Source organism: Tamandua tetradactyla, chromosome 12 (assembly GCF_023851605.1).
Source record: "Tamandua tetradactyla isolate mTamTet1 chromosome 12, mTamTet1.pri, whole genome shotgun sequence".
NCBI classification, from domain to species: Eukaryota; Metazoa; Chordata; class Mammalia; order Pilosa; family Myrmecophagidae; genus Tamandua; species Tamandua tetradactyla.
In genome coordinates this window covers 87595068-87667156 of record NC_135338.1, presented here as the reverse complement: position 1 = coordinate 87667156, position 72089 = coordinate 87595068, and the positions used below count along the sequence as shown (strand labels likewise).

The following is a 72089-nucleotide window of genomic DNA, read 5'->3' as shown; positions in this document are numbered from 1 at the left end:
CATTAGCCATTAGGGAGCTACAAATTAAAACCACAATGAGATATTACTACATTTCTATCTGGCTAGCTAAAATGGAAATTTTTGACAATATCAAATGCCTTCAAGAATGCATAGAAAATGGTTCTACTTACATTGGTGGTGATAATATAAATTGGTATAGTCATTCAAAAAATGTTTGCCAGTTTCTTACAAATGAAACATGCAACTACTATATGAGCAATTATACCTCTGGGCATTTATCCCAGAGAAATGAAACCTTATGCTCTCATACGCAAAAAACATCTGTATGAATATTTATACTAGTTTTATTCACAATAGCTAAAAACAGAACAACTCAAATGTCCTTCAGTGGTTGAATATTTAATTAAATGGTGTTACATGGTGTACAACTCAGAAATAAAAAAGAACTTCTATACAAATGCAACAACCTGGATGAATCTCTAGAGAATCTTCTGAATGAAAAAATTCTTTCCCCAAAGCATGCATGTTGTTTGATTCCACTTATATAACATTCTTAAAGTAGCAAAATTATAGAAATGGAGAACAGTATAGTGTCTGCTGAGGTTAGGTAGAGGGTTAATATAGGAGGGTATAAAAGTGAGACATGACGGATCTGAGTGGTGATGGAGATGTTCTTATCTTAACTGTTATCAATAGTAATATCCTGGCAGTGATATTCTACTATAATTTTGAAAGATGTTACCATTAGGAGATACTGTGTAAAGGTATGAGATCTTTATTATTTTTGCAACTGCATGCAAATATGCAGTTATCTCCAAATAAAAAGCATGATTGAATAAAAATAACTGACTGGAGTACAAACAGTAGCAATGTGTTACATATGTAATAAAAATATGATGAAAATGACACAGAGAAAAGGAAAGAGTAATTGGAAGTATGCTATTTTATGGTTCTTACACCATACAGAAGGTATATATTTAAAGGTAGACTGTTAAAAGTTAAAAATGTATATTGTAAACCCAGGAAAATGACTAAAAGTCAAAAGGCAAGAGTGGAAATAAAAATTATGAAATCAGTCCAAGAGAAAGCAGGAAAAGAGGGGAAAAGGTCAGTAAGCAGAAAATAACAAAAATATTGATAATTTAAAGCCAACTATTTCATTACTTACTTTATCTGTAAATGGATTAAGCATCCAATTAAAAGTAAGAATTCGTCATGCTGTATAAAACAGCAAGACCCAACTGTATCATCTACAGGAAATTCACTTAAAGATATGGGATAAAAAGAAAAGTATGGGAAAATACAGAAGGCAAACACTTATTAAAAGATAACAAGAGTGGTTGCATTAATATCAGACAAAGTAGAATTCATATGAAAGAATATGGAATAAAGGAAGAATTTACATAACAATAATGAGATTCAAGGCATATTAATACTAACAACAGAATTTCAAAATATACTAAGCAAAACTGACAGAACTGAAAAGTGAAATATACTATATTGCAGGCCATAAAAAAAACTTCAGCAAAATTAAAATAATTGAAATCATGCAAAGTATGTTTTCTGGTCTGGTGTAATTAAAATAGAAATCAATAATATAAAGATGTTTGGAAAATCTCCAAATTATTGGAGAATAAGCAATATGCTTGTAAATAAACTATCTGTGAAGAGAAAGTAACAATGGAGGATAGAAAATATTTTGAATGGAATTTAAAGTAAAACATATAAAAAATTATGGGATGAAATTAAAGTAATATTTACAGGTACATTTATAAAATTGCCTGCTTGCAAGTTTGAATGCAAGTTTTCAAATCAAATCACCTTAGAAAATTGGAAATATTAGCATGTTGAATCCCACAACATACAAAAAAGAATAATGCACCATGACCAAGTTAGATTTACCTGAGGTATTCATAGTTTCCCGAGCATTAAGAAATCAATCAATGCCAATATACCATATCTATGGTCAACTTTATAGATATAAAAACCAGCATTTGATGAAATTCAGTATCTATTCATGATTAAAAAGATGTTAAATTTAAGAAGGAAAATTCCTCAGACTTATAAAGGGCAACCCTAGAGTAGGATCTACACAAGAAGGATTGAGGGATATGCTCACACAATGACCTATTTTAAAATAGCATAACTTTATTCATAATCATAAAATCTGGGAAGAACACAGTTGTCCGTTAATCAGTTATATCAAAATGTATTACTATTCAGCAATAGAAGAAATGACCAATACATGCAACTACATGGATAAATTCCCAAAACACTTTGCTAAATGAAAGTCAGACCAAGAACATCAAGTGGAGCCACGGAATTTCTTCACTTACATCTCTTTAAGGAGAATCTGTTGTGTAGATCATAACTGAATGACAGCCCATGCAGTGGTCTCTTTGGATCTACCCTCAAGCTCACACAGAGACCACCTCTTCCTGGGCTGCTCTTAGCAAATGAGTGAGCACGGGTTCACAAAGTTGGTACTAGCCCCAGCCCATGCTTGCCTAGAGTGGGACTACCCCAACAGACAGCCTGGGTCTCCCTGTCTTCCTGGTGAGACTGAAGAGATTGTTTTTCCTACTCAATTTTTCCTTCTTTCTCTTTTTCATCGTGCTGGACTTGCCTTGTGATCTGAAGACTCACTCACCAATTCCTGCTCTTGCCATTTTTATCTTTAATAAGAATTGCCCCCAATAAATTTCATGTACATCTAATGCCATCTTGGTGCCTGCTCATCAGAAGACTTGAATTGACACAAGGAATTTATATAAGGGGGTGATCACAAAAGGGTATAAGGAAATCTTTGAGGTTATGGAAATATCCTTTACCTTAATGGAGGTAGTCTTGCCATTATATATGTTTGACAGAGCCATATAAATAACTGTACATCAAAAAAATGGTGAATTTTTCTGTATGTAAGTTATTCTTGTAAGTTGGTTGCAAAAATTTACATATGTTTCTATATACATGTTATATATATATTTGACTTGGGTTCCATAATTTGGGGACATTGTGGATGAGTGCCTAGAGAATCTGGGAACTCATTGAGTTGTTAAAAATGTGTACATGTACTTAGGTTCATTTTGGGAGGAAGATGATCTGCAGCTTTCATTAAATAACCTTTGGATTAAATAGTAAAAATGCTTAGGTAGATAGCTTTAGATATGGTAAGGGATATAAGGAATAAAAGTTCCATTTCCCAGCCTGCCATCTGTCACCTCATCATTGATCTTATGGTCACTCCCACCTTGATGACCTGTATGATTATTTCTATCCTAGTCCAGACTTTTGTTAAGACTATCACTGATCACCATTGTATAGCTTGTTTATTTTGATCACAAATTTCCTTTAGTTGAAATTTCACCATATATAACTTTCCTTACCCCATCCTCAACAAAGCGGTGGTGGCATTAGCCTTTAGGTGTAGCTTCATGTCTTTCTATAATAGAAGATAACTGGATGAGCAATGAATAGTCAACACTCAACTGTTATCAAATCACCCAATGTTTGCAGACATATCAATTTCATCTAAGATGATTGGTATAGATAGAAGGCCTTATACCTTACAGGCTGGTAGAGAATGCATGCAGATTAATCATGACCGATATCTGCATTCAAACCTTTGCATACCTCATTTATGTTTTCTAAGCTCCAGCTTCCTTATCTGAAACACAGGATAATAATAATAACGACCCTCCCTGGATTGATTGAAGATTTTAAAAGATAATCATGTTGCATGAGATAAAGCAGAGCCCAAAGGACAAATCTTGTATGGCCTCACTCATTTTGTTATGACATGAAATGATTAGAATAAGCCAACTCATTGGGTCAGACTCTAGAATATTAGTTTGCTAAGGGGCAGGCTGGGTGTAGAGAATAGGGAGTTAACGCTAAAAATGTACAGAGTTCCTATTTAGAATGAAGAAAATGTTTGGTAATAGATGGTGATGATAGTAATAATAGTATTGTGATGTAAGTAGCAGCACTGAAGTATATATTTGAATATGGTTCAAAGTGGAGGAAATTTAGGTTACATATATGTTACCAGAATAAAATGTTTTTAAAAAATCCATGGAAATATGCTACGCGAAACAGCGAACCCTAGAGTAAACTGTGGATATAGTTAAGGATACAATTATGAAAATGTGCCTTCCTCAATTGTAGAACATGACAGCAAATGCAAGGTATTAATAATAGGGTGGTATATGAAAATCCTATATCTTATGTATGCATGACTGTCCTGTAAAAACACAACTTCTCTTTTAAGAAAAGGCAAAACAACCACTGCAATATTTCAAAATCTCAGTGGATATTATTTATTTTGTGGTAAAGCATAAGTTGACTAGTTTTATCAAGCAGCCTTGACACTTGAGAAAAACACTTAAAATTTACTTTGGGGTAAATTAATAAGGCTAATGCAGAATTGCCATCGTGCATTTCAGAATGGAGTAACATTTTGTAAAGAAGGGATCTGTGACTATTTCCTTCTACACGGAACTGTTTGAACTTTTAACCTCTTGCTGAAGTTAATCACCCATGATCTCTTGAGTAAAAATGTTTTTAACATGAAATAATACTCCATTGAGATGTAACAAACTACGTTTTAATTGTAATTGATTTGCATCAAAAGATAAAATGAGTTTATTAGGGCATGCTATTAGAATTACCGACAAGGGAATATATTTGTTACAACTAATAATGAATGAGCATGAGATGAAAGATCATTTACATTATTTATTTATGGAAGATTATTCTAAGGTATGAAACAAAATAAAATTTAAAATCCAAGATTATTCACTTAAAAAAACTTAGGTCTATAAGGATTAGAATTTTATTCGTTATCAAAATTGCGGTTTTGTTTGTTCCACAAATATTAATTTTCTATCCATTAAAAATAAGTACACCTGTTTGGTCAAAGAAAACCACGTGTTCATTTTATGCTTTGGTTTAAGCCGTTGATGTTTCTGGACATGTAAATAATTATTCACAGTTGGGCTTGGCTCAGAGAATGGGTTTAGTAAACCCTATATGGGAACAAATCTCAGACAGGGCAGTACAGGGCTTGAGTAGCCCCCTTCAGCCTTGGCTATTTAATTATTAAGGTAGCAGGAATGGTGACATTGCATCCTTTGTTATTTTTATTTTCTGGTATTTTCACACTTCTTATGTCCCTTAATTGCTTTCTCTATATTCATTTTTTACCCTAAGGTCAGGTTTGGTATCGGACATATCAGCAAGAGCATAAGAGAGCAATAGCAAAGAGTTGAAAATAAAGAAATTTGAACTCCAAATTTTAAATTCTGGTTTTATATTCATTTGTAGTGTTTAAATGTGAGGGTGGAATAAACATATTTTAATACGAAACAAAAGATTTTATAAAGCTTGTCCCACATTGACTCTTTTTGTAAGAACTCTTGGAGGGTATAGTTCAGCAAGAAGAGAAGTGGATTTCAGGAGACGTTCTGGCATATGGGAAGTAAAGGATGCAGTAAACTGTACTGTTGTCCAAATAATAAAACAAATTATCCACAACAAGATGAAACTAAAAGTCCAGAAACATTTCAACCTGGAAGGTGGGAGTTGAGTAGGGTGATTGGAGAAAGGTAAAAGTATTCCAAGCTGTTTTTCCCCTTCAATGGGGAAGATATAGATATTGATAAGATATAAGAATTGAAAGAGAAAATAAAGATCAGAGTGGGTTTCAATATCTTAGGGATAAGTAAAGAGAAGAACAAAAACACATCCTAAAACTAGGTCCAGACGTTTTCAGAAAAGCATTAACCTTATCTTATACAAATTATTGCAGATAATAGAAAAAGTGAATTATAGGTCCAACTCTGTCTTTTTTTTTTTAAGCTAGCATAACTAAAACTGGATAAAAACAGTACAAGAAAGGAAACTCCAGGTTCAATAAAGTACTCTCTGAATGCACCAAGAACAAGCAGAATTTATCCCAGAAATTTGAAGATGGTTGAACATAAGATAATCTGGTGACGTAATTTGCAGTTGACCTTAAGAAGAGAAAAACTCTAACAATGCAGAAAAAGCATGTGGTAATCTGCTCTATTTACCAAAGGTCTATAAAAAACTTTCTGCTTAAGGAACTTAGAAATGTTCTCTTAAAAGTCTGAAACATGACAAAGATTCCCAGTCTAGCCGCAATTTTTCAGTTTAGAACTAGAAATCTTAGTTATGAAAACAAGAACAGATATTAAAATAAGCGATATGAGGCATAAAAGGTAAGAAACAAAATTTCCATTTTTGCAATAATATTTACATATAAAATTCAAAATAATCAGCTGGTAAGCTATTGGAATGAATAAGAGTTTAGCTAGATACCTTCAATGGAGAACTGTATATGCAACTCAATATTTGTCCATTAAAATTGAAAAAAAATAGGTTAGAAAAAGTAATAGTAAATAAGGTACTATTTAGAATGCAAAAAAATCACATACGATTTAGGAACTATACAAATAATGTACAAGATTAATATGGAGATAAACTTTAAAGTGCACTAGAAAACAGAGGAAAAGCACCATATAAATAGAAATATTACCATGTTCTCCAAGAGATGGTGTCCAAAGCTGTCCTAAAAATTCAATGTATTCTATACAGGAATTTTTAGGAAAAATTGAATGTTTATATAAAATTTATGTAAAGTCAAAAGAAACTATGGAAATATAAAGAAAAGAAGAGAGCAAAGATGGGCATGGGTAGGTATAAAAGGGGTGGGTAGAGTCAGCTATACTGGGTATTAAAACCTAAAGGAGTAGTAATTAAAGTGTGAAAAGGATGCAAGAATAAGCAAATTGCAGAGTGACAACAGTTTAAGATCTAGAAATAAATCCATATTTATGGGAATTTGGCATATTATAGCATTGCCAGGGTTTACAAATCTATGAGGGATTGGAGCATTTTAAAAATGATGCTGGGAAAAATTGGTTCATTATAGATAACTACTTTATACCACATACAAAAATGAATTCCAGTTCTGTTAAAGCCTTAAAGTGAATGTTGAGACTATACTACTGGTAGGAAGGAATGTAGAGAACTATTTTATTACCTCATCTTTTAAACAAGATAAAAAATATAAACCATAAAGGGAAAAATAATGGATTTGATGATATCACAATTAAAGATTTATATCCGATGAAGGCTATCACAGACAAAGATCACAGACAAATAACTCAAAGATCACAAATAACTCAGAGAAGATGCTTTTTTTGTCTGCAACTATCAAAAGATGAATATCTATTATATTTAAGTCCTGTAACTCAAAGGAAAAAGTAAAACTCATCAAGAAGCCCTATAGGAACAGTGGGTAAAGACCATGAATGGACAATTTACTGAAAGGGAAACCAAAATAAGTAACGAGTGTGTGAGGGACATACCCAATCTCACCAGGACCTAGAGAGGGTGGATTCCAAGCAACTTGGAAGTACCACCTGGCAAAGTTGGATATTCTCAGGTGTTGGTGGAGTATTGCTGAGCAATACACATGTGTCATTCATAAGAGGAGAAATTGATGTAGCCCTTTGAGAGGATGACTGAGGTGTTGAGTATAACTGCACGAGAAGATATTGCATGATTCACTTGCCTCTTTCTTTTTTATATACTCCAGAGATACTCATTCATATTTATGCTCATAGAGACATGCGTGGGGATGCTATCCCAATCTTTACGTTTATAAGACAAAAAGTTGGCATTAAACCAGGTGTCCATTGATAGGAGAAAAGTGGCATGAGGGCTATGTTGATGATAGAATACCATACTGCAGGCAGAGGGAAAGTAACATCTAACAACATGGGCAAATTAAAAAAAAAATGCATGAAAAGGCAGGAAATAGAATGTAAGAAAAATAAAAAAATAATTTATATAAATTTACAAACAAAAGAATATTTTGTTTCCAAGGACTCAAGTCTGAGAATGGAGGGGTGAAAAGAGATATGTGAAATGCATGAGAGCGAATGCTCATGGGGCATATTTGACGGGTATGAAGGGAGCTTGGGGGCCCTAGTGGGTCACTAATCGAATCCTTCAGACAGCATGGCCATGCACTTCATTATTAATTTGCTTCCTCTCTGGATTTAAACCTCTTCAGGATGATACAACAGAGGCTTTGGTCCATTCTCAGAGAAAAATAAGGACAAAAGGAAAAAAAGCAGTTTTACTTTTCACAAGAAAACATAGTTATTGAACATACTAATCAAATGACATGACTGTGTACTTGCCAACTTTTGTCTTTTTTTTAGGGGTCATACATCCTGTAGCTTTATATTGTATCCTTGAATCTCCTGCTTAGCCTACATAAGTACTTCTTAAAAGTTCCAGTGAATGCAAGGTTATCTTCTAATTTCTGACAGATGAAACTTGGCACAAGTTGTTGACATAGGGAATTAAAAAGTCACTGGTTCAGGTTGAGAAACTTGAGTGGGGATATCTGCAAAATTATTTATTTAAGGGTTCACTGACTTTCATAAGGGTTCACTGAATTGTAAGGAAACATTTTTGGTTTAAAAAATATAAGAACTGCTAATGTTGCTAATTAAATTAAGGTAATAACATCACAGCTATTATCTGACAAAAAGGAGTATATTATTTATACAGATTTCATAAACTTCAGATCTATTGTCTGAATGAAGGAGTCATGCATAGCAATTTAATGATTCAAAAAATAAAATTTAAACCTTTAGAGGTTTAGTTTAATTGCATATTCTCATACTTAAGGAACAGCATGAGGTTTTTCCATAAGTCATTGTTTATTTCATTAAGGATAATTGCGGTCCTTGTGTTTAATGGGTTTTACTAGAATTTTCTATGGACACTAATGTTGTTTTTACTTTATTTGGCAATATGGGTAAACCTGACCCTTGCATTTAAAAATGCACAAAGCATGGAAATGGGAAAGCCAGAGTTGTGTTTCTCAATAACAAAGACACAACTTGACCTTACAATTTAGCACTAGTCCAGTTCAACAGTAAATATAATCAAATTACATATCGTGACTCAATCTCCAGGGCATTTAGGTTGTAATCATTCTAGGGTGCTTGGACTGTCCATTTTGTGCAATCAGCAATGTGTTGTTCTCACCTGAACACCTCAAGCAAGGTCATCAACAGTGAGTATACTTATGATTATTACAGTGAGTTTTGCGATGCATCATTTTGAAAAGCTCAACATCTTAATGCAATTCATGAAACTAGACTATTTGTGACCCTGTATTTAAATATCTCGAGTGAGACTTGTTACACTAAAGATGGAATTTAACATCTCTGTCAGATTTTTATAAGTTTTCCAAGACTACCCAATTCATATCAGTTTTCCCTGCCCCTAGATGATGTATTCCACCTTTTCCTTACAAATAAGACAGAGTACAATGGGGGGGGGGGTAGGGAAAAAAAGAAGGGAAATTAATATTACTTGAGCATCCTTATTTTCACGTTTTTTTGTTTCTTTGTTTCTTTGTTTCTTTCTTTTTTTTTTAAGAAAGATTTAAAGATTCCTGGGCAGGCACCAGGAATTGAATCCCGGTCCTCTGGCATGGCAGGCAAGCATTCTTGCCTGCTGAGCCACTGTGGCCCACCCTCTTTTTTTTTATGCCGTATGGTGGAGTCATATTTCATTATTTTTCCACGTGAGTATCCCATTATTGCAGCCCATTGTCAAGTTTTTGTTTGTTTGTTTTGCTTGTTTGTTTTTTGGGAAGTGCATGGACTGGGAATCGAACCCGGGACTCCCGCATGGTAGGCGAGAATTCTACCACTGAACTACCCTTGCACCTCCTTTTCATGTCATTTTAACTAAAAAAATGACAGTATTCTCTCTATTTTGTGGCTGATAAGATGGAATTCCCAGTGTCAAAAACCCGTCAACATCACATGGTCTTCCAAATGTAGAGCTGGGATTTGATCTAGTTCTGATATCTGAAGCTCTGGTCAATCCCCTGTTATGAGAAAAAAAAAAAAGAGATGGAGGAAGAAAGGAAGACAGATCTTTAGGTATTCAAATTTCTAATTTAAAGAATAAAACATACAACTTTGTGCTGTTAGGAAGACACAAGTCCTTGGAGCGAGCAGTGCCTCAAGATGACAGGGCTGGAATGTCATCTAGGTGCCACAAGCTTAGAAGTCACTTCTGTCCAGATGGAACATTGGCAGAACAGGACACTGAGGTTTACCTCCAACACCCTCAGAGAACCTACAAGTCTCACTTGTTGCAAATTCATTTCATAACAGCTCTGAACAGGCATTTATTACCACATGTTTTTGATAGATTATCAAAGAGAATAAATACTGTATTTTGTATTTCCCTCTTGGTTCATAAGTCTTCTCACCCTTGGAAAACACTATGGAATGAGAGTCTCTTCTAGTTTCTTGACCTTTCTGACATTGCATTAGACCTATAGATTTGTGCATACCAAGTGTACCAAGGGGTCACAGGTGTTTCATTGGTCTTTGGGACAACTGTGTATTAGATGCTTAATTGATAGGTTTTGGATATATTTTTAAAAAATGAAAAATTCACATCTCTTGCATGAAATAGAAAATGCTTTATGTAGCATAATTTTATACCAATGCTTATAAAGTATTTAGAACAGTGTTAAATACATAGGTGAAATAAGAATAACAGCTACCATTTATTGAGTATCTAATATGTCCCAGTACTTCATATTATTTTCTCACTCCATAAGTTGGCTGTTTCCATATCCATTTTACTGATGGCACAACTGAGGCTCCTTCAGTTTAGCATGGTTAAATGATAATGCTGGGAGGGTTCTTTTTGGTTATTCAACAACTATTTTTGGATACCTAGTCCTAGGGACATGAATATCTAGACAACTGATATTTCATAAAGTCTTATTTCCTGATATCTGCATTGGGAATGAGAAAACATGGTTCAGACTCAAGTGATTTACTCAAGCCCATTTGGAAGCATGTTTCTACTGGCAAATAACAGCTTTATACTTTTTACAGGATCCCTGTACTTCTTCCAATCTCTCCCTGTGTTTTCTGTCACTATTGGCCTCTTGCTAAGACACTCTCCACTTTCTGTGATTATTAAAATAATTTGACACCTTCTTGATGATTCCATATCCAAGTCATTTTCCCACACCTTTATCTCAGAGCTTCAGCCCCCTTAGCCCCGATGTCTTGCAGGTGCTTTCCACTTCATATGGACCGGGCTGTAGCTGGCATGGTAAGGTGCCAAGAAACTTTCCAACTTCTAAATTTTAAATCCAGACTTTTGCCTTTCGGACAACATTCTTAATCTTACTTTTCCTACTCTCTTCTATCAGTGTGGGCTGCTGTTCTTTCTTATTACAACTTAACAGCAGCTAGATTTATTAATGTTAAAAAAGCACTTCCGGGGTGGGCCGCGGTGGCTCAGCGGGCAAGGGTGCTTGCCTGCCATGCCGGAGGACCCCGGTTCGATTCCCGGCCCCAGCCCATGTAAAAAACAAACAAACAAACAAAAATATAATAAAATAAGAAAATGTTTAAAGATGTTTCCCTTTCTTCCATCCTTCCTTCCTTCTCTGTCTTTCTTTAAAAAAAAAAAAAAAAAAAAAGCACTTCCTATTTTTCAGGAACCTGTTTAAGCCCTTTACAAACTCTCTCATTGTACATTCATGCTTATCCTGTCCAGTTCAGAGCTGGACAGGGCTGGGATTTGAACTCACTTTTCTAAACTTATCCATGCTTAATGTCCTATACCCTTCTTTATGCTGTTTCTCACTTTATTTGCACCCCCCCGCCCCAGCCATTACTTCAGCCATATTCTTGCTGGTGCACCAGTGTTCCTTCTTTCTTTGATATCCAGTGACTTCCCTATCACTTCTTTGCGCTGTCTTCTATAAATTCTACTTCTGCTTTTTCTACTTGCAGCTGGTAAATATAGCTATTGAACAGTGGTTTTCAGATTGTATTTCCTGACCCAGGTTATAAAATCAGTTTAGTGTACTGGAAGATGCTGTTGCAAAATCTGAATAGAACCCAGGCTACTCTGCATGTTGTAGAGCTGAATGTCGCCTTGTGCAATTTTTGTTATCCATTTAGGGAGCATAATATATAGGAAGGTGTGGTGGTATAAAAAGTACTGATGAATTTGGGGATTTAAAAAAATGTTTGAACGCAGTTGCTGTAGGAATTCTGTGACTGTAATTATGGGTTCCAACTGTGACTTCCTAACACATACTTCCCCTAGGCAGTGCTTTCCTTCATATAGACTGGCTCAAATCCTATCATAGGTAGTGCTAGTATTATCTATTTTCTTCAAGACCCTAATCTCATATTTGGCCCTTTTACTCTTAGCTGGGGGCCTTTCTCTTACCTTATTAAGATGCTCCCACTAATTTTCCTCTCTCTGTCTCTTGATTTATTGTTACTTTCTTCTGAGTTAAATGTATGCCACTATTCAGATACTTTAATATTTCCTTATTATTTACATAATAAAATCCCCACGAATTGCTTGGCAGCCCTGACCCTCCATGCTCTGCTGCTCTGTCCATCATTCCTACTTCCTAGCTTCATTTCTCATGGTTTCTGTTCACTGGCCTTCTTGCCTCTGCTCAGTGTGTCCTCTGTTTGGAGTACTTTCTGCTCTACCTGTCTCTGCTACTTGACTTAAAAGTCACCTCGTGAAAGATACTTCCCCTCTTTCCTTAAGTCAGGAGCCATTTCTCTCCTCTTTATGTTGCTAGGACACTTTTTGGTCCACTTTAACTTTCCAATACAACATTCTGGCTTGCCACACAGTTAATTGCATGATTGGCATCGCTTTGCCACTAGATAATAAACACTTGGGCCAATTCCAAGGCTGATTCCTCTTTGTATCCCCCACAATACCTGCGGGAAGGGGAAAGGCCCAATTTAGGATTTTCTTGGGCTCAACTAGACAGATCACATGGCTACCGCAGACCACGCTAGCCTCTACAAGGCAGGAAACACACAAACACACGGCATTTCTCTGCGGTGGATTTCATCTTCTGAAGTCCACACATCTGTCTGTCCAAGGGTGATTCTTAGACAACTTACTGCTAGTAAGGTATAGAAGCAAGCTTTAAGTCCTACTTTTTATGGTTTCAAATCTTGTGCACACTTTTTCTATACCACAGATTGACTAATTCAGGGTCAGAGAGAAAGAATGCAATAACTATTTCTTACCAAAGTCTTCATATTTTACTAGCTTAATGTCAGCACCTGCATTTTTTTCAGTGAGGTCTTTTCCATCCGATATACAAATGGGTTTGTCCGGGAATGGTTATCTCCAACATCCAGAAATCCAGAGTAATGTAAATTATCTTTATGAAATATGTATATTCAAGATAGCCTCAGAGCAAATAAATAATAAAACCACAACTTTCAGTCACTTTTTATCTGGCAAGTCAATAACTCAGCCTCAGATTCTTTCCAAAGGCATTAGATTTGATGCTTCCCAAATTCTTTTCCACCTTTAACGTCCTACAAGGAAAAAAAAAAGTCTGATATCTAATTCTCCTTCTGCTATACTTCGCATGCCTAGATGGCTAATGAGGAAGCAAATATGAAAGTAGCTGAAATGATGACTTTGTTTTCATTGTTTGAAATGAAGGTCTCTGACCAGAAACCTCTTCTTTGGGTGATAAGGCTCTGCTTTGAGCAGAACATTCACCAGAGATGACTTTTAAACACACTCCAATGAGTGGATCCATCATTCAGTGAAGCAGAGAATTGCCCTCAGAAAATATGACCAACCTCTCAAAGGAGATTTTTAAAGCACATCTAGTGTTCATTTTGAAAGTTTATTACCTTCACTATATAAAAGAGTTTGGGGCTTGTATTTATGTGTGAGAAAAGCAATTTTATATGCAGAGAGGATCATACAAGTGTGGCAGAATAGAAATTACCTTTTTGAATTTTCTAAAGTGATACCCCTAAAGAAATTTCTATTCACATTAAAGGCATCTCATCTTCATCTTCTCTAAGAAACTTACTCATCTTGTTATTTTAAATTGGTTGCAAAACGCAATTATACATTAAAAATCTTGTAGCAGACTCTCTCAAATGCAGTAGAGCAGTAAATACAAATTTCATTTAAACATTAATCTAGAAGACATTATTTCACTCTCTTAAACCTCAATGAGATTCATCTTTAGGAAAACACACCTTCAATGCTCATTTTACATCCCCGTTCTAAAATCGTAAACTGATGTAAATTTCTTTTTCTTTAAGCCATTCTTAATTAATTTAAGATTTTATGATTTTTAAATTGTTTAAAAATTTTAAATCACATTTTCTGTGCTCCCCTTAACAGAAAAGTGTCGATAACAAAAATGTAATTTTTTTTGGTATTTTCTCAATACAAATACGGTTTAAAAATATTAACAGTTTTGTGGAATAAATTTTAATAGAGATTTTCCTTTATGGTATCTTCAGTTACTTCATGCATGGAAAGGACACCCCAAAACCTGAGGCCATGTGGTCATTTTTGTATTCTATCTTTAAAAAGAAAATACCTTTCCCACTCATTAAATAACCCATCCAATTAAAAAATGGAAGACATTTTTCTACATTCTAACTGATTAACTTTCTACTGCAACATTAATCCAAACTTTGTAAGCAGCAACTTTTGCTATTTCAGACATTTTTATAGCCATTTATTGCTGACCCAAGTCCTAATTGATCTACCTGTACAACTGACATACTGCTATCAATGAAAATGCCAGCAGACTATTGGATATGCAAATAACTAGTCAATGCCTCATATTATGGCAAGCTCACCCTTGACCATATGTTAATTCAATACAAATTTACTTAGTCCCTTCTATGTGGTGATACTCAAAACTAGACTTGCAAAAAGGTAAGGTAAAAGTGCTAAGACAGAGCGTCTGCTCCCCAGATATCTATCCATTGTTTAGCAAAGGTGTTAGGTTCATAATACGTTATGATTTAAAAAAAATCATGTCCAGACTAATGTGGGAACATAAAGAGTGTGTCTTTAGTTATTCTTATCCTGATAAAACTTAAACATTGTGAATTTATGCTGCTGTCAGGAAAGGTGTCAAAATTTGCCATCTCTAGTTCTTCCTTTCTGATCGCTACATTGTCAACCCACAAGTGTTTTGTTCAGAATTCTGAAGTAGGATATAAGAGTGCCTTGCTAAATGCCTTGCTCTGTTTCTCTTCTCAAGCTTGTTGAGTCATTGAGCTTCTCACCAGGGATTTTTACAAGCTCTTATAGTGTGTGGGGACAGTGTGAGTGCTGTCTCTTTAGTAGGCTACCTGTAAATTCTCTGGTCAAGTGTGCAACTGTCAAGTAAGGCCAGAGTGGATACATGAACATTTAGATGAGCAAAGGCTGTTCTATTCTTTGCCACTGTCCAAACCAGTTTCCAGAAATCGAAACTATAAGACCTGGCACAGAGATATGTAGGACTTCATTTTGGGTTCACTTTTGGTAGTTGAGGTCATGCAAAGCTGTCAATAAATGATCCATGTTAAGGTCTTCTGGATTTGGCAACTAACAGGCATTAGTTCTGTTCTAAGTCCTTTGCTGGATTTTGAAGAGAGGTATTAATCAGACACAGAATCTGCACTTGAAGAGTCTTCCTAGAACATGTGGGGCAAAGACTTGACCAACTCTGGGAGACCCTGGTCAGTGCTCATTTGGGACAAAAGTATTTGATAGAACATTCTGGACTAGGAAATAGTGACTCCCTTGAAATTCACTCATCCTGCATTATTTAAGACAACCGTGATCACTAAAAGAAGGATGGAGTAATTTTTCTGTCATCTCATGAGCCTATATGTTCCTGAGAAAATGGGAAGCAAAATTTGAACATGGTTTGGAAATTAAAAAATTGGATCATTTTCTTGGAATTCCAGGTTCTTTATGATTGTATTGTTTAACTTTTGCAGTAGAAAGGTTAAACATCCATCCAACCTGTACTTAGTAATCAATAGTTCTTTTTCACAGTTATTATTCATGAGATTAGATATTTCACATTTTTGTTAACCATTCATCTAAACTATGGCTCTTTTCAGTGTACTTACTAGCTGTTGCATTTTGGAAAACATTTGCAATTTGCAGTTTTAAAACAATTCTCAAAACATCAGAGTATTGATTGTTTCAAACCATTTTAAGGACAGTAATGTTGGATTTTAATTTGGTCCTGTCTTGTATTTTAGGAATACAGTGTAAAAATCATTAGCACATGTTTTTTTTTTAATCAAATTTTAGTTTGCTACTGTTTTTACCATCTGTTAAATGTCTATTTTGATGTATAGGTTTTCCCGAGTTCATCACTTAAGAGCTTCTCCAAATTAAAATTTTACAAATGACAATTAGAACATGACTGAAGTTTGCTGTGGAAGTCTGGAAATTCTGATGCTGGCCACTGGATAGTGAAAATGGAAACCTCTGCTACATGCTTCTGGCTTGTGCTCTGAGTCCATCATGAGGACATATACCGTGCAAATGGCAATTAAACAAAACAGCCAGAAGATTTCACCAAGAGGGTATGATTCCTTATGAACAAATGTAGCCTCAACAAATGGCTAATTTACAGCTTTCGGAAGTCAAAGGGAAGCAGTCAAAAGGAATGCTTTTGATGTTGTGCACTTTTTACTCATTTCCCCTTGAAGGTGTCATCACCGTCAAAGAGAATTTATTAAGGTTCTTGCCCAGATGGAACCGAATTCAGTAATTTGCAGAGCCTGTTGACTCATTGGAGGCCTTCTCTTATGACTCCTGACTGCCCTTGATGACTGTGATTGATGTAAAATGTAGATAGTGTCTTGCTGTTTGGGTATCTAATAATGTCCAGAATTACTACTGTCAACTCCCAAATGCCAACAATGAGCCAAGCTTTGCTTAGAGGCTTTTCCTGATTCTACTACCCTATAGCTTCAACCAGATGCCTACTGATGACTGTTTTTTTTTTTCACCCCCAGACAGTATACCTACTAAAGGCATGCTTTTATTCTGTGGTCGGTCCTCCACCCACATTTTCATAGCCTCAAGGTTTTGTCTCCAAGGCGATTTCACCATTCTTTTTTGGTTGGTCCTCCTCCATGGTCCTGCCTCAATACACAGCCATGGAGGATTTCTGAGATCTGTGCGTCTGACAAAGCTTTGATTTGTATTTTATCTCCTCTGCAGAGCTGAACAGGCACTTTTCACATACCTTTCTAGAACTCCAAGTGCAATTACTAGTGATATTGCAAATAGAGTGGGTATAACTATTATAAATTTTACTCCTTAAAAATACTTAGGTTCAAGTACTACTACATCCATTTACTTTTTTCCTGAAGGGGGGTGGTGTGGGAGATGGTGGAGGTTAATGAAATCTGCCTTTGAGTTCCCATCTGTTCCCTTATGCAAATCCCAGGGATGATTCTTCCTTTTCTGGTCTTTGGGTCACAGTGTACACTGATGTGTCCGGCATGAACGCGGTCCACTGAGAGGGGTGCAGGGGTCATTGCTAAGGTTGGGAGCCTGAGCCCTGAGGCCGCAGCTTCCCTATCAGCCTGCAGCCATTCTGGGTCCCCCCACTTCCCTAGGGCACTGGGAGGGCTCTGGGCCAAGACCTTGAGGTTCCATTTAATTTTTTTCCAAGTTTGGGGAAAGCTATCTAAGCTTTCCTCTGCTGTAGCCCTCTCCTCACTTTCATCCCTTCTCTTAAAATAATCACTTCCTTTTGCCCCTAATGAACTTCATTTACTCAATGTTAACCTCACTTTCTAGAGATGGGGTTAGGGAAGCAATATGATAAAACTTTTTTTTTCTCTTACTTACACTCTATTAAATAGCCCTGCCCCAGACAACTTCTTAGCACAGCTCACCAGCCACTTAGACCTCAGGCTCAGTATCCTCTTCCCTTTCAACCCTGTGCTCCAATTCTCTCAGGACTAATTTCCCTTTGCCTTATTTTTCTCAAGTCTTCAGAAAAAAATCTCTCTTCTCTGTATTCTGTTTGTCCATCTTTTAATTCCCTATGTCTTGCTCCCTTTTTCTTTAGTATTCTCTTACAGCAAGTGACTACCAAGTCACATATAATGAAATTGAAATTCTTATGGTTGCCGAAAAAGTAAATTGAAAGAGGTATAGATATATTCAATATGCCAAAAAGAGGGGGAAAAAACGAAAAGAGAAGTGGAGGGAGTATGTCCATGTATTAATTCAACAAACATTAGCTGAGCATCTACCCTGTGCCAAGAAGTTTCTAAGCCTTCGGAATAGATGAGGGAAGAAGATCGAGTCTCTGCCCTCATGGAATTTACAGTGTTTGGTGAGAGACAAAGGACAAGTTTTCAGGCAATGATGGCATTGACTTCTGAACTATGGAGAGAAGCATGGGTGTCAGTGGAGTCTTAGGGATGAGACTATTTCCTGGACTGGGGGAAATCCCTGAAGACTTTCAGGAGGAAATCAAGTCTAAGGTGCGTCCTGAAGGATGGTGGTATGAGAGAAGTGATGGAAGGAAGTATATTCCAGGAGTCAAGGACATATGGCCAGGTCAGGAAGTTGTGGGAAAAAATATCCTAATAAAAGATGGCTGGAGCATATCCAGCAAGATGTACTGTGGTTGGAGACAAGCTTGCAAGTTGGGAGGAGAGAGAAATGAACATAGCAAGTTCCTCTAACCGCTTAAAGTATCCAAAAGCCACACAATTCAAGACCAGCCCATTGAAAATCATCTCAGTGGGGGATATTGCTTGCCCTCCTCCCCTTAGGTGAAATCGTGGGCAAGTCCCATAATTTTTCCAAAAACTTGCAACTCTTAAAATGTCCTCCAGTCTATTTTAGTAATAAGACATACCTTTTCCAGTAATTATAAATACCAAGTTCCTGTGTAATAGTCAAAACAGTGAACTTCATTTAAAACTTTTCCCCTCTCTTTCAGTTCAGGGCTGAGAGAATAGTCTAGGGCTAGAAACTATAGTGGAATACATGGGTGAAGTTAGCTTCTTTCTATTTCCCAGTTTGGAACTTTTCTTCTTGCTCTTTATCATGCTGGTATTGGCTTCCAACCCAGTGTTTACTGGTTTGGACTGAATCTGGATGTGGCATGTCCTGGACTTGCTGAGTGCTCAGAGCCTACTCTTCTGTGGGACCTTTTGAGTATTCCTTGGATTACCTGACAGGACACTTCTGTGCTTTCCATTTCATGGGCGAAGTGTGTCCTCAGGCCAGCAATGACCTCTTCTCTTCAATCAAATGCACTTCTTCCCCCTGCTTTTAAAGCCATCTCTCTTCTAGAAACTCTCTTGCACATGGTTTAAAATGGTTCCTGGCTGATTTTTCCTCTTGAGTGGCAGGCATGCCTGGTCAACTAGACACAGTGAACCATCTCCACTCCCTTTCTGCAAGAACAGCTAGCTTCCAATGAGCCCTGTTGCCTTAGCCCAAGCTAAGCCTTTCACCTATGGGTTAGACACCAGTGCAGTGTGTTTTGCAGAATCCAAGGGACACCTGCCAGGTGCTCTGAGTGGTTCCATCAGTCTGAGGCAATGGAGAACACAACTTCCCTTTCCCTGTAAGGAGGAAGAAAAATGTGACAGCACTCCAAGAACTTTCTCCAAAGAAGTCCTTTTCTTTTCCAGACCTCAAAAATATTTTTTATATCCTTAATGTAGGTGCTGGACGAAGGATCACAAAAGTGGTTTTTGACTACCTTCTTTGCAAAATAGGTCCTCATTTTCAAATACAGGTGAAACTTCAAACCTATTATTTTTATTTGACCTTTCAGGACCTCAATGAAACCAAGAGTTCTATGTCAATATCCTTTAACACATACTATGGAGTTTGGGCTTTATCTTTGTTACAGAGCCTATTAAATAAACTTTGATAATAGCCCCAAATGTGGTAATGGGGCATGAACCCTGAAGCGTGATGGGCATGTCCTTGATACCTTCCATTACTTTCCCTCCTGCCCTTCACAGCAGCCACCATTAAGAGGAGAGGATGGGTCTCTGCATTCTGGTCCCTCAAAGGCTACCCAGGTTCAAGGGACAAAGTTACTTGAATAAAATTGAATTGGAATAAGGAAAGTAGGTGGAAGTTTCTATACAGCTTGTCCACAGTCTGAACCCTCTACTTTATCTTGTGTTTATTTCTTCTCTTTATTCGCTTCAGTTACATTGGGTCAGACACATGACCCATGGCTGGGGTGAGGATACCAGAGTAGATTAGGAGTAGATTAAATGAGGGAGAAGTGGGCATTCTCTGGAGCCTGAGTAATTTCCATGATCTCGACACAGCTTCTTCAGCTGCTTCCTATATGTCCTCTAGTTGTGCCTCTTTTCTAAAATCACCTCTCTTTTCTTTTTTCAGGAGCCATGAATTGAAGATGAGCTGGGCACAGAGTGCCATGCTTATGGCGTCCATCTGCTGCCCTTTAGTCCCTGACCTCCCTCCTCATCTGTCTGTGACTCTTGTTCTGGTGAGTCACCCAGCTGATCACATCTCTCTCTGTTGCTTTTTCCCCTGCTCTGTCTTCAGTTTTCTCCATCCCCATGTGTCTTGTCACCATTATGTCTCTCCATTTCTCTTTCTACTCATTTACTTGCCTGTCTCTCCATTTCTTTCTAGTTTGTCAGAGTCAAGATCTCAGTGTTTTTCTGTTTTTTACTCATCTAAAGTATTTCTTAGACCAGCAAGGATGGCTGGAACCTACATTGACCAAAGTGGCAATCAGGGAACAGAAGGAAGGGAACAGGGTACCACTTCACCACCCAAGTGGGCAGAACAACAAGATTCAGCCCAAATCACCCTGTCCAGGCAAACTATCTGGATATCCTACTCCTGCTCCCACACTCATCCTTCCCTATCCCCAGCTCCCCTTCCCTTCACCTCTGTAATCACTACTGATAAGGAGGAGGATTTCTGAAGGTGTCCAGCTCCTTCGTTCATATCCTCACTGTCTGACTCTTCATTCTTCAACTGGAAACAGCAAGAAATCACCAACTCTCTTTTGTTTCATCCCTACTGCTGTTTGTAAATGCCTATGGGATGGCTCTTTAAAGGATACGCTGCCCATCCAGGCTCTAACTGCTCTGTCTGCAGTCTGTCCTCAACCTTCTCAGTATTTTTTCTCAAGAGAGAGGAGGCTCCTCCTCCGTTGACTTTGAATTCCCAACACTACCAGAAGCCTGGCACAAAATAAAGTTCAATAAATGTCTGTTAAATAAAGTGATTATCATCAATTTAGCATTTAAGGTTTCTCAAATGTTATTTGCATCTACGAAGTAAGTTGTAGAAGACAATTTAAGCATGCAGGCAGGATGAGAAGATTTGAACATACAGAAGAGAAAAAGGAAAAGTGTATAAATACTAAGATATTTGCTTAGAACATGAACCTTCAAAGTGGAACAGTTTCCGTGAACAGTTCTGCAACTGCTGTTGGCTTCCCAACAACTCTATATCTTCACTCCATAGGACCCCACAAAGGAGTATATCTTCTATAATAAATGAATCAAGAGCAACCCCAGAGCCCAGCCGAAGGAAAATCTGGGTCCATCTTCCAGGTTAAGCCCTTGATTATTGAACTGGATTGTGATGAGACCATTTTTCAAGCAATGTCTCCTGCTCCACTGCTTTGTTTTGAAGCTGTAAATGTGTGGGGAGGAGTTTGAGAATGCTTGGAATGGCAGTCTCCTTGGGACAGGAAATTGTATGCTAGAGTTCAGCTTCTGCTCTTTTGCCTTCTCTGAATCTCTCCAGGCCTCGGATAAAGAGCTCTTTACCTATGTGCTCTGCTGACATTCTCTATCAGCAACCCCCCGCCCTACAACCTTTTTATCTCACTGCTCTGTGCTCCAGAATTTCTCCCAGCAGATGCTTCCAATTCTTTTGCTATTTCTTTCTATTATACTCTCTCTCTCTTTTTTAAATATGTGTATCTTTTTCTTTCTTTGCATTTCTATTTATCTCTCTTTATACCTATCTTTGTGCATGCTTAACATTCTTTTCCTATAGTGGGGACATCCTAGCTCATCCATTTGTATATTTTCATTTATAAGAAAGACAGAGCACAAAGATGCTAAGATGGAATGGGATAGCAGAGATGGAGTTGGGTACCACCTGATTATTCTCAGAATATGACCCATTGAACCAGCTTGGGGACTGGAGAGATGGAGAAAGATTTCCTGCCTTCTCACTCCTTTTGTCATGTAGGTTATAGTGAAGCCCTCTACCTCTTGTTCCTTCTGATCTTCCCTTTTCCTTGATCACTCTTCTTAACTGACATCTTCATCAGACCACATCTTCTGACATTCTCCCCATCTGGGTCTCTGCCTTCCAACTGGGAACTCTGATAATGTCCCACTCCAATTGTGGATCATACTAATAGAATTATACCCAGAAAGGCTAACTCTTTGGAGGAATCTCTACTTCTTGTCAGTCCAGGGAGAATCTACTTTGTCAGCAGGCTTCTTTCTGGGGGTACATCATACCCAGCCTCAGTCCTTAATGAACTAGGATGTTTAAGAGATTAACTCTCTAGGTTAACTTGTAAACTCAATCTCACCTTTAAATATTTTGGAAGGTATTGAAAAGTGAGAGTAAGTGCTTTGGGAGGAAAAGACACTTTCTCATTCAGTGTTGTATCTCTAAGGCTTAATAGAGTCTCTGACTCATACTTGGGTTTCCATAGACATATTTTGAATCACATTAAAATATTAATATTCAGTTCCTATATTTTATGTATATAAGAGGTAAGGAAATCTGTAGCATTCCTGGAGCAGAAATGGTAAAGAAACCAGGATGTAAAGGCTTGGATAAAAGTAGGGAGAAAACACGGATAGAGATCCATGAGTTCTAGAAGAGATCGGGTATAAGTTTTCCATTTAAGGCATAGCTTTTGTGTTTTGGAGCATGTGCAAAGGAGGAATCCTAATAATTTCCAGGCAATGTGAAGTCAATGATTTAGAGATGGAAAAAGTTCCCAGAAGATCATGCATGTCTTCCAAAGTAGATGCAGTTACAACTACAGCCTTGGATCCCCCCAAAATTTAGCCTTAATTTTACAGGTTTAATAAGAAGTAAAGGAAAGAACAATGTCCACAAATGCTCCCTTCAAAATAAATATTCTCTCTCATTTGCCATATGAGGTCATTTCAATCAAGAAACAGGACTCCCAAGGATCCACAAAGCAGCAAAATGGTGGTCCAAGGCTCAATGGGAGGGAATGCCTGCCAGAAGAGCCAATTCAAAGGAGTCAGCTGGGAATCAAGGGTAGGTAACCCAAGCCAGGGGTTAGTAAGTGAGGAGAGTAATCCCAGAGTAAAGGAAAGGATAAGGTAAAGGGTGATTTTTGGTGAATGTGATCAGAGCAATACACTCCACTCACAACCTTTCTCTGTCTTTCAATAATGTCCCACAGCATCAACAATGAGTTTATGCCCAAACAGTGGTTGGAAAGCCATTCCTTGTCCATCCCTGGTTGGATATATGTCTATTCCAGGAATGAAAGGAAACTCAAGTCTGACCCTAATTACTGTGCTTTTCTTTGGGGGCATAGGGCCCCTGGTCCATTTGATTTGAGAATGACTATTTTGAAGGAAGAATTTGTTAGTCTAGATCAATTTGATTATCTTTAACATTGCACCTGAGTGATGGCCTGGCTGAGAACCAAGTAAAGATGAAGGACTCAAGGGAACAGCCCACAGAGGAAGAAATGTCAACAGTGGAGATCTGGAGGACTTGAACTCCTTTAACACCTCCCCTAACCACAGCCTTCCCTCTCTGCCCCATACCTTCCCCTCCAACCTCCACACACATTCCCCAGTTTAGGTACACCAAGACACTCTAGTTAGAAGTAAGGCCCTTACTCCCCTTTGCTGAAATGTCCTGTTTGCTCTTCTCCTCTTTGGTGGCCTTAAGGCACATTCCATGTGGACTTCCCCTTTCTCAGAAACTTATGGTGAGAATTGAGAGGAACAGGTGAGCCTGATAGAGATTTCCGAGGGCCTGACTATCACCGTTTTTCCTTTCCATCCATGTTCTCTTCCCCTGATTGGAGCATGGTATGTGTTCCTTGAAAGGGAGGCCCTGTGCCCCCAACAGCCTCAGTGTCTGATCCTGCCTCCCCGGGGCCACTGTGGCCACACTCCCTGAACATGCCTGCCGTAGCTCCCCCTCTCTCTCCAGGGCTCTGCTCTGCTTCATGTCTTTAAGCATCTTGTTCCCAAACTTCCTGCTGCTATGCTTTGCTATTTCTTTCTGTACTTTGCCTTGTTTCAGGATACTATGTCCTGCATCCATCAAGATCTGCTAAAAAAAATAAGGAAAAAATTCCTACTGGTTGACAAAATGGGGACCATGAGGCAAAAAAAGGCACCATGGATGTTCCTGGGAGAATAAAACGACCTCCTGTTACTCTCTTCTCTTTTGTGTGTTGCAATTCATTAACCAGGATCTTCTCATTTCTCCTTCTCTTCCCTCTTGGATGCCTCAAGGCTCCACAGTCTAGAAAGCGGTTGTCCATAAAGGATGAGCTCCTTACCCACTGCTGTCTAAGATTCTTCTATCTCTATTCTTCAACTGGAAATAGCAAAGAGTTCCTGATCCAGTCACCGTATTTCAATCTTCTTGGGTTTCAGGAGGGAGTAATGTAAGAAGATGGGCTTTCACAGAAGCCAAAAAAACACTTGACTCCTTCCAAGCTGCCACCTCTTTTTTTCAAAAGACATCTTTAGGAAACTGACCTTTCATCTTCCAATCTGTATTAAAAAATGTCTAAGATAAAAGTGTATCAGGGGAAGAAATCCATCCAAGTGTCATCAGCCTTCTGCTTCTGAGAGTGAGAGCATCCTCCTGCTTCCAAGTCCTGACCTTTTGGAAAAACCCTCCACAGAGTAACAGCATCCTGCTCATTGTACCTGTACTGCTCACAGGAAGGGCCATTTCTCTCCACAGAAGTGATCGCCAGTCCTTGCAGTCTTTATGGCTGACACTACGGACCTGTGGTTCTTCTAGTTTAATATTAGAGTATGGGGGACATTGCACTGTACTTCATATAATGCTGTATCGTTATACACACGACTCTCTGTATTCCCCCATCAGACTGTGAACTCACTGAAGGCAGGGAGGTCTTGTAAGGCAAAGACTTAGATCCTTTTCTAACCTACAGCAAATTTACTCATGGGGCCTACAGAATATCCGAGAGAAACATGCCTCTTGATGTTCCCTGTATACAAAAGCAGCTGATTAAAGAAAGCCCCTTCAGAATAAGGTGAAGAGCAATCATAAACCAAAGACCCAAAGTCTGGGGACCTTGCTTATTGAACTAAATTATGATTTAGACATTTTCTAAGTGACCCACTGTTTCTCTGAATCCTTATCTGTAGCCTCAGCATTCTAGGCTGCATACTGTCTTGGAGGGCTGTGCCTGAGACCCATTTTGAAGCCTTCCTTACCTCTTGACTTCTCAAAGTTTCTTGGGAGTCAAAGGAGTAAAGTGAGAAGTTGGGCTTTCACAGAAGTCAGGAAAACACCTGACTCCTTCCAAGCAAGCACCCCTTTTCTTAAAAGACATCTGTAGGAAACTGACCCTATATCTTCCGATCTGTATTTTTAAAAATGTCTGCTATTAAGATAAAAGTGTATCAGGAGAAGAAAACCATCCAAGTGCCATCGCCATCAGCCTTCTGCTTCTGAGAATGAGGGCATTTACCATTATTTATGTAGAAATTCTGAGATTGGGTAGGGAGGAGGAGAACAAGTACTCTTTCTCAAGGATCCTTGGAAAGGAGAGCCAGTCAGGAAGATAGGAGACCCAAGGGAAAGAAGGAAAGAAAGAAATTTCTCAAACAGGCTCAGGACTGGTCTGGGACAGGGGTCTCGGTAGAGCCTGAAGTAGCAGCCTGGGGATGAACTTTACCCAAAGATAGTCCAGAGGTGCAAGGCAAGCCTGGCGGACTCTGTGGTTCTCTATAGGAGCAGTTCCTGGGAGCAGCAACAGGGGCTGAGTCCTCTAAGGTCATGGGTATCTCTCCTATAGCTGCACAGAGTTTCCATCTCCACTTTCTCTAGGAAAGGGTCCTTGAGATGGGGGCAAGAGACCCAGCTAGTCCAGAGACCTTGGGCCTCAATTGATTGAGGAAGAAAAAGTGGCAGGTTCACATCCAATTAGTCTTCCAGTCCTGACTTTTTTTTTCCTTCTTTTTACTCTCCTCAGTTAATCTGGGTTCTAGGTACCAGAACAATTAGTAGCAAAGTGATGAGGCCACTATATTTAAAAGGCAAGTACTGTACAATCTCTGTATCAGATAGAATCTTGAGGGTCCCTTCCCAGGAGAACCGTCTCCAGCCCTTTTCCATCCTCCACTGAAAGTTCCCTCATTTTCTCTGTCTCTGAACTATGAAATTCAGAAGAATATGATGATTATCCTGGGGAGCTTCCAGACTGAGGTAGAGTGTGGCCAACTACTTTCTATTTGCACTCTATCTTTTTCTCTCTGTTTCCGTGAATGTGTTTCTCTGGCACTCTTGGTGCCTTGTTCCTATCTCTACTGTCTTGATTCTTGTCTCTGACATCATCTCCCACAGATGCTCCTGTTTCTTCTCTCTCATTGTTGCTTTCTCCTTCTCTGTCTCTGTCTGCAACTGTAACCAAAGACTTTCATTCTCTCCATTGACCTGATTTTATAGGCATTGGAGTCATCCTCCTTTGCACTCTTCCCCAGAAAAGAATGCACCATAGAATGCTAAGGCAACTGCAGCAGGGAGAGCTCAGACCCCACCTCAATCCTATCCACCCTCTACCAAGAGAGTGACACCTACATTCCTCCCATGCCCAGTTTATGTCTGTAAGGAGGCACCAACGTGGTGATGTTCCAGTCATCCCACCCCTTCTTGGTCCCCTCCATGAGTTGCCCCAAACTCCTACCCACTGCCCATCATTTGGGCTGCCACTGTTTTCGTGGGACCAGCTTCTAGACCACTGCCCTTTAATGGGGGACACCAAAGAGGCAATTTCCAAACACAACCTCAGCCCCTGTGAACATTGACATCTGTGTTAGTTAGATTCAGTTGTGAACTTGGCCAGGTGAGCATACCTAGTTCTGTTGCTGCGGACACAAGCCAATGGTACATGAACCTCATCTGTTGCTAATTACATCTGCAGTCAGCGAGGAGGTGTGTCTGCTGCAATGAGTGACGTTTGACTTAATTGGCTGGTGCTTAAATGAGAGAACGCAATGTAGCACAGCCTAGCAGCTCAGCATTCCTCATCTGAGCACTAGCAGCTCAGCCCGGGCCTTTGGAGATGCAGAAAGAAGTCACCCTGGGGAAAGTTGTTGGAACCCAGGGACCTGGAGAGAAGACCAGTAGAGACCATCTTATGCCTTCCATGTAAGAAAGAACCTCAGTGGAAAGTTAGCTGCCTTTCCTCTGAAGAACCAACAAAATAAATCCCCTTTTATTAAAAGCCAATCAGTCTCTGGTGTGTTGCATTCTGGCAGCTAGCAAACCAGAACAACATCCCTAATATGTGTTTCTTTGTGGCTTCCCTGCTCCCCTTTCTTTCCCCACTCTTTGAAGGTCTCAGGAAATATCTTGCTCTTGTCCCTGATAAGTCCATGTGACATCCTCAGAACCCTGTATACACCTGGGGTCTCCAACATTTTATTTTGTTTCCCCACATTGACATGGAACCTCAAATAATTGTTCTGATCCCTAAAACACTAGTCCAGCTCGAAGCCAGATGTCAGGAATTTGAACATCCAAAGTGACATCTCCTCTTAAATTATGAGATCTCCGTGGGCAAAGGTCTAGTCCACTGCTAGCCTTCCCTAAAATATTTCTAATATAGATGATTGTCTAGTGACACTTTAACTATCTTTAGCATATGAAAGGATTTTATTTCTAAGATGTGATATAGGAGAAAGGCAATGGAGTATCTGAGGCCTGACTAAGGCCCTGTTGAATATCTGTGACCATCATTGTTCCTCGTGATATTTGGGCTGTTTTGTTTCCCCGTACGCAGTAAGCTCCTTGAGGGCAGGAACTATGTCCCATTCATTGCTGTTCCCCTGCCACCAAACTAAAATTAAGTAAACTTTTGTAAAAATACACCAATGTATTAAGCACTAACTGTCGGGGGAGGTGTAATGAGGAGAGAAAAAGAGGGTAGATGAGCATGACTTGTCTTGATGCCATGTGTTGTCGGCTGTGTCATAGTGGCAAGTTCTGGGAGTCCTGTGTCTTAGATTCCAAGGAAAGGGGACTATTTGACTCTTATTCCAAAGAAATAGAAAAAGTGGCATGTCTTGTACCATTGGAATAGTCAAAGCAGCTGCTCCAGAGTAAACCACCATGAGAACCTGGTTGAAGAGAGAATCCTAAACCTAACCCCTAACCCAGCCTGCTGCTCATTTCTTGAATGGAATTGTGATTTGGCCAAGCCCTCGCATCTCATTCAGGAACTCTGTTCTCCCAGCCACAACTGCAGCAAGGGAGCTTGTACCGGGTCTTCCCAAATCCCTTCCCTATTTAGTGCCCACTAGTCAGCAGAGGATTTGGGGTGCCTCACTCCCTTTCAGCGGCCTTGGATCAGCTAGCTCCCCTCCCTGTGGGGCTTGGAAGGACAGAGCACACCTGAGTGGTGTCAGGACCTCATGGCAGAGTCTAGAGGGGTGCCTGAAAGGGGATCCTGGGCATATGCCTCAGTGTATACATTGCAACTGCTTATTCCATGTAATTTCCAGCCACGGAATTCTCCTGCTCCTCTCCACAGGAAGGGCTGCCCTTTTCCCAGACTGCTTGCCCTGGGCTCAACTAGGACCATTTGGAACTTCTCAAACCCTGGATTCTCAGAGCTGCCATGGCTCAAGGGGAAGGAAAGTGGGAAACTTCCTGGGCTGAGGTTACATACGATTTAGGGTACTGCATCACCCCACCTCTCAAATAGCTCTCTCTCTTCTTGATGTGGACTGTCCAGCCAGGTCCCTCTCAATGGGAAACGGGCAATTTTTAAGAGGCATATCTGTCTGGGTAATACAAGGTATTGTGCTGCTAATGCTCATCTCCTTTGAGTTGAGCCTTCTTCAGGCTGGGAGACCAGGGGCCTTGTTTGAGAGTGGAAAGAGGAGCTCAACGACTCTACTGATGGCATCTGGCTGAGGCTGGGAGGTAGGGAAAACTCTGGCACTCCTTGACTTTCCAAATGGTCTTGGCACTGGCTGAGGATAGACATCCCAGCAGACCCTGAGCTGTACCTCCCAAGCTGGAGATGAACTTTCCCCCTAAGTCGGCCTGGGAGTCTCGGTGGGCCATGTTACTATAGCCTTAGAATCAAGAGGAACAGGGAGTACTGACGGTGAGTGGGCATCAGGGGGAACTCTGTGTTGTTTCAAGTTCCCCAGTACTTCCCAGAAACAACTCAAAAAATGTGAAGTGAAGGGGTCCTGAGGGCGACATATGGAGCCTAGATGCCTCATCTGTCTAAAGAGAGAAAGGAGGAAGGGACTCTGGAGCAGTAGTGCCAACCTTGGCTGTACTTTTTTGTCCTGGCCTCCTCCTCTTTTTCTCTTCTTCTGTACCATACTCAAGGAGAGGTACATCCTGGAATTAGGAGCAGACAGAGAAGGGTAGGCCACACCTAGGTACATACAGCCACCCCTGAGTTCCTGCTCCCAGTAGAGAAAACTTCTCTTGCCAGACTCGCCCTCTGGTGGGCTAAGATGTTCAGACCACCCCCACTCCCCTACCCCCTAGCTGTTGCCTCCTCCTCCCTTGAGGCTCTGCTCCTCAAAGCTTCTGCTTCCTTTGGGCAAGGTCCTTTTGACAACTCATGCTGCATTCCTCTCCTTGTCCTAATTTCACTCTGACTTGGGTCCCCCTGAAGGACTCTTCTTCTGCTCAGCTTTTGTTCATGTTATTTCCCATCATGATTCTTTTTTCTCTTGTTTCTTTCTAGTTATGTTCTAATTTTTTTTTCTGCCCATCTCTCCAGAATCCTGACCTCTCTGGATATTGAGACTAAGAAAATACCCCTCAGTTTGGAATCATTTCTTATAATTGATGAACTCAGACCATGTCTGCAGGGAAGTTTCGGGCCCTAACTCACTCTTGCCCATCCTCCAGGTCTATACAGAGACAGTTGCCTTGCTCCCATGCCCCGTTTCTGTTTGAGAGGAGGAGGCACCACCTTGGTGAAGTTCCACTATTACCCCACCACCCCTTGTTGGCCCCCTCCATGAGCTGCCCCAAACTCCTGTCCATTGAGCATCATCTGGACTGCCACCGCTTTCATGGGATCAGCCCCTGGACCACTGCCCTTCAACTAGGGACACCAAGGAGGCAGCCTCCAGACACAGTCCCAGCCCTTGTGAGCACCCACATCCCCAAAGCATGGCTCTTTGTAGCTTCCCTGTCCCCCTCTCTTTCCCCACTCTTTGAACATCTCAGGAAGCATCTCACCCTTGTCCCTGCACCCCTTTCATCAGGGACCTTTCACACTTTGGGGCATTTTCAATGGCACCTGAGAAGCTATCCCCCGTTGAATAAGCAGTTTCCTTTTCCCCACCATCCATGCTGCTCCAGAGAGGGACCTCGATCCTATGGACAAGTGTACTCTTATTATAGGCCAACTCCTGAGAAGACAAAGAGAACTTTTCCTCTAGTTTTCAACTGCCTGCCTGGTCATAGGAAACACTCATATTTCTATGATCCTTCTCTGAGAGCATTTTTTTTTCAAATAATAAATTTTCTCTAAGTAATTTTCTTTATCTGTGTGGGCAGGAACTTGGGGATAAGCATACCTGACCCTTGGCCCAGGCCTTGTACATATTTCTGATGTTTTCATCCTTATCCTGTCACTCTTCCCTTTCTCACTGTGGAGGAAGGTACTTGAAAGCAGGAACTTTGTTTCATTCATCTTTGTACCCCTGCTGCCCAGCAAAGCTCAACAAATATTTGATAAAGCAATATGCTTACAAAAGAGTGAATTCCTAAACAAATATCAGTGGAGAATGGCTACGGGGAAGTCAAAACAGAAGTAAGAGACACCCTGGCCAGGACTTCATGGCTGACACAGGGGACAGTTTGGAACTGATTACCGAAGGGACCTCCCAACCAGAGCCTTTGTCCCAAGTCTCCTGAGCCTCTATCTGAGTGAGTACCCTACAGCAGAAAGACCAAGGTATACTCTTAGAGCCTATGCCTGAGGAGAAATCCCAAACCCACTCCTCGAGTTTGGCTGGCAATTATTGAGCCACCTTGAGAGTCATTGAGCATCGTCTCAAGGCCACCCCCCTTCTCTGGGAGTCTGAATCCAGTTGCTTTCATATTGGAAGCCTTGTCTCCATGCCGGGGCACTGGGCCCCTGAAGTCATGGAGTGGTGGGTAGTAGGTCTTCTCTGGGTGTCCTCTGGCAGAGAATGAGGTAGAAAGCAAAGTGGCAGTTGTTGCTGCCAGAGGTTTACTGAGCAGCCTGCCAGGGGCTCTCATGGCGGGCAGGGTAGGCCTTGACTCCCTGCCTCTACTGCTTGGGCTTATAGTTCCCCAGGCAGCCTCCCCGGCAGAGGTGGCCCAACTTCCTCCTCAGCCAGGGAACCACTTCTAAGCCTCCCAGGAGGACCTGCCTGGGCTGGGATTGCAGAGGCCCAGGAAGGCCCTTGAACATGTCCCTGCCCGCCCCCTACTCCTTCCCCAGGCACTGTACTGGATGCTTAACCCTCCACCATTACAGTGGCCTCTACTGGTTACAATTAAGCTATCATTTCTTTCTAGAAAAGATGCTTGGTTCCCATCCTTCCATCCCACCCTACCTAGTTCTCTACCCTTGTTTTGGGGACTGGGCTACAGGGATGGTTAGGGAAGGGGGCAAAGAAGAGACAAGGGCACTTCTGGACCTCTCTGTCCTCTTTCCATCCTGCCACCCATCCTGCTTCCTGCTGGCTCCCTTTTCTCGCTGTCCTGCCTGCCTCCTTCTCAGAATGACCTGGAACAAGGGGACATCTCACATGACTCAAGGCTGGCCTGGCCACTGCCCTCCAGTGGGCTGCTTCTGCACTTCAGCCACCACCAGCTCCTCACCTCGACTCTGTCTCCCCAGGTCTTGGCCCCTTTGCCTTCCCTCTCCCTCCCTCACCTGCCATCCCCACCCTCCCACTCCCCATTCTCCTTTACTTCAGATCAGTCCCCCTTGCTTTCAGCCCCATTGCCCCTAGCCTGCCAAGAAGTTCTCACCTGTCTCTATCTTTCTACTTAATCTGCGTAAGTCTCTAAAGTTCTACACCCCCTTGGCCCACCCTGGGCGCTTAGTCTGTGGGATTCTTTCTTTTTCTCTCTGTATTTGTCTCCTAAGGGCCCTTCTTGTCCTCAAGGACTGGGGCCAGTGGGGACAGCCTGACTTGGCTGAGCCCACTCAGGACGTCTCTGCTGCTCTGACCCCCTACAGTGCACACCTTCTCCCCTTGGAGTCCTTTAATAGCCCAAGCGCCTGAGCTGGGGGCCCAGCTGTGGGGCATCTGGGCACGTGTCCCACCCCTGGGCATCCATCATCCCTGTGGACCTGCCCCCTAGTCAGCCTTCTCCGGGTGACACCAAATGCCCTTTATCATGTGTGTATATCTATATGTAAATGATATAGATATGAATTCACATTTTTTTTCAGACCACATTGTGAAAAGTTGTCTGGGCAGGCCCAAAGATTTCCAGTGCCCTCTCTGAACTCTAATTTTCCCCTAGGAGACTTGGGACCTATGAGGTTTCCCCCTCTATGTCCTGGAGCCACTGCCCTTCCCCAAGAGTACAGAACAGTGAGTGGGAGGGGAAGGGGTTGGGACTGGAGCCCCTCCCCCACCCTAGCCAGTGGCAGTTGCTCCTGCTGAGCTCTCCAGGCAGCCTGACAGTTGGCCAGTAGAACCTTTACTCCTTCCATATAGTTCTTGGGTGTAGAACTGTCTGGAAGCAAGGGCTTCTGAATGGCCCAGCTGAGGCCCCCTCTTCAGACCCTGTAGCACTGCTTCCTCTGAGCCTGGGAGCCAATTTGGGGCCTTCTGGGGATCCTCCTTGTGGCAGTTTGGGAGGACATGAGGAGTTGTTTTGGCAGGGACTTCAGGGTCCTGGAAAAGCCCCTGCTTTTGCCAAGAATGCCTTCCTTCCAGATGCTGCCCTTTCCTGGACACCTGATAGCTACCATTAAAGAGTCATTGCTTGGAGGAAGGAATGGCTCCTATTCAGCTATCACAGTTCTGGGGGAAAGAATCTCCATAGAGTCTCCACCAAGGAAGGCAGCCTGCTTTTTTTTTTTTGTCTCATTGTGAGTTGTTAAGGCCTCTCAGGCCAGGAGCTGCAGGACTACATGGAGACAGGGAGGTAATTAAAGCAAACAAACATTCCTAGTACACCTTGAAGGGTTCCAGAGCTGGAGAAAGGGTCTGAAACAGAGCACAGGCCAGATTTCCTAAGAAGAATTGAAGGGATCTTTACGCTCTCCCTGGCTGGGGATGAGCTTTTCCCAAGGTAGGAAGTTGGGGTCCATGAGGCCTCAGGGTTGAAGGGACACTCTATTCCCTCTAAGGGTCCTGTTTTCCCCCCTGTAGACCCTTCTAACCCCAGTTCCCAGACGCTGTGGCATATCCCAGCAGCTGGAGGTCTCCCAGGAGCAATCTTGGAGACCTCCAGGGCCCAGTGCTGCCTGAAAAAGATGGCAGGTGGCAGCACTGAGTCAGCACCACCCATGCCAGCACCGTAAGCTTCTTTCTTTCTTCTCTTGTCCATGTCTCCAAACCTGGATGGCTGCTGCCTGGAGTGGTAGGAGAGGTGGAGGGCATAGCTACTCAGGAGCTGTAAATTGGAAGAGAAGTCTTGGGTGCAACCACAGGGACAACCAGCTATTTACTCCTGCCCTTCTCCACTCCAGGCTCTGCATTCTCCCGGCTCTCTCTAGCCCTAGCACCCTAAGCTATCTCCCCAGCTGCTACTGCTATTTTTGTCTCTGACCACAGTTTCTTCTCTTCCGTTGTCTCTTTCGGTTAAGATTCTCTCTCTACAACCTCCCAGTCAGTGTGGGTTACAACTGTGCCCATGTAATGGTGCCTTTAGGCCCAGGACAGCTGGGTGGGACCTTAACTCATCTTCCATGGACCCCAAGGTGCTGAACAAATCATCTTTTCTATATGGCCCAAAGTTTAGGAAGCACTATTTACTACTCACTTTCCTTTGTTCTGTTTGTTTCTTGTTCTTTATCCTCCCACATCTGGATGTCTTTCTCTGTATACTTTTCTGCCTTTTATCATCCTCTTTTTCTTCTGTTCACAGAAAGAATTGGACCCCACGGGATTGAGGAAGGAGTGAAGAGCCAATGGGGCACCTTAGGTGCCCAGATCACCCTCCGGATGACAAGGAGGAGGAACCTTTCCACGCACATTGCTGTCCCTGAGAGTCAAGAATCTCGTCCTGCCACTCCTCCCAACTCCAAGCTCCTCCCCTGGTCCTCACAAAGAGACCTGATAGCTTAGGGGACCCGTCCCTTTTCCTTTTCCCCTCACCACCTGGCCCTCAACTGGAAATGGCAACGAGATGGCTCCACACGAGTCCTCTCAGTCCCCAGTCGACACCATCTTCCCACATCCCCTTCTGAGCTGTTCCCAAGAAAAACTCATCCTTTTGACTGGTCTCTTGAGATGTTATGCTACTCCTGGAATGGTAAATCCAGAGTCTTTACTCAGGGTCTGACCCCAGTGTTTTATTTGCTTCTCAATCCCAGGCTAAGGTTAAGGCTGCCCTCCCTTCACCTTCTTGATACCTGTCTTTCTTGAATGGTGAGCTCCTGAAGAGCAGGCTGCAGTATCTCATGCATTTCTAGATGCCTGGAGCTTACCTCAGAACTCAGCACACATGTGCAGGCTGTGCTTTTTTAAAATAAAATTATTTCAAAATGCCATATATAAATATTGAATTTTTTTTGAAATTGGAGATAAGAGAGATTGTAGAAAGCTTGGGAAAATCCCAATATATTTGTAAAGAAAGATGGAGAGGCTGAGGAGAGAGCAGGGCAGGTATGTTTTCATTCAGGTCAAGATTTAAAGGTCGAGTTTACCTAATAGGGAAGAGATTTTGCCACTTGGTGTGCACTGATTTTGAGGGCACTTCATGAATTTCATATTCAGGGACTATGATCTATCGTGAAGCAACCTACTGTGAGCGGTAGTCATTACTAACACACTGGATAAAGAGAAATCCCTTCAACCTCTGATCAAAGAGGAATTTTATTCTCTTCCTAGGTAAGGCTCAAGGAGTACTTGCTGAAACTGAACTGGGATTTAAAATATTTATCAATCACATTTTCTCTTTGCCCCCTCCTGCTATACCATTCCATTTTCTTAAGGGATATGTCCAAGCTAGTTTCCTAGTGATGGTTTCAAAAACTTGAATCTAAACATTGGTACTGGGTCTCTAACTGCACAAGTTTCGCAGATTAAAGTTGGAGGGAAATAGTTTCTCCAGTGAAAGATTCTGTGCATAGGTGTACATGTGTGCATCGCGTATGGCTTGAGTTGTGTCAGTGGGTTGGGCTCAGTGACCTCCAAGTACATATAGCCTCAGTGCTAGGATATCAATTTCTTCTCCTGCCTGAGACTGAAGAGGATTTTCTATTTTGGTAATGAATAAACAGAGTTTGATAGTTAGAAAGATATTAAATCCAAGTCTTAGTACAGAGTGAAAAGGTCCTACGAAGGATGTCTGATGACTGACGTGGTGGGTCACGAAGGCCCGTGGATTCTGCCTCTCAAGTAGTTTTCGAGTGTTATCCCTAGTCTGTCTTCTCACTGCCAGTATGCACTTTAGATTTTTAACCCGCTCTTTCTTCATTCTCCATGAGTCTCCAGAATGGTCTTTCCAGAACTTGAGTAGTATGATCAAGTTACGCATAAGCTAAAGTCTCATGGGACTTTCCATTGTCCACAGAATAAGGCTCTGACTCATTGGCCAACCAGTCTCAATTTTGGTTCAGCCCAACTCTTCCTTCCTCCTGCTTGATTTCAACTACATGTGAGTACTCAGAATTCCTCAAAGCATACCTGGAGTTTTCCAGTGTCAGTGCATTATGACCTTTCTCCTCCTCTACCTGGTGAACTCCTGATCATCCTTCAAGGTCCAGCTAAAGTCTCCCCTTTCTTGGGACTTGTAAAATTGAGAAAGGCACCATCTGGGTTCACTGATGGCAGTATATACTTTTTAAATGGCTTACTGTTCTTTTATGGTTCTGTCAATAGATTTTGAATGAAAAGTTACTGCCTTGTTTGTCTTCCTATTTGTTAAGCATAGCAGAGTGTCTGCTCTATCACACCCTCTAAGTCTATATTTGCAGAGATGGCAGAGCATGCATAGATTTTGTGGCTTGTAGCCCACAAAGTCAGGGCTAGAAATGGGAATTTCTTCAGCTCGCCTGAAGCACTGCTGCTGACAGAAGAGCAGGACATTTCATTTCATTCATGACCAGAGCTGTCCCCTTAGAACTGAGCAAAGATCCTGGGGTCTTAAGGAGCCCCCAAGAAGTTGGGAGGGCCTTCAGGTAATTTGTCACAGGGCATGAGTTCAGACCGATGTTGTTCCAAGGCCCAATATCTCAATCCACAAAGGCTCCATGGTCCATTCAGATCCAGAAGGGCTGCTGCTTTTGTGCCATCCTTGGCACAATCTCTGTGCCTGGAATCCAGCTTCCCCTGTGAGCCATCCAGCTATGTCTCCCAGGGCTTCGAATCTCCACACAGCCCGATCTGCGATGCAGCGAGGTTCCCATAGCAAGTATCTTTTATCTATTCAGGTGGAATTTCTTTTTTGTCAACTAAGAGGCTCCCTCTCTTCCTTTGTGATAAGGAAACATGATCTCTTCTATGAGTTTAGGCTTTTACAAAAATCATGAAAGTTTTTGGTTTTAAGTAGCTCCTTGCAAAAGACCCTGTGGCAAGAAACCTTCAAGGGCCTGGCTTAATATGGTAGGAAAGTAAGATGCAGGAAAATCAAACAAAAATGACTTAAAAAATTATCCTTACATAACTGATTATCTACCTGCCCACTCAAAAATTCACAATTTTCTGGAATATGCAAGCAAAAACAGTAGGAAGACCAAATGACTTCCACTTTTTTCCCTTCCTTTCCCCATATTTCCTAAATGTTTTATAATAAACATGTATCACTTTCATAATATAAAGCATTTCCATTTCAAAAGAACACAATAAGAGCATTAAAGCAATTTAAAATGTCAAAAGACTGGGAATCAAATTCCAGCTTTGCTACCTTATCTCGTCAAACCTCAGTTTGCTGATCTATGAAATTAGGATGATAACAAGCTTTTGTTTTCTGAAGCAAATGAGCTGATGTGCATAAAGTTCCTGACATGACCTGGTCCATGGATCTCACCCTCCCTCATCTCCACCACCTCGCCAAGGCCTCACCCATGGGAGATAATCAAAAGTTGCTGAATATATAACCCAATGAAGAGTTTAGTGAATCCGTGTGCCAAACTCTACATGTATGATTCCAAAAATTAGATCACACTCTGTAAACGAACATGTTCACCCAAAGCACTGATCTCTGTTAGCCTGTGAATATATACATACATACATTTATACATATATATATATATATATATATATATGTATTGTTTTTTCTTTAAACCAGACTGGCTTTCCATTCATAGTATGACAAATTACATGGAGAACCTTAAAGACCTAGAGGAAGTGCTCCATATCACCTGTTATAAGCTCAACTGTACACATGTCCTGTATTTGTTTATGTTTTTACTACTTTATAATTATCTGAGCACATACATTGTATCACTATTTAGACCTAGGACCACATGGTAAGGTTACATACATATTAACTACGAGTCTTTCTGTTTGTAATTTGGCCTTTACGAAAGAGGGAGTGAGGATCACGGTCAAAAGCTTCAAAAGGTACTCAAACCTGATATGTCACATCACCTAATATCTCAAAGCACTGCCTTTGGTAGAGTAGCACATTCAGACTAGTATAAATACACAGCCTGCTCTACCTTTTTCCAAAACATGTCTGTACTATCTATTGTAGTGTAACAAATTAATGCAAATTTATCAACTTAAAACAGCATATATCTATTATATCACAGCTTCCATGGGTGAGGGATTTGGTCATGATTTAACCAGGTTGCTTCAGTGTCTCTCAGAAGGCTGAAGCCAAGATGTTGGCCAGGGATAGGCATGCCCTCAAGACTCAGATGGGAGGGGATCTGATCTGCTTCCAAGCTCAGGTGGCTATGGCAGGATTCAACTGCCTGCTGGCTGCTGGCTGGAGGTTGACCTCAGTTCCTTGCCCTGAGGGCCTTTCCATATGGTGGCTTACTTCATCAAAGCCATCAAAGGAGGCAGTCAAAAGAGGGTGTCCACTAGCAAGACAGAAGTTACACTCTTTTGTAACGTAATCAAGGAAGAACTATTCCATCACCTTGGCTGTATTCTATTGGTTAGAAACATGTCATAGGTCCTGCCCACACTGAATGTAAGGGGATTATAGAAGGGCATGAATACAGAGAGGCAGAGAATCAGAGGTCATCTAAGAGCCTACCCATTATGATGCCCAAAAGAATTGGTTTTAAATTCATGGTGGGTTGAAAACAGTCCATCACAACACACACTCCAATCATAGTCAAACCCTATGGATATGCAAGAACAGCCATATATCATCCATTATCATCTTCTGCTGTGAGAATGCTGCAGAAAATGCTGTTCATGTCACCATTTGGTGCATAGGCCTCCATGGGGCTACCTCTTTGGAATTTGCTTCTGGAGAAGACTTGACTTTCCCTGAGAACTGGAAGTTCTTCTAAAGTTAGCAATTCTCTCTCTGGTCATGTTTCCCTTTCACACTGATCTCCTGGAGGTTTATCTCTAACAATGACAACCCTTGTAATTTCTATTTTTTATTTGTTTTCTGACCTTGCACATGTTTTGTTTTAATTTTCTTTATGTTTTGCAGCTATTTTACTACACATAATCTTATTTGAAGCCATCTAAATGAGGTGGGATATAAATCAAATAGGGTAGAGGTCGAGTCTTTAGGCTTAGCATGGTCAAAACATGATAGAATTGAATTCCTAAACCTCCATCTGTCTTTCAAATGAGGCACCTGTATATTCTGTATTTTACATACCCTCTTTATTTTTTAGTGTGAGGGCTTAGTAGAAAACCCACTTAAATTTCCTGTTTATAATATTTTGAAGAAAAGAAGATCAAAATGAGTCCTAATTTAAAACTGATGTTTTTAGTTGGTTTTGTTGAAAGTGAAGGCTTAGAGACTAGATAATAACTAGGAGGTTTATTTGGACATGGAGTACAGATAAGATCTGAAAAATACAGCATTCATTCATAAGAAAACTTATCGAGTATTTATTAAATGCCAGAGAGTAGGTGATACAAAGATGAAAAAATAGAAAGTACCATCCTCGTGACTGTTGATGAGGATTGTGAAAATTGATCCTGACATTATGTAATGGAGTCTTCAGAGGTGGGCCCAAGGTAGTAGGGCCATAACAACTCAGTTAACAGAAACTCAGTTAACTTCTAAAAGTGTATCAGAAGATAAATATGAGATGTTCCGGTAAATCCAGCACATAGATGGCTGCATATTAATCACCAATATAGGCTTCTTCCTAAGCTAGTCAAGGTTCTGTTTTACAAACAATTATCCCACCCTTTCCTGAAACATGAGGAAATCACACTGTGTGACTGGAGGTGGGGTGTAGCCTGGAGAGTGTTCTTCCCTAGAGACTCACCCAGCATGGGGCCCTCTAAATAATGGTCTTTCCAGACACAGCCAAGTTGTCCTACACATCTTGCAGGTGTATCCCCCTACGAAGATTGTCAGCCTAGTCTGTCCATGAAATTTGATAGAAAAAAATATACATTTTCACTAATGACTGATTTGTAGCATTCCTTTCAATTACGAAGAAAGAAAATAAATCATGGTAACATTAGCATGTTTACCACCAATAAAAGTCACATATATTTTTAGATCACTTTACAGTTGTTGGTATCTTAAAATGTAATTTACACTCTCTGCTACTTCAAACCATGATAGTTATTAGTTCCTGTTACTTAATGCGTTAAAAAAGAAGCACACATGTTGTTACTCTATCATATTTTAAAATTATATTTCTGTAACTATATTTGAATATAATGGATTTCCTCTATCACCTATTTTATTTTAAGGATTTAGAAATATCATGTAGAAATAGGTACATAGTCTTTACCAAATATCAAGGGTCTGAGACATGAAAAAGTTTAAGAATTTCTATAGGTATAAACTGAGAAAAGACACACACACACAAAAACGCAAATAAATGGAGAGCACCAAGCTCCATGGACCTCTCTCCTGGAGGCAAGATCCTGCCTCCCTTTTACTGAATTCTGTGAAAGAACAAGGTAGTTTTGGGATGTAGAGGCACTTGGTGAGGCTAATTCACTGATGGGTTCCAGGGTTGAATACAAGCTCTGCTTTATGCTTAGCCCAGCTCGTCATCAGAAGGTAGTTCTTTCATTGCCCCCCAACACTGCATTTTAAAAGCATTTCAAACCTACGGAAACGTTTCAAGAATAGAGCGATGAATACCTATGTATGTTTTGCTGAGATTTATTAAATATTAACATTTTGCGTCTTTTGTGCACATTCTCTCTATAAAATCTAATATGCAATCCTTATTCTTACTTTCTCTACTGCCCCAATATTGCTTTTGTTTTGTTTCTGTGACCTCTCCTCCACCTCTTCCTTTAGTCCACCAGGACATCTCAACTCCCAAACATGCCTTTCAACACCAGAAGCCCGAGGCTCATAAGTCTCCCACTCCTGCTCCCTCACTGTTCATCATAAAGCCCTGCACAGCCTCCCCTCTGCCCCTTCACAGTCTCTCCCCCACTGCTGAAACTCTTTCCCTCTGCCCTCTGCAATTCACAACCCATCATCAGCCAAACTCTCTCCGTTCTCAATTTCACCCCAGAATGTTTCCTACTACTTTTTTTTTCTTTTAGATTCAGAATCCTATCCATGGTCATACATTACTTTTTTCTCAAGTTTCTGTTAATTAGTAAATAGTTTTTTAAGAAATGGCCTTACTTCTTTGAGCCTGCGTTCTACATTTCTTAAAAGGGGAATTCATGACAAGAATAACTTTCACAGTTGTTCACAAAATAAAAGATACACACAAGTGCTTTAGAATCTCTGAAGGAAGTGCAAGTGGTTATCATTCCCATTGTTTATTTTAACAGTTGGAGACAAGATCCAAGTGTTATTTGTCTTTTTACCTCCAGCCCTTAGTCCCGAGCCCAGCATCTGCTCTGACTGTAATCAAGGTTTGTTGAGTGAATGACTGAACTCATGCGTGCATGGATAGAAGAGCAACATGATCCTCAATTCAGGCTCTGCTGTTGGAACGTGCCTTCTTTGATGATGTGAGCATTATCAACAGCTTTTCCCTAGTCGTGAAATGAAGACTTTAGGTGGATAGTTTAATTTCAGGTACCATTGAGAAGTCACTTATAAGTCTTCTAAATTGTTTACTTTTGTCATGAGATCAGAATTCAACCAGAGAAATAATAGACCATGCTTTAGTTCTTTAACTTTTTAAAAGAAACCAACTTCATCAGATCTCTGACTAATGATTTTAATAGCTAGTATTGATTATTAGTTCTTTTTAGCCCATTTCCACTCCTCTCTGAAATACAGAGGCCTGTTCCACACCATGGGGATGGGGGCACAGCACCCTGCAATCTCAAAATACTGCATAAAATTGTTTGGCCCCCCTTTCATGCCAGAGATGAAGTCTGATTTTTTTTTTTTCTTTTATGGGATGTTTACAGTACCTCATTGTAAAATTTTGGTTAGCTATTTGGTCATAGTCATAGGTTATATGTAGATCAATGTTAGGTAAAAATACTATATGAAAAAGGAATTTAAAAAATATGAAATAAATATGAAAATTAAAAAAAAAAAGAAAAACGAAGAGAATAATATTGGATACCCTGCATGTGTAACAAAAGACATTTTAAAAATAACCTTTGAAATTCCCTATTGGTACTTATTAGCCTGTGGTACACTTCTGCTGCCTTTCATTGTTGTGCTGGTTTGAAAGAAATATGCGCCCTAGAAAAGACATGTTTTAATCCTGATCCAATCCCTATTCAAGAATGTAGGTTGGATTTTTTCATTAGCTTATCTTAATGGAGCTGTGACACTCCCAGTTGTGGGAATTAACTTTTTGAAGATATGGAGATGTGACCCCACCCATTCCAGGTGGGTCTTGATTAGTTTACCGGAACCCTTTAAAAGAGGGAGCGTTTTGGAGAAAGCCTGAGAATGACGAGAGCCCCGGGAGAGCCATGAGAAACACGGGAGTCCTCACAGCCAGAGACTTTGAAGATGAAGAAGGAAAATGTCCCCGGGGTAGCTTCATGAAATAAGAAGCCTGGAGAGAAAGCTAACAGATGTTGCCATGTTCACTGTGGTGTGCCTTTCCAGTTGAGAGAGAAACCCTGAGCAACATGAGCCTTCTTGAACCAAGGTATCACTTCCTGATGCACTAGATTGGACATTTCTCTAGTCTTGCTTTAATTCGGACATTTTCATAGTCTTAGAACTATAAACTTACAACTTATTGAATTCCCCTTTTTAAAAGCCATTCCATTTCTGGTGTATCACATTCCGGCAGCTAGCAAACTAGAACGATTGTCTTTTGTGGCTTCTGCAAAACTTCCTTCAAACTCCCATTTGATTTCTTATGCCGACCCGAATATATTGAAACTGCAATGGGGAAAGTTGTGATGTGGAAGGGATAACTGTAAGCCCATTATTCCCTAAAACGTCCTATGTTTCAAAATGTTTGCCCTATCCACTTAAGATCATCAGTTCAAACCAACAGTTCATTTCAGATTAACCAGCTTTACAGATTCAACTCATCTTTGGATGGCTGTATCTACCATTTCTGATATGGAAGTCCGGATATTCTTATATTTTTCTAAGAGGGAGGAAAGGAAAAAAAATAACAGTTATGAAATACCTTGAATAAGCCATCCCCTTTCACACATTATCCATTTCACTCATTGAAACGACCAGCCTATATCAATGCTTATTTTATGGATGAAAAAAGTGAGGTCTGGAAATTGAGACTCAAGCTGGAGGTCTCACGGCTAAGAAGCTGTGCCTATTTTCACAGCTTACAGCTCTGCACTCTACCACGCTGCCTTCTACAAAGTGACCACTGGCATAGGCTTCTCCCAGATTCTCTGCAAGGCTGAGCAAATGGTGTTTTATCCACTCCCCCACTAAGTCACTCCAAACTAATTACATTTGCACGTACTGTGGGAGGCTTTGTGCAGATAACACCTTTACGGTAATCCGATAATGTCCAGTGCACAGTTTTATCTTCACTTTTGTTGTAGTTCATGTCATTGTGCAGAATTATGACCCCAAGTAAGTGAGTAGTCTCAAGAGAGAAGATTAATTAAGCTAAAATCAAAAGATATAAAAAAACCTCCCAAATATCGTCAGCATTTATGATAAAAAATTGCCGTGTTTTTTCAACATGGAAAAAGTGTGAAAGGCAATCTTGGTGAAATGTAACTTTTGGCCTCATCTATACCAAATAAACCATATGAAGTGGTATAATTTTAATGTCATTTAATTAAGCAGTATTAATGTTATCAAACCCAAAAGGCTTTTAAACCTGAATTAGTCATTCTTTTACAAGAAAATAAGCAATGTTTCTACCTACTAATTAATGGGATGACTCAAATGTCCCTGTTTCTTTAGATTTGTATGAGCTTAAAATACTCTTTTATCCACAATAGGTAGAACGTCAAAACTAGCTTTTGGATTATTTTAAAGCTTAGTAAGATCACAGTCTTTCCTGAAAATATGTCCAATCTTGACAATGCATTAAACCTTAAGAAAAGTTTAATTAACAAATGTCAGAATGTGTTTATTCTAAAAAAATGATATATTAACAATCGTTCCTATCTCCCGAGTCTAACAACATCTTAACCCTTAGGGGAAAATACAAAGATATTTTACATCTTAACATGGTTTATGTTAACTAAAATTTGATGTTTTAAAACTAAACATATAACCTAAAGCAGAGCAATTTTTTTAAGCATTTCACTGTTTCAATCTGAGATATGTGTTCTTATTTATTTACAGATTATCAGTTTGCTTAGTTTATATAATTAGAAGCTTGTTCTAGTTGCAAAGGTTTCCCTGTCCAGCTGAAGCTACAAAGCCAATTTAAGATATTGTTTAGCATTTCTGTACCTCATCTTTCTCATCTAAAAAATGGGGATGATTGCATTTCCTCATAAATCTCACTATGTCTTCAGGGATTGAAGTTGCTTTAGTAACTTTGAGGGGCCATGCTAAAAGTTTATTTTTGTTTGTTTTGTTTCCTTTTCAAAAGATGTACATATGCAAAAATAAATAAATAAATAAAAAGCCTTGGAAAAAAAAGAAGCATAGAGATCAAATCAACCAGATCTCGTCCTCTACAAAGACACACTTTAGAATACTTTGTTTCTTTCTATTGTTGTGTGCTCATATAGCAATATACTCGCGTATTTTTACAAAAGTAGGATCATATTATTATTTTCTATTTTATCTTTCCATTTAGTAATCTTCCTTGTTATTATTTTCAGGTTTATCAGTTTTGCATGTATCAAATTTACTTCGTCGACTATCTCTTCGTTTAGCTTATTTTTATTATTTCACTGTAGTAAACAACGATGTCATGATAACCCGTGTAAATGTATCTTCAGCCACATACCTGATAATTTCCTTTAAGATAGAGTCCTAAACGTGGACTTGCTGAGTGAAAGGGCATGCGTATTTTTTTAGGGGTTTGCTACCTATTTTCAAATTGCCCTCAAGAAAGGCTTTTCCAATTTACACTATTACCAGCAATGGATGAGAGTGCCAACTTTCCAACACCCTTGTCAGCACCAGGTATTTGCATAATTTTAAATCTTAATACAATGTTAGTTTTATTATTGTATGTTTCTCATTGTCCCTGGTATCATTCTCCCCACCCCCCTTTTCTTCTTTTGTCCTTTCTCACCTGCTGGGTGAGAAAACACAGGTTGTGAGACTTGCAACTGTCCCTCTTTGAACTAGAATTCCTTTCTCTAGAGGCTCAAAAAGCTGTTTCATAAAGAAATGTGTTCAAGCTCTATAATTTTAAGCATCCCAAATCAAGGCATCACAATCATCACTGGTGCCTTGTAGGCCTGAGGCCTACAAGGATATCCGGCCAGCCTAAGGAGAACAGTAATATATGCGCTGTTTTCTTTTTATTCCCTTTAGCGACCTGTGCCTTTGGGATGTCTTTGAGGTGTTTGATGCTTTCCTCATAGCTTGAGTTATTGATCAAGGGAGCAAAGGAGAGTGCTAGAGATGGCGAGGAGAAGTGTTTTTACCAGAACTTCCAACCTGTGTGGAAGGGAGCTGCCCACACTTCAAATAATCTCATGAGCCTTGATGCTCGTGACAAAACTGATCCCTAAGAAAAAAGTCTTTATCACAGCTGGAAAACCAGGGCAACCTGGCACTTAATGAAATAAAGGAAAGCATTGTGGAGACACACTAGCAGTCATAAAGAATTCATGTGATTGTTGCAATCACCCTGCTCTGCTATTTCATTTTCAGTTCAACAAATGGCACTAATAAGAGCATATTGGAGGCAGTCGGTCTCCAAGGTCATTGTGGCAGTCAATAGGGCAGTTCACCAGGTTTTCCTGGCTCCCCTCCCACAGAGCAATTGGTAGATTTGAACTTCCTGGTGCTTTTAGGGTGGGATGGGGTCTTGTGACCACTTCTGGTCCATGGGTTGTGAGATGAGGTGAAGTGAGTCACTTCAGGCTGGAACACTTACTAGCCTGTGATTGACTCTTGACTTCTTTTCCTCTGCCACAATGACAAGCAGCATTCCAGGACCCCAGGTGGGTACACAGTGGGGCAGAACTTGCAGCAGAGCCACAGAGGAACATGCAGCAGAAACGAGAAATAAACCGGCATTGCTTTAAGACAAAGAGGTGTTTGAAGTTATTTGTTACTGTAGCACAACCTAGCCCATACTGGCTGATATGGTCACTTTGAAGGATTTTTCCCTGATGAATATTTGATGACAACTACAAAACTTATGAAAATAAAGGTTGTCCCTGAATAGAGTGAAAATTGAATTTCTGATGAAAGAAACATAAAACCATCTTTAAAAGCTGAAAAAAATAGTCTAAGCAGTCCCCGGCTCTCATTCTTATTAGCAGTTTCTATGCCAGATTCTGTTCTACTCAAAATAAAATTTGGTATTCCAAAATTAAAAATGAAGGAGAAGGAGTGATAACACTGAGTATCTGCTATGTGCCAGCCATAGTGCTAGATAGGTTCTATGTTTTCTTACTCTTATAGCATCACAACTACCTCAGAAGATAACTGATACTTCTATTTAATGAGAAGGGTAACTGAAATGCACAGATTGAGAAACTTGGGATTTAAGTCCAGGGTAGTCTCGTTTGACTGCCCTTGACATTTTCCCTTCTTACAAGTGTTTTACTACTTTGATTGTTTATGCATTCTTTCAAAGACATAAAATATCCATTACTTACACAAATGAACAAATATACTACCTTTTTCTGTTCTGGAGACAAAAGAGAAACCTCGTTTGAATCAGATCCAGGAGGCATCATGTCCTGGGATTGCTGACACCATGAACTCTGCTGAGACTAAATTACAGTGGGACAAAAATAAAATGTTTCCAAGGGCTTCCTCTCTAAATGACTGTCTATATTTTTCCTGACTTCAGGTGTTATCATCTCAGGTTTACATTCTGCCCCTTGTCCAGTGGAGCACTTTGTTAAAGGTCTCTGCAGCTGATTTTGCTTTTGCAGTAGTTGAAACAATTTTATATTTGAAAGCAGAGGTACCGGTTGAAAACTGCTAGTTATAGGAGCACTCTTAGCTCTTAGAGCATCCTTCCTGCTCTGGATGATGATTTAACTTGTACAAGAAAGAAGTGAAGGAAGAGGTAGAGGGAGAGGAGAAGGAGGAGGAGCAGGAGGGTAGGGTAGAAAAAGAGAATGACTCATTGTAGCCGAGATTGTCAAACTCTTCCATGCAGTATGTGGGGTGTATTAGATTCTCTCTGCCTCTGTCCCTCTCCACCCAGAAGTGTCTGGATCTTTCGGGAACATACATGGCGAACTATTTCATAGCCATATGGATACAGCAACAAGGAATATGAACCCTTAATCCTATTCAGCCAATCTCTCCAATGGCCCCTAAGTCCATTTTAGGCAATCCTATTTCAATCTAATACATATTATTCTTTCTCAGATCAAATGTATTAGCAAACACATATCTGTATGTAATATTTTTCAGATCACAGGGACTCTCTTCTTTGTAACATGGGAGACTATTTTTGCCTCTTAATAGTTCAAAATCCTAGAGGGGAGGAAATGAGCCCCCTTCCTCCCTAAACTATTTTCCCATCTGCAAGGCTCATGTTCAAGTCAAAACGCCTCCAAAAATCTTTTCTTCAGCTTTTCTGTCTAAAATATCCTCTCTGTCCTCCCACCCATAGCAGCACAGTTTCACCCACTGTCACCTCCAACCTGTTTGTAAGCATTCAGAAGGGCGTGTACAGGTGAGAAGAGAATGGTCTTTGGGACCTGTCAGAAGCTGAATTAGAATCTTTGGACAAATTGCCTAATCGTCTACACTGGAGTTTGTTCCTCTGTAAATGGAGACAATAAAAAGCTACCCCATGGTTGTTACACAGATAAGACAGGATAATGCACAGAAAGGGCTTCGCCCAAGCCTGGTTCAAATATGGTCAGTCCCGAAGTCCTTCGTCACAGTCCCTTGAAGGCAAAGGACCTTGCCTTATGCCTTTGTCATCTCTTCGTTCTGAACAGCATTCACAGAATGCTGAACACATAGGGAGCACACAATCAATATTTTCTGAATTAAATCATATGAGGCCATTACACAGACACTGCCTTCGGAGAAAATCTCTGGGTGGCAGTCAGCATCCAGACCTGGCCTGTCAATCAGAAATGTCCTTTGAAGTCCGGGGGAATCTTTGATATAAAGGAGTTAGAACTCAACTGATAAGCATGGACACATATGAATCACACCAGATCCCAAGAGCATGTGAAAAAATCCTGGAGGTGGGTTAAAAACTGAGTCCTTCTTGACATCTGTCGCTCTATGCATGAGAAACACTATGGATTATTTTAACTGGGAAAAAATACATTGTGTCGATTGCACTGGTGGTTTAGGAAAGGATTGGTTGAAAGGCAGAATATTCACCTATAATTAAGAAACAAAATATGTTTTCTGTTGCTGCCCTGAGGTGCTTTCTTTCTTTTTTTTTTTTTTTTTTTTTGCCTTTTATTTTTGTGTTTTCCCATTTCCCTATTGATTTTAATTAATTTTGCCCTGGATTTATGAGCTTTGTGAACTTGGAGGTTTTTCTTTTTTTATTTAAATAAATAAAGTGAGCTTGCAAGTTTTCCCCAGATCACCGGGCTTTAATATTAAATTACTGTTTTCTGGCAGGATCATCTGCAAAACTCTGATTTTGCTTCTTCTTCCGTTCCCATTCCGATAATTGTGGCTGAATTCCCTTGTCTTTAATATGCCATATATTCTCCACCTGGCAAAAGATTCAGCCAGATACAGATAATAAATACCCCGTAGACACACAGACAGAGAAACTGCTGTAATTGCTTTCATAATGACTTGGAGACATCAAAGGAAGGCAAATAATGGTATTTAACACTGTTTCCATTCTTTAGCTGAAATGTAATTTTATAGAGTTATTGTCAGGCAGTACAGTGAACGTACAAGCACAACTGTCATATTCAGCTCATATTAATTAGCTGCCCACGAGAGGGCCAGGCAAGCAATGGCAAAGTTCTTCTCATTTCAGATGGTCTGATATTCAGACAGAACCATAAGTACAATAGCTTGATTAACATAGTTGCTTAGATCAGGTTTTCCCTGGGACTATGTCAATTGGCATTTTGAAGAATCAATTAATTAGCACTCCAAATAATCCATTCTTGGGTTAATGAAAGTGTTTTGTACAGCTGCAAAAAATTACATGAAGAAAAACCAAACCTTTCCAAAGTGGCGAGGAAAAAGATTTATCTCAGAGAACTGTATTGTCCATTTCAAAATGCCACAGAAAATGTGTGTTTCGTTTTAAAGCCGTGGTAGTGACACGGACAATTTTAGTCACATTTTCTTCGTGTTGGCTTGGAAAAAGGGCAAGCGGTGGAGGCCGTGGTGGCATGGAAATGAGAACTTGTATTTTCACTGTTTTGTCTCGTAAGCACATTACTCATTAGGGTAACACAGGGCCAACCTTTTGCATACCATCAGCCACCATTTTAAATAATCACTCTTTGAAGGAAATATGCTCCCTAACATTTAAAACATGCCATTGTACATGGATATCCCTTCTTTTCGAAGTTCGAGATTTAGGGCTCAGATAAACGAGAATTACAAACCAAGGAAACATTTACTTTTAGTCACAGTGGTTTAACTTAGAAATAAAATAGATTCTTTACAATGAAGTTTGAATGATCAGAACCAAGCTGTGAAAATATCAGAAACCTTTAACATCATTAAGATATTATTTTTTCCACACCTAGTCAATTCTCCCTTCTACGGAAAAAGAAAGTATAAGTCTTTGCTTTTTTCCTAACTCTTAGGGGATTCAAATAAAAAAAAAAGCTACACTAAACTAAACACTTTTATGGCAGGACTTTCTTATCTCTGAAATTATTTAACTAAGCCTATAAATGAATAAAGTAGATCATTTGGTGATTTAGCTCCCTCCACCCTCCAAAATCTTGGAGCAGATTATAGATGGTGTTTATATAACATTTCCTCCTTCAGAAACTTTCACATTTATCAGCATCCCTGACATAAATCATCTTAAAATCATATCCAATGCCCTTGAATGGTAGGCATAAAATAAACGTCTGTTAAATTAAGCTAAATGAGTTGTAACAACTAAAAATGATTTGGAATGAAAACACTCATCATTTTGAGTGCTTTTTTTTTGTAGTTTGAAAAATATGGTTCCTCATTGACAAAGAGCTAGTAACTTTCCAATTCAGTCTCATTCTTGAATGTGATATTGATTTAAGTGAAAATCAGCATATTTAAAACACACCCAAACATGTGGATTGCTTTCCTTCTTTTATCTTAGTGTAGTCCATATTAATAAAGTGTTGGGATTTTGATGATGCCACAGTGCATTTTCCTGCTTATCTGTGAATGAGAGTTTAGAGGTAGTAACATGCTAACAGTGTGTCTTAAAAACCTGATAAGCCAATCATGCATCAAAATCAAGTATACATAAAGGAAAAAGTGGAAACATCCAGAAAAAAGTAGAAACAACCCACTGTATCTTTCTATTGGCATGAATATGTCTCCGAGGTAAATGTCCACTTTTAAGGTGCCCCGATCCCTGTGCCAGGGCTGTGGTTAATGGGAAAGAGCCTCCCTTTCTGGGGTGGTTGAGGTCACAACCCACGCCTTCGTAGTCTCCGTCCTTCAAGGTGATAGAATCAGGGGCTTGTTTTGTAATAAGACATTTCAACACATGCTAGTGAGACCCAGCACTGCCTGCTTATTGCTTATTCTTTATTTTCAGGTTCTCTTAGAAATGTAAAATGGCAAAGTTTAGTTGTCACTGCTCGCTGTGGACTTCAGCCAGAAATGAGATCTATTGCTTATTTTGCTAATCAGCTCCTTCCATATCTGCATGTTCATTTTCTGATAGCTGATGAGGCGACAAGGTCGTTGGACGTACAAGTACTTATTTAAAAACAGACATGAGAGTGAGATAGAGGTTAGTTGGGTCTATCAGAGCTGTCAATCAATTAATGAAAATTATTGAGCAAGGACACCATGGGGGAAGTGAACAGAAGGAAGGAAAATGACCATGGAGACACAACATAGGGAAAACGACAGAACTGACTAAATGTGCTCACGTGAGCGCTAAAAACAGACATGCTCACATCCCAAGTGAGAGACTGCTCTGGGGAAGCAAGGCGCCTGGAGCTTGTGCTTTTGCCCAAAGGCTGCCTGCACGGGGATTTTGCTTAAAGGTGCACCCCAAATGGTGGAGGAGAGGGCCATGGTGCCTACTGAGGCTTTTATTGATGTGCCCACGACCTGTGGCAAAGATTTGAAGTAATTAAGATATGCCCTGATCCACTCCCAGATTTCTGTAAACACAAGCCAGAAGAGTAAATAAGGCACCCTTGTTCAGGGACAGAAAATCTGGGATGCCTTTACCTGTACGATATGACGCACCTGTACAGTAAAACCATGAAATATCAGGAAGCGCTTACAGATCTCTCCACACAGCCATTTGCACACCACTGTACACCATGTGCTGGCTCCGGACACACATACACCGTTTAGCAGCACAAAAAAGAAGTAATTCATAACGTGATCCTTGGGTATATATAGATATATATATATCCTTGGGAGAGAAAGCTAGACAGAGAGAGAGAGAGGGAGGAAGAGAGGAACGCGGGGAGAAAATTTGCCAATGTCCTTGTGTGAATGAAAGATAGTGAAGGAGAAAAATGAAAAGGCTGCAAAGTCAGAAACGAGGAGATACTGACACCAAATCTCTGCAAAGCGTTCAAAATTCTCCAGCTGCCACGCTTTTAATTTGCTACCATTCTAATTAAAATGCAAATTAAATTTATAATTAGCATCAGTGCTTTCTAAAGAAACCTCCTTGTGCGCTGCACAAACATATGGGATGATGCTGTAGTGTAAAGTTTGTAAAACAGAAGTAATGGCACAAAGTGGTGGTGGGGGGAGGAGGGGATTTTTCTTTTCCCTGGGAAATAAGTTTTATGCTGGCTCTGGGCTGACTTAAGGGGATGGCAGCATCTTGCCTGCTAAAGGAGGCTGGAGGTGGGTGAGTGTCCTGTTGCAACGAAAGGATTGCTAGATGTGGGAGATGGGCTGGGGTGTTACTTTCTGTTGAATCAGGTGTCAAGGGTTAACCTGTGTGTCATCAGGGCTGTATAGGAGATGCCAAAAGGCAAGAGGGGTCAAAGCTTCTAATCAAAAAGTCTATGGCCAAAATTAACCGCTGCTTGCTTCCAGATAATTAATTAAAAATTGATGGGAAACAAAGTACCCACATTACTTCACGATTTGCACACGTATCTTGTTTTCAAGGTAAGCTGTCTTCCCAACTTGCTCTCTAAAGCTGAGCGTGTGGAGTTCAGTCTGAGGCATTAGCCAAATGTGTAATTGACGGGGCGTTTAATTTTACCGAGCTGCTCACAGAGTGTGCAGATTTCAGCACCGTGGTCCTTTAAAAGTAGTACATAAATCTGGCATTTCTGGTACTTTTCAGCAGGAAGATGGTTGTGTTCAATGAGTCTCACGGCTGCAGAAACAGTGCTGCTTGCAGCTGTAGGAGGTGACTGAAGAAGAAATGCCATGGAACCGCTCTTCTATTCATGATGCTTTGGTTCCAGGAAATCTTGGTGAATTGAAAAAAAAAAATCTGCAAACCTCATGGCAATTGTGCTTTACTTCCCAGTGGAAGGCCCTACCTGCACCTAAATGTCTTTAATATTCCAGAGACTCCCCTTTATCTATTAACCAGACTCTCCATCAGATATTTTAAAATTTGAATGTAACAGGAATGAATATTTCATAGATGTGTGTTAAGCTGTTATTAAACTATAATGTAAAGCAGGATTGTAGGAATATTTTTATATGTCAAAAAGTCAATTAAAATGATAAGCCTGTAATATCACTATTGTAGTGCAGTACAAAAATTCATTTCATATGCACGGGAGGTTTTCAACCACCTTGCATTTGGGGGAGAGGCAGGACTGTTACATATTCAGAGGCCTGTGTACTTCAATTTCATTAGTAACACTTAGGTCCATTTTTGGCAGAGATTAAATGGAGAGCGATGGAGGATAAATCTTACCTGACTTGCTTTTATATTTAGTATTACAAAAACAGCATTAGGCATTCTTGGAGGTAGGTGCTTACCCCAAAGCACTGCTGATTTATTTGGAAATAAATGTCAATCCTTGGGAGAGAAAGGTGTCTATAATAAAATCTGTAGGAAGGCTGACAGCATTGCCTTGAATAAAAGTGATATGGTGTTTTTTGGAGAAAAATAACATGCAAAACTGAAGATGGAGGAGGGAATCAGACTGATTATGAAACCTAGTAATATAGCGTTTAAAAAATACAGCCTCTTTTTGGTAAGCTCTGTGCAAGGGAGTGTTTTTGCTTTGTGCTTGCCGATTTAGGAAGAAATATTAATGAGCATAATTGGTTGGATTATGTTGGAATGCCTTACAAAAAGTGAAACGCTTTCCCAAACTTTCTTTGACCATCAATTCTTCCTTGGGCAATGGTCATTGTCAAAAACGGGATGTTAAAAGATGATCCGGTTAACAGGTTTGACCAAACTCAATTAATCAAGACTTCAAAGGAAGGAAAATAATTCCTTCCACTAATACCGTGATGAAAGAGGTCTTCTTATTTTCACAAAGTAGAAGTTCCTTATTTTTTCCTAGTGTCTAAGGAAAATGCAAGCCTCCTAAGTAAGTCTTCTGTGTGACAGACAAAGGACCAAAAACTGTGGCATAAAAGCATTTCTTTGTTCAATTTCTAATTGTTGTCCTTCTCGTATTCAGAAAATGAAGTCACCTTTGTCGCAGTTTCATGAACCGCTGGGTAATCAAAAATTATTATGCCGCCACCTGTTGTCTGTTAATTATTCTGAGAAGATACTCATAAATCATAACACCGGACAATAAATCAAACTGTCAGGACCCAGGTCAAAGGTTACCCATGAAAAGTTATAGGTCATCCACAGGGTGTGAAAGAGCAGGGTTTTAGAACATCACTCATTGTCAAGCACTGTTGGGAGAAGTGCCATCAGAACAAAAGGAAACTGAAGGACAGAAGAATTCCAGCCAGGGGACAGCCTCTGGCCACAGACACAAGAGAAGGGGACCAACATTGCACATCTAACTTCCAGTAGGAGACAGTCACCATAGTCTAGTCCAAAGACACGCTGTTCCTCTGGAAGCTTGTTGCATTATTCCTCTTGAGAAAATCTGTAGAATTAAGGATTTGCAACATAAGTCCCTTCAACTCCTCTTTCTCATATTTCCTAGCCTGCTGGAGAAGTTTAAGACCCGCTGCATTTATCAAGACGATCGCTAGATGTCAAATTGTCGGTGACAGGAGGAAGCTTCGGCACGTCTTATTTCCTAAATGAATTTCGTTTGAATATATTTTTCTTGTGGTGTGACAAGAACACGAACTGCGTTTAACATTTTTCGACTCCTTTAGTTTCAGTCCCCTGTATTTAAAGTAACATCATCACAGAGCCGGATGTGTTGATGGATATCCTTGATTTAAAACCTGGCTAGGGGTAAATTATTTCTGATGTAGTGGAAGCAACTTTAGGATAAGACATAATAAAGACACAGTAATAAGGCAGCTGGGAAACAGAACTGATGTTCCAGTTGGGAGATGCATTGCCTGCTGCTTGAATTAAATTCTATAAAGTGTTGCTGTCTTCATTAAAAATTTCTCTCTAATATATTAATGTTTTTTTCAATTTGTGTTAATTTGTTATTTTCTGCTCAGATAACCATGGCTTTCCTCCAGAGGGAAAAGGGTAGAGACAGAGTGTCAACTTGAGTCTTATCTTTTTTTTTTTTGAAAAAAGACAACAAAAAGTAATTCTGAGCAAACCAGAGATCTCAGAACTGACCATCGAAAAACTGTACCCCAAAACATAATCTGCTCCACTTTTGTCCTTCAACCTGGGAAAGCATTATCATCCCATTTTTAAATGAGGAAAGTCAGTTTCAGAACAAGAGGATAGGTAGTGGTGGAGTTCAAAGCATATTCACTAATCCAACCTTAACCGTGGATTCGAATTCGGATGCATGTTTCAAGAAGTTTAAATACTAAAATCACCGCAAAATGCCTTGTGGATACTGAAGTCCACCATGCAGTGAATACATTAATTAACCACCAACAATTGTACATTCTGACAATGTCATAAGTGCAGGGGTCATGTTATTTGGCAGTCCTCTCATCATAATAGAACTTATTGAAGCTCTTCTGATAATCTTTAAAATGTCACTGTGTTAATATTTGGGCATGTTTTTCCAGAGAGCTCGACCAGAAATGGTGATCAGTGACTTACTTTCCCAGTTTCCTTTCTGAGTAGAGCTGAGAGCTTTCATGACTTGAGAAATATCCATAGGCGACCTCCAGAACACGTCTTATATAAGGTATGGAGAGCAGAGCCTGAAGAACACAAGCTCTTTTGGCAGCAGGATCAGGAGGCTTCTCTGTCCATGTTTCGGTAGTTGGAGTTGTAGGAGTATAGCCCCTGCGTGATGGGAGGGGAAATGTTACAATGGACTAATATTCTCAGAACAATGGTTTTTCTGTGAGAACCAGGGAAGGACATACCTGTTGGTGTTCCCTCTGAAGTAACAGATGAGCCACCAGCAATGGGAACAACATGGAGACTTCCTGACCTGGCAACTGGCTGCAGATGCTGGAGGCACCATGCATGGTGTAGCTCACACGGGGTCTGTTCCAACTTCCCATGTGGTCATGGCTGAGGAATGCTTTCACCCACTCGTTACTCCCTTGCTACCCTGACAGCCTTGTTACTCATGGCAAACACTCTCCTATTCGAGGGTCTCCCCACTGCCTGGGCTGCTCTTCTCCAGAAGGACCTCTAGCTGCTCCCTCACTTCATTCAATTCTTTGCTTGATAGGAGAGAAGAGTCTCTGACCATTGTTTTAAAAATAGCTCCCCCTTCACTCTCTGTCTAGTTACCATGCCTTATTATTATTATTAGTTTAGTAACACGTAACTACCTGGGATTATGTATATGATGCATAAAAACAAGGAACTTGTGATTTTTGTTCCTTGCTACATTCCCAGATCAGCATGTGAATGGGAGACCTCACAGTGTAGCTGTGAGCTCATTCATGTGAAGTGTTTAGAATGGTGTTTGGCATTAGCAGAATTCCAAAAACCTTGGCCACCGTGGATGAAGACATTGAACAAAGGGTCTTCATCCAGGAGCTGTCGGAGATATCAGTGAACCTGCCTGGGAAATTTGAATTTTGTACATGTTCTCTTTTGATGGTCCCTTGATTTTTTTATTCTCTTTTTATTTTAATAAAACATCATTCTGATATTTTCTTTCTAAAACAGATCAAGGCATGGGTGTTGGTATCCTTCAATAAAATACAAAAATGCTGTCCCAGTGTCTCTTTGAAGAGGTCTAGTCCAGTGGCCTAGGAAAGATCTAAATGGCCTTGTGTGTCCAGGTACCACTGAGCCAGGTTCACATGAATAGAAATGCTTATGCAGACAAACTCTTGCCTCTGCTACAGAACCATGGGTGTACAATGTGGTTTGTCCCTACACAAATGTCACAATGGCGTACTCCATTTAGAGCCCTTGCCATACATTAATCAAGAATATCCACTGCGCCAGACATTGCATGAAAGGCAAGGTATGTTCTATTGTTATCATGATTCCCATTTTACCAATGAAGAAGCTGAGGCTCAGAGAAATTGTTTGAAAATAACTCAGTGTTTTAAGTGTGGAAACTCTCTCCAATGAGGAGTGGACTACTAGGGCAACTTGGTGACTGTCCAGTATTGGACAAGTTACAATGGCTTTGCAGAACAGTTTTGTCATATGTTCAATGAGGAATTTAGACTATATTAGCATTTGGCAAACAATGAAAAATAATGCATATATGGCTCAATGCTTGTTTGTGTTAATTAAATTTTCTTGGAGTACAACCATGTCCTTTCATTTACATATCATCTATGGTTGCTTTTGTGTTACCACGGCCGAGTTGAATAGTTGTCGTGAGGATGGCAAAGCCTGAATATTTATCTGGCATTTTGCAAAAAGAGTTTGCTGGGACCTGGACTAGATGAACTCTAAAGTCTCTCAATCATCTAAATCCTTTGACTATATAATAGGAAATTGCTGCTAAGCCCCCAGAATTTGATAAATAATTGTGTGACAAGTTTACTGCCCATATTTACAAACGTGCTATTACAATTTTTAAAGGATCTAACTAGAACTAGTTAAGTATATTGGGTGATGAAATTATTGCCCCTCCATTGTCAGTATTTTTATTCTAAGGAAATAGCTAACATGCCTCATAATAGGTTAAAGTATTGTAGGATATTGAATTCCCCCCTATTTAAAAAGATCCTTGATATGTATTTGAAACTGAGTTGTGAGTTTTGAAATATTTTAAGCAGTTTTATTTCAAATGTATTAAAGTAGTAAACATGGAAAACGTGGTCCAATTTGAAGCAGTTTTTCTCAAAGGTAGGAAGGCAATTTTAAAAATACAATGTGAATGTTTTATTTTATTGTTATTTCTCCTAACAGTTTATTTGGTATTTGTTATATCCAGGAGAAAATGCCCCCCAGCTACTGAGTTCAGGATAGCAGTAGTTCCACAGACACTAATGGGTGAGGACTATTGGCTTATATTGCCAATGTTCTAAGGAAATTTCCTGCTAATATGTCCCAGTTATCATTTTAAAAGCATTTTTTATTGTGAAATGTATCATATGTACAAAAAAGCAATAAATTTCAAAGTATATTTTAACAAGTAGTTTTAGAACAAATTTCAAAATGTGGTATGGGTTACAGTTCCACTATTTCAGGTGTTTCCTTCTAGATACTCTAAGACATTGGAAACTAAAATATCAATATAAGGATTCAGTAATCATACTCATCTGTTAAATCCTATCTTCTTTGATATAACTCCTCCTTCCCCTTTAATCCGTATCCCAATCTTCAGGAATATTTGTGCAATGGCCATTCTAACTTCATGTTGAAAAGGGGTGTAGACATTATGGGGTACAAGGGTGCAACTGGCTGATGTTCTTGGAGAGACTGGTAACTCTGGTTTCAGGGCTTATCTGGCCTAGGAACCATCTGGAGGTTTCAGGTTTCTAAATAATAAACATAGTGAGTCAAACTTTTATAGAGTCTCAGATAGAGTCCTGGGTACTCCTTAGAGTTTACAGGAATACTGCTGGTGGGGGCTCGGCATACCATGGCAATTAGCAAGATCAACGCAAAGCTCGCATAGGAATAACCACCAGAATAACCTCTCAACTATATTTAAAATCTCTTAGCAACCTATACCTTATGTTGTTACATTTCTTTTCCCTCTTTGATCAGGTAGGCATTGTTGATTCCATGGTGCTAGGTCCAGGTTCACCCCTGGGAGTCATGTCCCACATTGCCAGGAAGACTTACATCCTTGAATGTCATGTCCTACGTAGGGAGGTAGGATCATAATTTTACTCGCAGAGTTGAGCTTAGAGAGAGGCTATATCTGAGCAACAAAAGAGGTTCTCTGGAAGTAACTCTTAGGAATTATTTTAGGTAGGCTTAGCTTCTCCATTACAGATATGTGTTACCTAAGAGCAAGTCTCAAAAGTCAAGGGCTTAGCCTAGTAACTTGGGAGTCCCTAATATTTGAGAGAGTATCAGGTATTTTCCAGGTGGGAAAGTTTAATAGTTCTGTATATTTTCTCCAGTCCTTCAAAGGACTTTGCTGATACATTTTCATTATCTGCCTAACACTCTCTGTAGTGTACCTGAGTATTACATTAAGCTATAAGAATTGCAAGACCTCATTCCCAATTCTAGGCTCCATGTGTTTAGGTTGTTTAATTGAACTGGCCAGACAGGTTAAGTTAGATTGTGCGCTACAGAAAATTTAAGTTTTGGACAAAATAAACCTCTCTTCCTTTGGTCTCATACAGCAGGTGAAAGTTCAAAATATAAACAATATCATCCTTTACCCTGTTTCCTGAATTACCTTAGCTCCAACCCTATCAGCTTTGTTTTTATCTCTAAAGCCTGATCTCTTCTTCAGCTTCCAATAGTTACTGTATATAGGAATTCTGAATTTCAGAGCTACAGAACTCCAGTTTTGAGTCTTAAGTGTCACACAGGTACCCAAAGTTCCAGGAAAATACCAGGTTATACATGGATAGCATTAAGTATCTCGGAATCTAGAAACAACACATAAAACTCAAGAACAAATGTAACTGCTGTGAGAACTTGCAATCTAGGCCCCCATTTTCTTCTAAATATTTTCTAAAACAGACATTACAATATTTATCCTTTTGTTTCTGGCTTATTTTGCTCAACATAATTTCCTCATGGTTCTTTCACCTCATCACATGCTGCCTGGCTTCGTTCCTTTCTGTAGCCACTCAATATTCCAGTATATGTGTACATCACAGGTCGCCCTTGTTTCTCAATGTACCCTTCGGCCACCTCCATACGTGGGTATCATGAATAACATTGTCATAAGCGTCAGTGGGCAAATGTCTATTTGGGTCCCTGCTTTTAGTTCTTTTGAGTATTTTTGCAATGAAGGAATTGCCTAATCGTAAGACGAGCCTCTATTTAGGCTCCTGTGGGTCTACTATATTATTCTCTTGAGTGGCTGCCCCATTCTCCCACCCCACCAACACTGAATAGATATACTTCTCTCTCCACATTTTCTCTACTGTTTAAATCTTTCTATTTATTTATTTAGACTCTGCTGGTTTTGTTGAAATATATTCATATAGCATGTATTCTATCCAAAGTAAATATTCAATGTTTCACAGCATCCTCACTTAGTGCCATAATCATCACTTTCAATTTTAGACCATTTTTGTTGTCCAAAGAGGAAGATAACACATAGACACACCCACACCAAAGAGAAAATCCGAAACTCCCTTTAACTCTTGTCCTCATCTCCCCAGTTATTTATCCTCGGTGTTGTTGTGAACTAGTGATATACTCCTGCTAAATATTGACCATATCATGCATATACCCTTCTATAAATTTGCTCTTTGTACAAGTGTCATACTTTTGAATTAGTTCATGTAAGAAATTATTTATATATGTAGTGCTAATCAGAGAGGCACATAGCTCTAAACAATGCTTTTCAGTCTTATTCTTTTTTCTTGTGGTACTATTACTTATAAACCCATTGATGAACTACCATCATCTCTAACCATTCCTATACTTTTAGGTTCAATCTCATTAACTAGTCTGACATATTAGTTAATTGTCCCCCCTTCTTCAGCTTCTATCTCTAGGTCCCCTATACTCTACATTTTTAGGTTGAGTTTACATTTTGGAAAGGGTTCATATTAGTGAAATCATACAGTATGTGCCCTTTTGGTTCTGGTTTATTTCGCTCATCATTGTGTTCTCAAGTTCATCCATGATGTCATATGCTTCAGGACCTCATTTTTCTGACAGCTGCACTAATATTCCATTGTATGTATATACCACATTTTGTTTATCCACTTGTCTGTTGATGGACTCTCAGGTTGTTTCAATCTTTTGGAAATTGAACATCTGTGTGCAAATGTCTGGTCATGACACTGCCTTTGGCTTTTCTGGGTATATACTAAGTAGTGGTATTGCTGGATCATAGGGCAACTCAATACTTAGTTTTCTAAGGAATTGCCAAACTGTTTTACATAGTAGCTGTACCATTATACATTCCCACCAGCAGTGCATAAGTGTTCCAATTTCTTCACATCCTTTCCAATATGTGTAGTTTCCTGCTTATACAGTGGCAGCCATTCTTTATAGGTGTGATATGATAACTCATTGTGGTTTTGATTTGCATTTCCTTTATAGCTAATGAAAATGAACGCTTATTTTTTTGCATGGGCAGGCACTGGGAATCAAACCCAGGTCTCCAACATGGCAGGTGAGAATTCTACCACTGAACCACCATTGCACTGCGAAAATGAACATATTTTGATGTACTTTTTAGGCATTTGAATTTCCTCTTTGGAAAAATGTCTATTCATGTCTTTTGGTCATTTTATAATTGGATAGTTTGTTCTTTTGTTGTTGAATTAGATGATTTCTTTATATATACTAGATATCAAACCTTTATGAGATACATGGTTTCCAAATATTTTTTTTCCATTGAGTTGGCTGCATCTTTGCCATTTTGACAAGGTTATTTGAGGCACAGAAGTATTTGATTTTGAGGAGTTTCCATTTATCTATTTTTGTTGTTGTTGTTTCTTGTGCTTTGGGTGCAAGGTCTAAGATGCTACCTACTGCTAGGTATTGAAAATGTTTCCCCATAGTTTCTTCTACAAGTTTTATGGTACTGGCTTTTCTATGTAGGTCTTTAATCCACTTTGTGTTGTGTTTTATATAAAGTGTGATGTAGCGGTCCGCTTTCATTTCTTTGGCAATGGATATCTAGTTCTCTCAGCCCCATCTATTGAAAGACCATTCTGCCCTGTTCAGTGGATTTGGGAGCTTTGTTGAAGATCAATTGACCGTAGATCTGGGGGTCTATTTCTGAACTCTCAATTTGATTCTATTAATCAGTATAGGATCGTGTCATCTACAGATAATGAAAGTTTTCCTAATTCCTTTCTGATTTGGATGAACTTCATTTCTTTTTCTTGCTTGATTGTTCCAGCTAGAACTTCTAGTACAATGTGGAATAATAGTGGTGGCAGTGGAGATCCTTGTCTCATTCTCAATCTCAGGGGAAAGGCTTTTAGTCTCTCACTGTTGATTATAATGCTGGCTGTGGCTTTTCATATATGCCCTTTATCATATTGTGGAAGTTTATTTTGACTCCTATGTTTTGAAGTGCTTTTAGCAGAAAAGGGTGCTGAATTTTGTCAAATTCTTTTTCAGTGTGAATTGAGATAACCATACGATTTTTGTCTTTCAACTTGCTAATATGTTTTATTACATTGAATTATTTTCTTCTGTTGAACCACCCTTGCATGCCTGGAATAAACACCACTTGGTCATGGTGTATAATTACTTTAAAGTGCTGTTAGATTTGATTTGCAAGCATTTTGTTAAGAATATTTGCATCTATATTCATTGGGGAGATTGGCCTGTAGTTTTCCTTTCTTGTAGTGTTTGTCTCCAGTGTTGCTGCTAAAGTGATGTTAGCCTCATAAAATGAGTTAAGTAGTGTTCCTTTTTCCTCAATTCTTTGGAAAGTTTGAGCAAGAATAGTGTTATTTTTGGAATGTTTGGTAAAATTCCCCTGTGAAGCCATCTGACCCTAGGATTTTCTTTGTAGGCAGATTTTTAAAAAATATTTTTATTGACAAATCTTCACACACATACAGTCCATACATGGTGTACAATCAATGGCTCACAATTTCATCATATAGTTGTGTGTTCATCACCATGATCATTTTTAGAACATTTGAGTCACTCCAGAAAAATAAATAAAAAGAAAAAAGAAAAAACTCATATATCCCATAACCTTTACCCTTCCCTCTCATTGATCACTACTCTTTCAATCTACTGAATTTATCTCTTACCCCCTCTATTGTTTATTTTTAATCCATATATTTTTTACTCATTTCTTAATACCCTGGATAAAAGAAGCATCAGACACAAGGTTTTCACAATCACACAGTCACAATGTAAACATTATATTGTTATACAATCATCTTCAAGAGTCAAGCTAGCAGAACACAGCTCAACAATTTCAGGTACTTCCCTCCAGCCACCACAAACTAAAATATTGGAGGTATATTCCCTCCAATATACCACAAACTAAAAAAGGATATTTATATAATGCATAAGAATAACCTCCAGGATAACCTCTCAACTCTGTTTGAAATCTCTCAGCCACTGAAACTTAATTTTGTGTCATTTCTCTTTTCCCCTTTTTGATGAAGAAGGCTTTCTCAATCCCATGATTCTGGGTTCCAGCTAAATCCCAGAGTTCTGTCCAATATTGCCAGGGAGATTTACACCTCTGGGAATCATGTCCCATGTAGTGTGAGGAGGGCTCTGAGTTCACCTGCCAAGTTGTCTTAGAGAGAAAGGCCATGTCTTAGCAACAAAAGAGGTTCTCTAAGGCTGACTCTTAGGCATAATTATAAGTAGGCTTAGCCTATCTTGTGCAGAAATAAGTTTCATAGGAGCACCTTCCAAGATCAAGGGTTCAGCTTAATGATTTGGTTGTCCCCACTGCTTGTAAGAATATCAGAAATTCTCCAAATGAGGAAGTTGAATATTTCCTCCTTTTCCCCAGCCCCCAAGGGGTCTTTGCAAGTACTTCTTTATTCACTGCCCAAAAATACTCTGGGATATATTGGGGCATTACAATAGACAAACCAACAAGATCTCATGCCCTATTCAAGATTTCATGTACTTATGGTGTTCAACTAACTTGACCATAAAGTTAAATTATGCAATGCACTACCCAAAATATAAATTTTGCACCAAATAAACATCTCTCCCTTTGATCTAACATAAAAGTTGAAGTTTTAAGTAGGCATATTTTTGGTGACTGATTGGATCTATTTATTTGTAATTGGTTTGCTGAGGTCTTCTATTTCTCCTCTAGTCAGTGTATGTTGTTCATATGTTTCTAGGAATTTGTCCATTTCATCTAAGTTGTCTAGTTTCTTGGCATATAGTTTTTCTTTTGATTATTTTATGTCTTGAGGTCCGTGGTAATGATACCCTCCCCCTTTCCATTTCTGATTTTATTTATTTGTATCCTCTCTTTTTTTATTGTTCTCTAATTCATTTATTTATGCTTTAATCTTTGTTATTTCTCTTCGTCTATTTGCTTTAAGGCTAATTTGCTGTTCTTTCTCTAGTTCCTCCAGGTGAGCAATTAAGTTCTCAATTTTTGCTCTTTCTTCTTTTTTAATATAGGCATTTAGGGAAATACATTTCCCTCTCAGCACTGCCTTTGCCACATCCTATGTTTTGATAGGTTGTACTCTAATTTTCATTCATCTCTAGATATTTACCAATTTCTTTTTCAATTTCTTCTTTGACTCACTGATTGTTTAAGAGCATGTTATTTAACTTTCATATATTTGTGAAAGATTTGGTACTTTTGTGGTTATTGCTTTCCATCTTCTTTTCATTTTGGTCAGAGAAAGCACTTTGAATAATTTTAATGTTTTAAAATTTATTAGGACCTGTTTTGTGCCCCAGCATGTACTCTACCCTGGAGAATGTTCCACGAGCACTAGAGAAGAATGTATATCCTGGTGTTCTGGGGTGCAATATCTATATATATATGTTAGGTTTAGTTCATTTATCACATTGTTTAGGTTCTCTACTTCGTTATTGAAACTCTACTTAGTTTTTCTATTGATAGAAGAGACTGGTGTATTGAATTATTATTGCTAAAACATCTATAGCATCCTTCAGTTTTGTCAATGTTTGCCTCATATACTTTGGGATTCCTTGATTAGCTGCATAAACATTTTTGATTGTTGTTTTCCTGGTGAATTGTTCCTTTTATTAATATATCATGTGCTTCTGTGTCTCTTGTGACATCTTTGCATTTAAAGTCTATTTTTTTTTCTGATATTAGTAAAGCTACCCCTGCTTTCTTTTGATTAAAGATTGTATAGAATATCTTTGTCAATCATTTTACTTTCAATCTATTTGTATCCTTTGGTCTAAAGTGAATCACTTTTAAGCAGAAAATTGATGTGTCATATTTTTCAATCCATTCTGTCAATCTGTATCTTTTAATTGTGAGTTTAGTCTGCTAATACTTACACTTATTACTGTAAAGACAGTTCTTGAATCTACCATATTATCTTTCGTTGTTTTTTTTTTTTTTTTTTTTACATGGGCGGGCACCAGGAATCGAACCCGGGTCCTCTGGCATGGCAGGCAAGCATTCTTGCCTGCTGAGTCACGGTGGCCCTATCCTTCGTTTTTAATTTGTCCTATCTATTTGTTTATTCCTCTCTTTTTATCCTTTAAGTCACCCTTACTAATGTTATTCAATTCTGTGCCCTCCTTCAGACCTCTCTCTCATGTCTTTTCTTTTTTTCCTAGCCAACAGAACTGTCGTTGGTATTTTTTGCAAGGGTTGAATTTGTTAACAAATTCTCTCAGCATTCCTTTGCTTGTGAAAATTGTAATCTCTCCCTCACTTTTGAAGGACAACTTTGCTGGATAAAGAATCCTTGGTTGGAAATATTTCTCTTTCAGAATCTTAAATATATCATACCACTACCTTCCTGCCTCCATAGTGGCTGTTGAGTTGTCCAAACTTAATTGTTTTTAGCTTCCCTTGTATGTGGTGAATTGCTTTTCTCATGTTCCTTTCAGGAATTACTGCTTCTCCTCAGCATTTGACAGTTTGATTAGTATGTGTCCTGGAGTGGGTCTAATTGAATTTGTTCTATTTGGAGTTTGTTGGGCTTCTTTGATTTGAATATTTATGTCTTTTATAAAGGTTGGGAAGTTTCCCCTAATTATTCCTCAAATAATCTTCCTAGCCTTTTGCTCTTCTCTTTTTCTTCTGGAACACCAGTGATTCTTATATTTGTGTGTTTCATTTTGTCCTTTGTTTCCCTAAGATTCAATTCAAGTTTTACCAACTTTTTCACCATTTGTTCTTTTCTGCATTCAAATTCAGTTGTCCTGTCCTCTAGTTTGCTTATTCTTCCTTCTGCTTCTTCAAACCTGTTGTTGTGTGTCTCTGGTATATTTTTAATTTGATCTACATTATCTTTCATTTCCCTAAGATCTTCTGTTTTTCTATTTATTCCTTCAAATTCTTCTTTATGCTATTCTAGTATCTTCTTGAACTCTTTTATGTCCTTAACTAACACATTGAACTTATTTGGGAGATTTGGATAGATGTCTTTGATTAGCTACTCCAAATTCTGTTTCTCCTCTGGTGTTTTAATTTGGTCACTTGCCTAAGCCATATTTTCTTACATCTGCATGTGCTTTGTAATTTTCTGCTGCCTTTGATTTTTTGATGCATTTTGATGCATTTGATTGTCTTGAAAAGTTATTTTGACAGTTGATTTCCCTCATTCATCTAAGATTTTGTAGTTGCTTGGGTTTGTGTTGAAGGTTTCCTTTCACACTTGGGTTGTCAGTAATTCCTCACCAAACCAAGACTGGGACCTCACATGTAGGAGATTCAACTCTAATTGGAGATCTGTTAAAAGCTTATAAACCTTAATATAACAGCAAATATAAATGTACTGTATACACTAATTAAAGGCTTAAGAGAAAACCAGAGCCCATCCAGAAGCAATTTATAAGAGAAACACCTGAAATATAAGAATGCAAAAAAGGCTAAAGCAAAAGATGGAAAAATAAAACTGAAAGTAAATAAGTATAAGTCAACTAATACCATACCTCGTAGTCTCTAAGGAAGGAAGCATTACGAGAAACAAAGAGAAAAATTTTACAAATATAAATACAAATATACAATGGAATAGAAATGTAATGATTTTGAACACATAAATACTGAATAACTTAGCTTCAAAATATGTAAAGCAAACCTGACAAAACTAAAAAAAGAAAGAGACAAATCTATAGTGATAGAATTTAACACATCTCAATATTTGATAGCATTTAAAAAGAATTGGCAAAGCCATAAAATATTTAAGCAATATTTTTCTGTCTTCCATAATCATTATCTTTTTTTCTGATTGCTTAAATCAACGTAACTTCTGTTTTCCTTGTGACATCTTCAACCCTTTACTTTAGGCTAGTCATTCAACATGTCTACTCTTTTCCTTAATTTTAAAAATTTATTTATTAGTTCATTAATGGCATGATTGCAATTTTCAGTTAATTTTACTTCCCTTTCAACTCGTTATGTGTTATTTAAATTTTAAGTTCTAGTTTAATTGAATTTATATGATTGTTGTTTTTCTACTGCATTAGGAGAATTGTCTACTGTGACTTTGTCAACTTTTTAATAGATTGGGGTCTTTATTTGCCTTTTAGAGGTAATTTTCCATCTTCTTTCTTTTTTATGGAATGTTTGCATATTGTCCATGTCATTTCTTTTTTCATTTCACGTAGGAAAGTTCTCTGTATAGATTTCCATTTGTTCTGAAATGGTGTGAGTGAATTCTTCTTGACTTACATCTATTCTTTCTGAGTCATGTTTAACTTCTCTGAAATAATTTTCCATAGTCTAATCAAGGACGGCTTCAGGGAGAGGGAGAAGCCATACCCCTTGACTAAAGCTGAATCCTGGTTTTGCTTTTGCATCTAGACTCTATACTCCCTTCTGATTTTTTTTTTTTTGGGTCGAATTTTCTGTACCATGGTCAGTGCACCTAACAAGGTGGGCTGGCCTCATACCTTTTCTCCAGGATGGTATGGAGCCCTGAGCCTACTGATTTGTCAGAGAGTTAATCAAAGTTATTCACTTGCACCATTTTACTCATCTCTTCCAAGGAACTGTTTCCTCTTTCCAGGTAAATGTGGTCTCCAATTTTAGCTCTAGTCTAAAAACTACAAGAGTCTAGGGTTAGCAACTCTGGGGCCTGGGAAGGAGATGGGTACCACATTCATCTTTCTAGAATTGCACTAGAATCTTCTGTTTTTCTTTTCATGGTTTCACCTTTTAGTTTTTTTTTTTTTATATTACTATATGCTCCTTAGTGTAGTTGCCTTTGGTAAATGTTTTATTGTTACTATTATCATTATTATTATTACTACTATTGTTATTATTGCTTTGTAGGTTTGGGGAGGAAAGAAAGCCTATCATCCTTCTTAATGTTGCTATCTGTATTCAGAAATTCTGCTTCTGCCTTTACCCTACGCGAAGAAATTTATCTTGTTGGTGGGCATGCTTCAATAAGTCTCAGAATTGAAAAAAAAATGGAACCATTTGGATAATACTGTAAGATGGCTCCTTGATAAATAACTTGCAGGTATCATAGAAGAGGATGGACAAAACTGAAGACTAAAGTACAGCCTAGCCAAATAGCTCTGGTTAATGTATTGGCTTCTCTGGTCAGGTTATCTTAATAGATGTCCTGGGGAAAGCACTAACACCAAAGAAGTCAGGAGATATACAATAAATGAGAGTGAGGTTTGATAAGAGTGGAGGCCAGTGTGTCGATGTGGGACATCAGAGAGGAGACCTGGGACTGATGAGGGGATGAGTACTTTCAAGACTGGTCAGTGGAGCCTTTTGAGATGCAAAATGTTACAGGTTGTTCATCAGCAAATTAGACAAACATGAAAATGTGAACTAGACTAGAGAACACAGCTATTTGAAAAATGCATTGGTGCAAATCTTACCAGATTGGAAGATATGGTATTAAACCCCCAATTTTCATGCCAGTCAGTAAGACTACCTTACTCCACCCCTGGTCTGCTTTTCTAACTTACTTCTTCTTATTTTGCTAGATGAATGTTTGTAAACTGCCTCAAATCTTTATTGGATTAGATGGGGTATAAAACAGTGTGCATTTTAATGTCTTAGTTATGTTGTTGTTTAAAATATATTTTAAAAACCAAGTCCTCTACTCTGGGTTAGTGCTAATGCGCTTGTAGGTTTTCTGGTTAACTAGACACTTTTCCCATCACTTCCAATGACTAATCACTTGAACACACTTTGACATTTATTGGGTAACTTCTAGAAATCCTTTTCAAAAGATGCCGTTTGGACTCATCTTTGAAAAAAGTTGCAAGAAAATGCCATTTAATCTTGGTGGTGGGGCAACGATTTTGCATGTTTGCAAAATAAGCTTCCTTTTGATGCATTTGGCTTTACTGTTTATATTAATTAACTTAATAGCAAGTGTGAAGATTATTTATAATGCATTAAAAATCACTGGACCTTAAGTTTTTCCCTGGTAGAATCAGAGACTTGAATTTCAAGATGAGTTTGCAAAAAGTTTAGCTTGCTGGCATGCAAATTCACATTTTTAGAAGTGTGGTCCTTGGAACACAAATGCAAGTTCGAGATGGAAAATAAATATGCATAATATTTTACTCAGAGAGTAAAATTAAAACGTTTTATCTAAAGTAGACTTGTCTTTCTGTTCATGCTCATAAAATCTATATTATGTTTCATTGAAGAGATTTATGCATTCATTTATTCACCAAAGTATGTTTTTATTGCCTACCATATCTAAGAACTAGGAATCATGGGAAATATAAAAATGAGTCATGTTTTAAGATATTGATCTCCAAGATTTCCTCTTTTAGAACATCCTCACCTAATTTTATGTAAAAAATGTAAATAATGAATATCCTCATTGCATTTTCAATTTAAATCCTCTTCCAATGTTGTTGCAGTTTTTTTTTTCTCTGCTTTCCACAAGTTGAGACTTGAGCACTTTTTGTATAGCATTGGTTTTTTTTTTTTTTCTGATTGGCTAGTCACATACCATGGGTGGCAGTGAATTTCTGATTGAAGTTTATATGGGTGATTATTTAGCCAAAATTCAGTCTAGTTCTTCAAAATTACCCAATCCCTGGAACCTGCATTACCTATTATTCACAGTAAATTTATCAAGCAAGCAAGTATGTATAATGTTGGGTATATCACATGTAAAATTCAGCTGACTGGTAAATGTCAGATTAATGATTTAAAGTTGCAATTTAAACCTCACGTGGAATGCACTTTATTTTGCTTTCTTCTGTTCTGCAGATTTTACTTCTGTTGATATGAGGCAGGTGTGCAGTAGATCAAAAGTTAGTGGAAGCAGTATAGTAATCAACGTATCTTAACCAACGGAGCTACTTCAGGCCATAATTATTATAGATACACAGAACAGGTTCGCACCTATGTTTTCTCCTTAATGCATCTAAAATAGAGTCTGAGACTGCATAGTTTCCATGAATGCATGTGTAATGTCTGTTTGATAAGTGTCTTCTCACACCCTGAGGACTTTTATAGGCAATTTGCATTTCACAATGAGAGAAATCAGCTGGAGAAGGTTTATTGTTTTGTGTAATAGAGAGGAGTGTGAAAATATCCCGGTTCCACAGATGGCACTTCTCGTTAGCCTTGAATGTATACATGTGTAAGAACTGTCTTATCTTAACTAATACAGCCACCAAAAAGGCTATTTTTAGAGATGAATTCACAGTTTTGTTGGTTTGCAATAATTAGTAGAACTTTTTAAAGATAGACAAAGTACTTATTTGAACTCCTGGCTGTGGGGTGACTTCATGATACTAGGGGGGAAATTTCCCTTTAGGTTGATCTCTTTAAAACTAGAGATTGTAATAATTCTATAATGTGATCAGCCTGATTTTTAAATAACTCAGAAGACAAATTAAGCACTGTACAGTCAGTGCTGTTGTGTGCGAACTTCCCCTTTCTGACAGCAGTATACATATGAAAGCATATGCATATGTGACTCAAAAAAACTATGGTAATAAAACAAAAGTCTGTAAAGAGAGTATTTGAAAAAAAACTACATGCATATAAAAATGCATATTAATGCCCAATAAAATCTTGTTAGGAACCTCCCTTTCCTTTCAATTCATAAACTTAGCTTGAGTCTTATACCATTCTATCTTCAAGTTGAATTTCACTTCTAAATTAGTTGCAAAGGTAGAAGAAAAATGATTCCTATTGATGGACATTGTGACTGTTCAATGTAAATGAGTATTTATATTTATATTTCATGAAAAAACAATCACATATCCTGGTAGTTCTCAAACTTTTGGTCTTGGAAATTTTTCACTCTAAAAAATTATTGAAAAAAAATATTGAAGATGCCAAAGGGATTTTGTTAGTGAGGGTTATATCTATCAATATTTGCTATATAAGAAATTGAAATTGATAATTGTTTCAAAATATTTTTTAATGAGTAGACTTAAAATAACATTGATAGGGGCCAAGATGGAGGCTTAGTAAGGTACGTGTGTCTTGGTTCCTCCTCCAGAGCAACTACTAGGTGAACAGAAACAGTGCAGAACAGCTCCTGGGGCCACGGCAGGGAATGGAAACACAGCATACCCCAGTCTGGACTGGCTAGACTGACTGCGAGACTCTGCTGTGGTGAGATGCCCGGCAGCGCGTGCTTCCCCGAGCTGTGGCAGCTGGCGGCCGGACTCCTCCCTCCCTCCTTCCTGGGCCGGCTGAGAGTCTCGGAGAGGCAAGTTTCCCAAGCCGCGGTGGCCAGCGCCCCTCTTTTGCGGGTGGCTTCCTGGACTGGCTACGAGTCTACCAAGCCGCGGTGGCCGGCAACCAGCACCCCTCCCCCGCGGGTGGCTTGCTGGTCCGGTGGCGAGTTCCCCAGGCCACGGCGGCGGCTGGAGACCAGTGCCCCTCCCCCACAGGCGGCTTCCTGGTCCGGTGGTGAGTTCCCCGGGCCGCAGCGGCCGGCGATCGGCACCCCTCCAAGGAGAGGAGGGAATTTCTGACAGTGGCAGGGACTAGGTCCAACCAAACACCAACAGGGGAATTAATAAAGGAGCCACAGGGTCCCCTCAAGCCGCGGCGGCTGGCGCCCCCACCACGCGTGGCCCCCCGGACCAACTGAGAGAATTGGATCGGAAATCCCCAGGCTGCGGAGAACGGTGACCGGGGGATCCCTTCCAAACACGTGAGACAAACGTGTGCCACGAGCGCCACCTACTGGGCAGGATAAGAAAAACAGAACCCAGAGATTTCACAGAAAAATCTTCCAACCTGTTGGGTCCAACACCTAGGAAAATCTGACTAAATGCCCAGATGCCAGCAGAAGATAACGGACCAAGCTCAGAAGATTGAAGATATGGCCCAGTCAAAGGAACAAACCAATAGTTCAAATGAGATACAGGAGCTGAGACAACTAATGCTGAATATATGAACAGAAATGGAAAACCTCTTCAAAAACGAAATCGATAAATCGAGGGAGGACATGAGAAGACATGGGCTGAACAAAAAGAAGAAATAGAAAAAACTGAAAAAACAAATCACAGAACTTATGGAAGTGAAGGATAAAGTAGAAAAGATGGAAAAAACAATGGATACCTACAATGATAGATTTAAAGAGACAGAAGATAGAATTAGTGATTTGGAGGATGGAACATCTGAATTCCAAAAAGAAACAGAAACTATCGGAAAAAGAATGGAAAAATTTGAACAGGGTATCAGGGAACTCAAGGACAATATGAACCGCACAAATATATGTGTTGTGGGTGTCCCAGAAGGAGAAGAGAAGGGAAAAGGAGGAGAAAAACTAATGGAAGAAATTATCACTGAAAATTTCCCAACTCTTCTTAAAGACCTAAAATTACAGAT

General features: G+C 39.4%; 1 long non-coding RNA gene and 1 other non-coding gene across 2 annotated transcripts; one reads left to right on the top strand and one right to left on the bottom strand.

Annotated features, from left to right (window-relative positions):
- Positions 1–9670: 9670 nt before the first annotated feature.
- TRNAG-ACC (transfer RNA glycine (anticodon ACC)) lies at positions 9671–9741 on the bottom strand. The gene has a single exon. It is a non-coding gene; the product is annotated as a tRNA-Gly (tRNA).
- A 40375-nt stretch (positions 9742–50116) lies between these two features.
- Positions 50117–70870, top strand: LOC143652458 (uncharacterized). The gene is made up of 3 exons (XR_013160681.1): positions 50117–56546; positions 69501–69627; positions 70747–70870. It is a non-coding gene; the product is annotated as an uncharacterized LOC143652458 (long non-coding RNA).
- The last annotated feature ends 1219 nt before the right edge of the window (positions 70871–72089 follow it).